The sequence below is a fragment of the Otolemur garnettii genome, unplaced genomic scaffold (assembly GCF_000181295.1).
Source record: "Otolemur garnettii isolate 467f Iridium unplaced genomic scaffold, OtoGar3 scaffold00001, whole genome shotgun sequence".
NCBI lineage: Eukaryota > Metazoa > Chordata > Mammalia > Primates > Galagidae > Otolemur > Otolemur garnettii.
Window position 1 is genome coordinate 47,856,153 of NW_003852396.1, and position 71,453 is coordinate 47,927,605.

A 71,453-nucleotide genomic window follows, 5' to 3' on the forward strand; every position below is an offset into this window, starting at 1 on the left:
ATATAGCACATTTGATATTTCAGGTGTGTATTCGTGTAGGAAGTTAATGTGATGTTAAATATTCCCCTAATCCCAGTGGCTTAACACAGTATTACTTATTCCTTATGTTATGGTCCATTTGGCTGTTAAGAAGTGTCCTTCCATGAGGGGCCCAAACTCCTTTCCAGCAAGTGGCTCCACTATTTCCTAAGACCTTCTGCATCTAGAGATATGGAGAGAATGGAGGCTGACCTACAAGTTCATGGAAGCCAGTTCTCCACTGGCCACACCCAGTCACATATCCCACTCAATAGCAGGGGGGCCTGAGAAATAAGGTAAACAGTATTCCCAAGCAGCAGAAGAAACTCAACTGTCCCTGAACCACAGTGAGGTTCTGCCTTTGTTTTGTTTATTCCTTTCTAAGCTCCTACCGTCCAGTATGTAATAGTCCCTTATTTTAAATTCTGGCAGAATTTGCATTTAGTTTGGCTTATACTTCCATTTCATTCATTCAACAAATGTTTGTTAAGTGGCTACTATTTGTCCAGTCCTATGAATGTAAGCATGTCACATGCTAACAAAGAGGCAAATGGGAATTCAAAATTTCAATGCAATGAGATAGTGTGATACTAATTATATACCAGTTATGGTAGCACAGAGGTGGATTAATTCTGCCCAGGTAGTTGAGGAATGATTTGCAGAGGAGATGGCATTCAACCTGTGACTGACTTAATAGGAATTCATCAGGCTAAGAAGTTGGGTTAAGGGATAAGAATCAGGGGGTTCCATTTTCCACGAATTACAGGCAGAAGTAACAGCATGGGCAAAGTCATGCTGGGGTGAGGGTACAAGGCATATTTGGGAAGCTTCATGTCTTTTCAGTGTAGCTGGAACTTGAGTAGAAGAGATTATCTAAAGCTAAGCTGAGGGGGTAAGGCTGAGGCCAGCTTGTGAAAAATCCTTATATTATAAACTATTAATGGCTTGAATTGTATCTCGCCAAAATTCTTACATTGAAGTCCTATCCCCTAGTACCTCAGAATGTAATTACATTTGGAGAAAGGGCCTTTAAAGAGATAATTAAGTTTAAATGACATTATTTAAGGAATGATTGCTTCTGAAAGTATGTTCAGAGCCTTGTCCAAGACAGCACCTAAGCAGTCCCAAATATAAAGAAACCCTGTTAGGGTGGCTCACACCTGTAATCCACTCCCACCCAGGACCAAGGTAGGTGGATTGCCTGAGGCCAGGAATTTGAGACCAGTCTGAGCAAGAACAAGACCCCATCTCTACTAAAAATAGAAAAATTAGCTAGGCGTGTGACAGGCACCTGTAGTCCCCACCACTCAGGAGGCTGAGGCAGGAGGATTGCTTAAGCCCAGGAGTTTGAGGTTGCTGTGAGCTAGGCTGACACCATGGCACTCTAGCCTGGGCAACAGGGTAAGACTTTCTCAAAAAAAAAAAACAAAAAAAAAAATCCAACAAGCACAAACCTTTCTTGGGACTTGAAGCATAGAAAAACCTGTGGGTTATCCTGGTGTTTCCTAGTTTTTATCAATAGATTTTCATTTGCTTTCATTTACTCCAGGTAATTCAGAATTGCTTGGTGGTGGGAGAAATGCTGTGGTTATTAACAGAAGCCTGAGAAAATACAAGCACTTTAGCTGTGAGAACTTGCTGAAGAAGCAAAGAAAGACATTTCTAATTGGCTCCATTTCATTTGACAGGCTGGCAATTTAATGTAGAAGTTTTAAGAAAATTGCTAAACCCCAGGGAATTGTCCTAGAATAAAAGAAAATCATCTATGTGTCATTTAGAATACAGAAGCAAATGCCACGCTTTGTTGTCATTTTTGAGTTTTCATGAAACATTTAATATTACAAAGCTCGTGTTAGGACAAAAGGATCACCTCTTCAGCAATTTTATTGGTTTTGATTTTCCTTTTAGAATTTGCTATCATGTTCTCTATGTTCTCCGAAACCTCCTGTTCTCTTTTCCATTAACAGTAACTCAGAAACACTCAGCAGAAAGAATGCCTTCATTTCCCGGATGTTTGTTCCTTCTCACTCCTTTTCCAGGTGACACCCAGACTTAGTACATTCTCTGCAACAAGGTTTTTGAACTAGCTCTATGCTTTGTTGAAAATTTCCCTTTATCCAAGACAAAAGATCTGGACACAACACAAGATGCCACTAAATTGTATTTATTGCGTCTCCCACCCCATATATCGTAAATAAGAAAGCATTTGTTATAGATTAAATTTTATGTAATTTTCATCCAAAGATCTCTTCTAACTTTAGGTAGCCACTATTACCACTTCTGAAGAGAAACACTGTCCAACTGCAAGTGAGAGGCTGTTTGGGGACGGTTTCTATCTGTTTAGGATTACTTGTCAAAAACTTGAGGTTGACAAAAAATCTGAGAGACAGCGCATCTTTTCACTCCTTCTTTTCCACTTGATGTGTAAGGCCTCCAAACCCAATACCCGTGGGGCCAAAATTTTTGGCATAGCAAACTGTGAACAAGAAGGGGATGAGGGGAGAGAGAATGCACTGGTTAGCACCGCTATTTCAGAGTCTACACTCTGGGCACAGTCCTTTTACCTATTTAGAGACACCCTCTTCATAACTTTATGCCTAAGTTAACTTTTAAATAAATTGAACAATGATTTACTTGCTAATACAATTTTTTATACTTCTTCCCACTTTACTAAGTGTGTTTGTTCAGTCATTTTATCATTTACTCAGCATAATCTGGCTCTGGATTGCCTGCCCAGCCTCATCCCCTCCTGACTTCCTTCCAACACTGCAGACACAGAAGACCACTTGCAGTTCTTGAAATGAGCCGTCATGTCCCACCTTAGGTTCTTTGTAATCACTGGAATGCTCCCTCCAAACCCACATTCATTTGCTCTTCACACCCTAGAGGCAGCATGCCTTCTAAGGTGCCTTTCTCATCACCCTGACCTGATTACTTTCTGTTTTGTAGGCCATTGCATTATGAATGTTCCTCTACTACAGCTCTTTTCATTTTGAGATGCAATTGTTGATGCATTACATGCTGATTTCCCTGCTGACTGCAACAACATTTGGGGGTTTTATGGCCTGAATGCCCAGTACCCTCTATGTCTTCTACTGCCAGAAGACAGCAATCATCTGTCAGATAGAGGGATTGTTCCAACCCTATCTCATCATTGGGAAAAGCTTTGGCAACCTACAGTCAATGATTAATAAAGTCCTCCCTCCTGAACTCCTTTCCATAGCTCCTCCTGCTCCATTTCAACATATTCAGCAATCTTGGGGCACCATCGCTAAATGATGAAGCTCCACAAAGCAACAGAATTGTTGCTCTTCCATTGGTCTCTTCCATTTGTGGTTTCAGGAAGTGGAGCTAAGCCTCTACCACTTCTCCACAAGACCAAGGGATTATGGAGACAGCAAGAAGCAGAGCTGTGAGGACCAGGAGGAAAACCAGATCTGTCCCTGTGATCAGTAAGTGATGTACATCAGAAACAGAAATGTCAGGTATGGGAAGGGAGGGAGGAGGACAGATACAAAGTGATAAACTCGAGTGTTCACTCTCCTCCAGTCACCCCTTATTGGGCACTAGGTGGAGAGAGGCATTTGGATTTTCAGAAAGGACTATGATGTTGTTTGTCCATGCCTCAGGCCTCTTCCAAGGCCAGAGGTGTCACATCTTCCTCCTCTTCCTCTCTTCCCCAGACACCCAGCTACCCTGAACCACTGAGCCTCTGCAAGTGTCCAGTTGCTACCAGGTGCTCCAATGGAGAGGACCAGAGCTGGGTGGGCAGGAGATCGCTTTCCCTGAGGTGCATTTTCCCTCCATCCTGAGAACGTAAACCCTGCCTGGGCTGAGTGGCTCTGCCTCTGGCAGACACAGACAGGTCTGTAAATGTGGACACAACTTCTCCCCAGAGCCTTCTTGGGAAAACACATCCCAAGAAAGATTCTGGAATCATTTACCTTTGCAGTAAAGTTCTCCATCTTTGTCAGTGACGTTCGTTGACTCCAGACTTTTCCCACAGATGGCACAGCGGAAACAGGTCTTGTGCCAAGGCTGAGGGGCACAGGAGAGTTGCACATTTATTGAAGTGAGCAGTACATTCTGTTTCCATTTCAAGTCCCCCGACCAGCAGCATGCAAAGCAGTGCCATTGTATTAGCCATTCACTGACCCAGTGGACCCCCAGAATAATTTTCCAGGGGGTTGGAAAAAGTGAGATGCTATGACTTTGGCCAGCCATTCTCAGAACCCTGTAAATGGAGTGAGTCATCATGGTGATGTGTGTATGTATTCCCTCAGAATAGACTAATCAGGGAAGGGTTTCCCCCAGTCAATAAGATCTAAGAAACTGGTCAGAAAAAGACTTGGGCTTGGAGCAGGGGCAACATTTACATTGAATATAAAGTTAAAGAAGGTAAAAAGTAAAGAAATAAGGTGATTATCCAGGAAATTCACTCATTTTAAAAAAATTTGAGATGGCAGTCTCTCTATGTTGTCCAGGCTGACCTTGGAACTCCTGGGCTCAAGTGATGTTCCCATTTCAGCCTAGAGGTTCCCTTGTGTCTTCAGATGGCTGGTCTTGGGGTGGAAACTGCCAGTGTTTGAAGCCACATGCTCTCCATAGTTCTCCCCCCTCCCCAACTTGGTATAAACTGGATTTTTCTCTTTCCTCAGGTCCAGCTCCTTTGGTGAATACCCTGGCTCCGGGAATGAAACTGGAGCTTGTAGAGTGAGAAAGCATGACTGTCTCAGACATCTGATGCCTTCCCAGAGAGCCAGGACATTTATGAATTAGGATACTTCTTGCTGCTGTGAGCCATTTGCTATATCCATGGGATGTGATACCTACAGCAGGCTGAGTTAGGCAGTGGTGAGGGGCTCCAGGGCTGACATCTTTTTGGAAAGACTGTGAACACTTGGGGCCAAGGAACATGTGGACCTTTGCATTCCTGCGCATTTTATCTGGGAGCTGCCCATCTAGTAGGTTAATCCTTGTTGTATCTAACTGCACTAATTCTAATTTTCAAAGAGCCTACAGGACAATGGTCCCATTCTGGGAGAGTGGGTGAGGGTGTGTGGTTTCCAAAGTGGTTCTAGAAGCTAAGGAGAATGAGAGGCCTGGCCCCACCTGCCTGCAGTTCCCACTTTCTTGCCCATTCTTCCCAGCTGGTCTGGTGGTGATGAGCAAATCCCCTTCAACTTACATAGAAGGCCTTACCTTGCCACCTCCCATGACCTTCTCAGCAGCATAGACTGACTTTCCGCATCGAGGACACTTCTCTGACTCTCCAAACTTCGCAGTGAACTTGGAAGGGTTGCTGGTGGTGGCTGAGCGTGCCGGCTTTGGGGACCTGGTGTAAATAGGCAGAAGAATGAAACATAGTCCTCCCTTGGCAAATAGTATGAGCTGTATGACCTTACGTAAGTTACTTCACTTCTCTGTGCCTTAGACTCATCTGGAAAGGGGGCTAATCATGGTATCTTTCTCATAGCGTTGTTGAGAAGTTCAGTGAGGTGACATGTAGAAAGCACCTAGAAGCATGCCCCCCAGCATGTAGGAAGAGCTAATACATGATGGTTTAAATTTTTCCTTTCTTTTGTGAAGTACTTAACAAGCATTCCAGGTTTGTCGGCCTGTGTTGTCATTGCTGGTTGTCAAAGCTGCTGTGCTTGTTTGTGTTTTCCTGTACTATCTTGAAGGCCACTGTTTTCCTTTCTGAAGTGAGTTGAGAAAATTACAGGGCAAGATGGGATCTTGACAATTGGTGCTACTCAGTTCCTGACAAACCACAATCCGATGAACTGATGAGTTCCTCATTACAGTTCCTGTTGTCATTCTGCATCTGAAGGTCACCTGTTCAGGAGAACAGTGTCCAAAACAGATGCAGAATGATAGTCCCTTGGGTGCTTATATCTTTACGTGTTTCAGGTCCCTTGATCCTGGCCACAATCTTGTACAGTAGTAAGTGGAGCGGAGGGGGGCAGGATCAACAGGATGACTACCCAAGGGTGGGCAGCTCATGTATGTGGTGGAGCTGGGATGAAACTCCAGGTCTTTAGACTTTTGTTCCTGTTTGTGCAGCATCAGAAGAAAGCCCTAATGGTGAAAGGTGAACTCCAGTCATTGTGAGGCAGAGAATGCCATTGGTATCATCATTTCTTCTTTGAGAAGAGTTTCCAGCTGAGATTGAGTAATGAGAAATATTAACAAAGAGAAATTGTCTCCTTAATGTGACTAATCACACATTCCTCCACTTTTCCAGGCTCTCCCATGGGTCACTCTCTTTTGAAGGGCTGACTCCTCAGATAGCTGAGTGCTCTCGGGGGCCCCGCCACCATGGGATACTTCCTCAGCTGAGCTGGGCCTTTGTGTCCAGTTCCACTACAGAGCTGAGCCCGGATGCTAGCTGGCCAGATAGTAGCTGGAGGCCAGTGGCCATCAAACTATCCTCAGGTCTGGGCTTTGGTCAGTGTGATCATCAAGAAAATGGACCAAGGGGAGCAGTCTGGTGGATGGAAGTAGCCAGAGTGATGTCCCAGCACCCCTGGGATAACGGTGGGTGCACTCCAGCACTGTATTGGCCATAGGCAGCCAGGGAGCCCCCCAGAATAATCATAATTCGTTGTTTATTCTGAAGCTCAGCTCATCCCTGCAGACATACTCCCCCTGCCATGAGGACATTAGTCATCTTACAACCTAAGGTCAGAAATCTTTTCCTGACAAGCACACAGAGAATGGCCACTGCATCCCTGCCACATTTATGTCATTTACACAGAAACTCTCAAAGGGGAAAAAACCAGACTCCATGTGATTTTGCAGAGGTCAAACAATGGAACATCTGTACATTCTGTGTTTTCTTTTGACATGCAAACCAAGAGCCATGGTGTAAAAGTAATTGCCCTTTAGAAAGGCAGATAATTTAAAGAGAGTGTTTGGAGAGATGACATAGTGTTCAAACTTGGTCAGACTGAGTATTCCTATTGTTGGCAAGTCAACAATAGAGTCCATTCGTTCACTTCCACAAAACGTTGCTATGGAAACTGAATGAACTGTCCTGATAATTGGAGACTCTAACAGGAAGGGGGGAGTGGGTGATAACTCACTGTTGGAACTGGAGGCCGAGGTGCTCGCCTGTGTCCGTGCTGAGACAGCCAGCGCCTTGTCCGTACCCGATCCCCTTGGGGCCATACCTACGACCGTAGCAGATCTTACAGTAGATCTCTGACTCGTGGGCTGCAACTGTCGTGCTGTCCAGGGCCTTCCTGCAGGCCACTGCCAGGGAAAGGAGGGGTCAGTGAGTTGGACTTGAGAATCTTCCCCTTTCCTGCACTGGCAATGCCAGGCCCTGTGCCAGAGACCCAGAAGAGGGGCCCTCGAGCCAACAATACAACTTTGATTCTTGACCAGAGCATCCATCCTGAATTGTACACTCCAAGACAGTCCTGGTTTCACAGATGAGGTGATTCAGTAGAATGGGAACCATCTGAAAAAGGGTGAAGGGCCAGGCACAGTGGCTCAAGCCTGTAATCCTAGCACTCTGGGAGGCCGAGGCAGGCAGATTGAATGAGCTCACAGGTTTTGAGACCAGCCTGAGCAAGTGCAAGACCCCATCTCTAAAAAATAGCCAGGCATTGTGGTGGGCACCTATAGTCTTAGCTACTTGGGAGGCTAAGACAAGAAGATTGCTTGAGCCCAAGAGTCTGAAGTTGCTGTGAGCTATGATGCCATCGCCGCTACCAAGGGCAACAAAGTGAGACTCAAAAGTAAATAAATAAATAAAAATTAAAAGGGGTGAAAGTCATCCCTGAAGCCATGTGGGTGGTCTTAGACCTACTCAGAACCAAGTCCCTGAGTGTTTTACCCAAATGACATCAGGGAAGTATGTGTGTATCTGTGGGGATGGGAGAGAAGCTTATTTGTTCTTAATCTTGTAAGAATCAGGATCCAGTGGTTTCTGTGCTATTCATGACCCTTGAAGAGCATTGTGATATTCATTGAGTCTAATTTAATTTTGGTCCAGTCTGGAAGCAGGGGAGATAGTAACGGGAACAGACCTGACACCCCCCCCCCATTACTGCATATTCCCTAAAATAAAACATCCTCAAATATAAGGCAGCAAATTTTCCCATTTTTCCAAAGAGAAGATTTACAGAAATATCTTTTTTGCAAACTTAAACTTTTAAGGATATAAAAGAAAATGTCAAATATATACTTATAATATTTACTTTAGTAACATAAGTCAACAATATATTGATTTGGAAGTATAATTTTGTTTTAATCTCACACAAATTCAGGGGACAAATCTCTCCAATTCTTTGCATCTTCCATATCAGCATCTTCCTCACTGCCAGAGTCACTTTAGGGGGCAGCTGACCCCACTTTCCTGAGCAGCTCATCTTTACTCTGCACCATTTGAGAATCAGCCCTATTTTACAGCCAAGTAAGAGACTGTCACTCGGAAGTTCTATCTCAGCAAGAAAGACCCATGAGCATAACATTAGGGCAGCTTTAAAAAAAAGATGTAGGATTTCCACAGTTTAAAAATTTGCTACATTGCTTCGGAACAATGACAGTTCCGAAGCAGTTGTTCATAGTGATACTCCGTGCTTATAATAGTGAGATCATATCCCAGGAATGATAATACATGTGCATTAAATTTATTTGCCTTTTATTTAATTAAAAAAATCCATCAGGTTATCTCTATAAGCAATCCAGCATTGAATGAGATTATTTCAGTCTAATACACCTTCCTCAAATGGTATTTTGTTGTTAAAAAAAATAAAGTAATTGAATATGGGAGTGAAGGAAGAGATGAGGTTGTAGACGAGGTAGGATCGGCCAGGGGTTGATGATTGTGGCACTAGGCATGAGAGCACCTGGGAGTTCATTTAACTATTCTGTCAACATTGTGTGTGTTAAAAATTCTCTGAAAAGTATCAAATGTACTTGATACTAATATGAAACCAATATATAAACAACTACACGGCCACACCAAAGAAAAAACATAAGTATAGTCTAGCAAGGGGGAGGTCAGGGGGAAGGAAGTTGTTTGGTGAGGAGGGAGGGTGATTGGTGGGAACTCACCCAAGGTGCACAATGTGAGGGTGTTCAGCACACCCCCCAGGTGAAGGGCTCAACTACAACTTGAACTTTACCTTGGAAATGAGGGTTAAAAAGATTGTCCTATCAAATGCTCAAGTTCTCTCTACCAAGAATCCTTTGAACCAGGGCATCTTCCTGCTACCTGTGAAAGACAAGACACCCCCTACCATGGAAAGCTTGCTGACCATTCCCTGTCCCCACTCAGGCAACAAAGTTGATGGAAGGCAGAGAATAAAGGCCTAGAAGGCTGGACTTCCTGATCAAGAGCTCCAATTTCTTCCTTATAACCACCTGTCACCTTACAGATGGGGAAATTGAGGCTTACAGTGGTGAAATGACCAGCCCGAGGTCACACAGTTAAGTACATGGCAGAACCCAGACTTAAACTTTAGTCCTTTTTACTCCAATTCCAGTGTTCTTTCCAGTATTCTTCAATCCTCTTGTTAAAGGACACTGGCTATTTTGGGGCAAAAGCCAGAAGGTTATGGAAAGAATTCCCTTGAGCAATGAATTCTGGCTAATTATAACAAAAACGGTGAATCTGAGTCATGTATAAGATGACTTAAAAACAATTACCTTTCATTAAAACTGAAAACATTAGTAAGTCAAATAACCCAATCACTCAGAACTGTGGCTCACCTATTCTTTGGTGGTAATTATGTTTGCTGTGGGAGGTAAGGGATAATGGAAACTCCTGTGGCTGATAAAACATTACTAACAGTATAAGAATGGAGTATTTCCCTGTCCTAACAGATGTTCTATTTGAAACAGCTTGTAGCTACTGGGTGTCTTGCAGGCACTGCACTGAGGTATGGGGGTATCGTGGGGTGTGAGTAGGGAACTAGATGGGGAGGAGGCCTGCCAAATACCCAGGAAAGTTAACCCTTAAGCCAGACCTACTGGAAGGAAGCAGAGAAGTAAGTGGCCATTTCAAAGCCATAGTCAATTTTTCCCCAAACAGGACTTATCCACCAAGAGGCCCTACAGAACACTGGACTGGGAGTCTGAAGGTACTGGCTCTGCTGCACCCGCAGATGCACGCACCCGGGCTTACAGGTGAGAATGACTTGTTTAAAGTCATATGAGTCTGGCTCGGCGCCTATAGCTCAACCGGCTAAGGCGCCAGCCACGTACACCTAAGGTGGCGGGTTCGAATCCCCAGCCCGGACCCGCCAAACAACAATGACGGCTGCAACCAAAAAATAGCCGGGCGTTGTGGCGGGCGCCTGTGGTCCCAGCTACTTGGGAGGCGGAGGCAGGAGACTCGCTTGAGCCCAGGAGTTGGAGGTTGCTGTGAGCTGTAATGCCATGGCACTCTACCCAGGGGGATAGCTTGAGGCTCTGTCTCAAAAAAAAAAAAAAAAAAAAAAAGTCATATGAGTCAGGCAAAGCCAGACTCTTAGGGAGATCACAGGGTCTCAAAGTTCCCCCTCAGTTTTGATATTTGTGAGTCTGTGTCTGAAAGGTGATGGTCAAGATTCCCTTCATAAAGTTGCTGGTGCCCAGGCCCTGAAACACTTCCCTTTCTGACTCCTATGGAGTTGGCACCTGTTGCCCCTGCCTGATACAGTTTCTTTCTTAGGCAAGACCAGTCACAGTTGGCTTCAGTGACAAGCTGGCCAGTGGGGGCAACACAGAGAGCCAAATCCACCCTGGCTCCAGATAAACGCTGGCTTCCTTTCTCTGCCAAGTCACACATTGTCCATGTTGCCATTGGGTCAAGGTTTTCCCTGCAGGAAGCGGTGGCAGGCCAGCTTGTTCTGACTTTGAGCTGCAGGAAAATAAATGGTCTCTGAGCGGGGAGAGCACCCTCACTTCTTAGGTGGCCTAGGAGTTAGTTCTACCAAGTTCCCAGGGATGGTAATACTGCTGGTGGGCTCAGGACGGCACCACTTGAACCACACTGCCTTACATCATCTGCAGTTAAATGTGAAGTTGGTAATGCCCTCTGGCTGTGAGGGGCCCTGCTGTGGTCACACAACTCACTGCAGTGGAAACAGGTCTTGTGGAAACTCCTTCCATTGCACTGGATTTCTTCTGCGTGGTAGACGGTCTTGTCGCAGGCCCCGCATTTTGCACCTCCGCCCCAGTTTGGCATCTTGAAGACTCTCTGACAAAAGTCAAGCCTAACAGGATATAAAGAAAATACCTTAAATTTAGGTGGCCCCAGAAGTTCACCAATCCCTAGTAGTGCTATAGCCTGAAGACCAGGACCAGCCCAGTTTGTTTGGTGGTCTGTTAATTCATCACATAGCAACTGTGTGCTAGTTGCTGAGTAAGTTCAGACATGCCGATGGTTTTAAATGATCACTTACCACTTTGCGACTCAGTTTCCTCTTCTTTTAAATGTGTTTCTTTATGTCATCTCACAGGGTTCTCAGAAGGAATGAGTAGGCTCATTTTGTGTACATAAAATTATATGCAATTTTTAAGATTTTTTTTCCATCTAAAGTTTAAAAAATTATTCCATCAGAAGTGGGAGTAACTAGGAAGATGCTATTATCTTTATCTCTAGCTCAGTGCTTCTCAATCCTTTTGGACCTTGCTAAAATGCAGACTCTGCCTTTTGGTAGATCTGGGAGAGGCATGAAATCCTGAAGTTCTAATAGACTCCAGGCAAGGCTGCTGCTGCTGGCAATGGACTGTCCTTTGGGTAATAGAGTCATAGCTTATCTCGCTGATAGGAATATATCATATATAAAATCTCCAATTTACATTTATTCCTCTTATTGCTGAATTTCTTTTTAAGAGCCTTATGACCCAGACAGTAAGATATCGGCACCATGCTATGTCTGGAAACCTAATTTCTGCTTCCAGGACTACCCTCCACTTGCTGTGTGTATCAAAAGGACCTACCTAGCTTCTCTTTACTTCTGTTTTCCCACTGACACAATGAAGGGAGCCATTCTTTTCCTTGCTGCTTTACGTTGTTTAGAGAACCAAAGGACACAAGGTGCAGGAAGGTGATGACTAAATTCACAGACCTCAACAGGAGCCAAACGGTGGTGTGGATGTGTCCTCCTTCACTCCTGGAGACGTTCTGTTGTAAGGAGCTGCTGAGAGCTGCAGCCCTAGTGCTGTCATTGTCTCCTCAATAAAGGATTGTGCTTAAGAGGTATTGCTCAGGGAAGAGGATTAAAAAATGATTTTCTTTCTGTGTCTGTGTGTAAGTATGAGTCTAAGTGTTCAGTTTTTCCAGAGCAGAAATGAAATAAGCTATTGATATGCAATGAAATTTCTTAAATCCTGCCAGCTGCCCATAGAAGCTGAGTTTCCACTGGGATCCTTTGATTTCTCAGAAGTGTAGTGTGTCATCTTGTCATTGACGCTAAGCACTATCAGGCCATTTGGAGTGGCTGCTTCTGACCTTCCCTTTCCCTTCTGGGAAGCAGTCACCTTCTTATAATAGTTGGTGATTAACACTAAGCCCTCCTGGGTCAACTGGTCCGGATTGTATCTCACAGTCTCATAATAAAGACAGTTTTTTGCTAAGAAACAGAAAGTAAATAGCAAACAGAACCTGATAATCAGACTGAAGGGAACATTCCTATCTAAATAGTCCCCCAAAGAGCTTTTCCCACTTAGAAAAACTGTGAGGTTAGCTAGTAACAGTCTATCCTTCTCATAGAAGCAGGTTCTTCTGTTTATTCAGTAAAAATGTTTAAAATAACTTTTAAAAAGGAAACATTTAGTGTTTCTATTTCTTGTTTAGGTTGTTTAGTATAGTGGAAAAAATAAAAGATGTTGAGTTGCATTGAAAGGCTTGGAATCAAGCCTGTATTCATTCACTCACTCACCATGCTTCATACTACCTATCATGTGTCAAACCTTGTACTAGGTACCCAATGAAGGATTAAGAGAGGAAAACTTATACAAATGAGTAATTTGTGTCCTCTGGCATTAAGAAGAACTGTGTGCTCTAGTGAGGAAGTTGAGCAGAAATCAGAATACTTCGTACCAGATATGAGTCTTGTGGGAAGTACTATGGAAATTCAAATGAGGGAATGGCTACCCACATTTGGTGTGGAGGTGAAAGCAATTAGTTCCTGGAGGGTCACAGAAAAGATCACATTCAAACAGGGTTTTGAAGGGTTAATAGGAGTTCACCAAATAGAGAAAAAGGGAAAAACATTCATGTGGAAAAAAGAGCAAGTAGTGAGGGATAGAGACCTTAATATTCCCCTGAAAGAGCCCAGGATGTTTATTTTTAGACTCCGTTTCAACTATAGACTCTTGGGGTGGATACATTTTTAAGATTGCCCAACCCCCTCATTTAAGATTAAGATGTAGCATAAAAAAGTAAACATTAATGGATATTTTCTTAAGCTAACTTCTTCTAAGATCTATTCTTCTCTCATTAAAGATAATAGATTTTCTAAAAAAGAGTAGAATCACATCATTTTGCTCATATTCGTTTTGATCCAGAGTTTCAACATGATATAAAATAGAGGAGAAATTTAATATATTTTATTGAGGAACATAACAGTGACACTTATAAAATTAAAGATGTAGAACTGTTTAATGAAAACAACCCTAGGTTGAATTTCTAATTTCAAATTTTTGGTAGAGATGTCATTGGCATATCCTGGAAATTAATGGAGTTGGAAATGTGTGTGTGTGTGTGTGTGTGTGTGTGTGTGTATTAACAATGCTTAGACATCTGTTTTAAAATGAAAATAAGGGCTGGGTGTGGTAGCTCACACCTGTAATCCCAGTACTCTGGGAGGCTGAAGTGTGTGGATTGCTTGAGCTTAGGAGTTGGAGATTAGCCTAATCAAGAGCAATACCCCATCTCTACTAAAAATAGAAAAACTAGCTGGGCGTTGTGGTGGGCGCTGTAGTCCCAGCTACTAGGGAGGCTGAGGCAAGAGGATCGCTTGAACCCAAGAGTTTGAGGTTGCTGTGAGCTATGATGACACCATGGCACTCTTCCCAGGGCAACAGGGTGAGACTCTGTCTTAGAAAAGAATATATAAATGAGAATATGATTACAGATAACACTGTCTTTATAAGCTAATGTATCCTAGCACAGGTTGTTTTTAAGTGATCATAAAAATCTGACCTACACACATCATTAGGACTTGAAACCCAACATAGAGATCTGTAAGTATTCTTGGACATTCAGTTCTATTCTGAAGGCAGGAATGTAACTACAAAATATATGTAAACACAGATTTCTCTGATTTCTTTGACCAAAAAGCAAAGGATGTTTTAAAGCACCCTAAATCTGAAGGCATGGATCCTGATATTGACTTCGTGTCCTTGAACTTGGGTGAAAAATGTTGATAATATTATTTCCTGCCTGGGAAGGTCATGAACATATGATGGAATCTAAAGTGGTATTGGGAAGTTCTTCAAAGGCAAGGCATTGTTGCTCACTTCAGGTTATTAAAGTAGTGCCAATGTGCTAATTAAGTAACTATGATTTGAAATCCCATTTAGTTCCTGGCTTACATACATAACTTTTTCAGCCTTCTGCATTGCTTTGAAATTCCTATATCTCAACACTCCCCTAGCCAGGCCTGGATTGTGAGTTTATCCTGGCAAGGTGCCAAGGGATGGGCCATTTGTTTATCGGTGTTGCCTGGTACTGGCAAGGGTCATTGAAGGTGGATGCCAAATATAGGCTTGCCCGTCACTCAGCCCCATTTGTCACCTGGGTCACAATCTCCATCACACCACCTGGCATTACTCTCTGGGCCAGTCCCCAAGATGGCTATTTTGTCACAGACAAATCATGGGTCAGGATTGAAATGGGGGACAGTCTGGCATGTCAACAGATAAGATATAATGGTTAGCTTGAGGAGGGTGGACTCCAGACTGGGATACCCAGATCCCAGTGAGAGATTAATAATGCTATGGAAGAGACTGTACTGGGAACATACTTCAGTGGGTGGGTGGGAAATGTACAGGATTAGTTGTACTCTAGTTCCATCTTGCCTCTTCAAAGCGGCTGGATCTGGGAAAACTATTTAACTTGCTCTGAACTTCAGTGTCTCAGCTAAAATGAGGGCAATAGTCTCTTTTAGCTCTTTATTGCGAGGGGAATCATATCTTTTTTTTTTTTTGGAATCATATCATTTTAAATACCATTAAATCACTTTGTAAACTATAGAGTATTGTAATACATAAGAGGTAGCCAGCCATGGTGGCTCATGCCTATAATCCTAGCACTCTGGAAGGCTGAGAAAGATAGTTTGCTTGAACTCAAGAGTTCAAGACCAGACTGAGCAAGAGTGAGACCCCCATCTCTACTGAAAATAGAAAAAACTAGCCAGGCATCATGAAAGGCACCTGTAGTCCCAGCTACTAGGGAGGCTGAGTCAAGAGGATCGCTTGAGCCCAGGAGTTTAAGGTTGCTGTGAGCTATAATGACACCATGGCACTCTACTGAGGGCAACGGAGTGAGACTCTGTCTCAAAAAACAAAAACAAAGAAACATAAGAGGTAACTAATTCTGACACAACTCTAAATTGTCACTTACCAATCTAAATTTTCTTTTTTTTTTGAGACAGAGCCTCAAGCTATCCCCCTGGGTAGAGTGCCATGGCTTCACAGTTCACAGCAACCTCCAACTCCTGGGCTCAAGCAAGTCTCCTGCCTCAGCCTCCCAAGTAACTTGGACCACAGGCGCCCACCACAACGCCCGGCTATTTTTTGGTTGCAGCCATCGTTGTTTGGCAGGTGCGGGCTGGATTCGAACCCACCACCTTAGGTGTATGTGGCTGGTGCCTTAGCCAGTTGAGCCACAGGTGCCGAGCCACCAATCTAAATTTTTAAAAGAGTAACAAAACTGTGTATCTTGGGCAAATTCTTCCTAATCCAATTCCCTTCTTTCCGCCCTCCCTCCCTCCTTTCCTCCTTCCTTCCTCTCTTCCTCCTCTTCTTTTTCCTCTCTCTCTCTCTCTTTCTCTCTCAAAGTCTCTCTCTCTCTCTTTTTTGCAGTTTTTGGCCAGGGCTGGGTTTGAACCGGCCACCTTGGGATATGGGGCCTGCACCCTACTCTTTTGAGCCACAGGCACCGCCACTCTCTTTCTTTCTTTTACTACCAATTATAAAACTGAAAGATGACACCTTAGGACAAAAGTAGTGGGATATGTGAAAAGGACACTTAGTGATTCAGTTTCTCCTTTGTAGGGTCTATTAAAGTGCCTCAGTGGGAACATTACCCATGACTTCCTGCAGAAACTTTAAACAACAATGCCCACATGCTGCTGTTTCCAGCTCAGTGCTGAGTCCCTTGTTCATCCTGCTAGATGCCTAATACCATACAGTAATACATAATTGTCAACTGGCTGAGACAAAGATTTTAGATCATGGATCACATATGTGGAATCTAAGTGATAATCATCATCATTACTAATATGATAATGTTATTATTGAAGCTAATAGGTCTAGAACACAGCCCTGGGGCCAGTCACTGTAGATAACAATTATAACATTTACTTTACAGATGGGGAGATGGAGTCTTCGGAATATTACATCACTTCCCCAAAGTCACATGACTGGTATGTGTCACATGGCTGGATTGGAGCTTAGGGTTCCCTGACTTCCAAGCTGTGTTCTTAGATCAGTCTTAGTTACTACTTTTCTTTTACTATTTATCTGTTGCTTTTTGTAAATAATCTTTGATACTTACAGCAGCCCCACAGAGCAGATTTTGTTATCCATGTTTTGCAGATGAGAAAACTGAACAGAGAGCTTAAGTGGCTTGGCCAAGGTCACCCAGCTAGTAAGAGGCAGAGCTGCAATTCAAACCCCAGTTAAGCTGCTTCTGCATCTCATGCTCCTTAAGACACTGAAGAGGAGACAAGGGTCAACACCTCCATTGACCAAACTTCACCATTGATGGGAATTGAGGTGTGACAGATGCACAATGGTCTTTCCATGGGACAGAGAGGCAACACACAGGTGAGAGTGACAAGGAGACTCACTGTGGCTCAATGTGACAGGGAGACTCCCTTGAGTCGGAGTGTTCTCTCACACTATTGATTTTTAGCTTGGGTGGGGATGGATAGCCAAGTGGCTGCTATGCAGTGAAGTCCCTTCAAGGGTACTTTAAGCCTCAAGACAAATTTAAGAATCTGAACAGCAACTGAAGCTTCACCTTGTGGAAATACTGCCCAGATGTGCCCCCTCTAAACATGGCCTCCTCTCTAATGTTCTCTTAATTCAGGTAAGAAAGATGACACAGCAAAACAGAAAAGCACGGGCTTTGGAAAGAAATAAGCCAGGGTTCAAAAGCACTAACTGTTAAGATGATGCTTTCAGGGGTCATTTCTGCAGTTCCTTACCAAAGAAGTTTCTCTGAACATGCAAAACTGGCCACCATTTGCCGCTGATGATGGTTTTTCTCTCCCTTTGGGGGACTAAGAGGGAGAGGATGAATCCTGAGTGGTTCTAGTTTTGTTACAAAAATATATTTACTAACTGGGCAACTTGCTCTCATATTCTCTGAGTTCAGTATCCTCATGCATGTTAAGACTGGATGGAGAAGGCTTATCTGCCAAGGTTGTCTTCAGGTTAAATGATAATAATAACAGCTTAGACAATACATATAGTTACTTAATACAGAGCAGGCATCTAATAATTTTAGTTGCCTGCATTATTACCATTGTTGTTATTAGTATTGTTTTACCAACAGTTTTCAAATCTATTTGCTTAAAACAATCAGATTTTTCCCTGCTTCTCTCTGACCCTGCTTCTCTCTGACCTTCTCTCAGACTGTGAATCAACTTTGTTTTTCAGCCTTCAGAATATGCCACACCTGGGGACAGGTGTGACCATGCCAGGGTGAGAGTGGGCCCTCTTGGGTTGGATCCACTTGGAAGCAGTGTGCCTATGCAGGGTCCCTATGGCCCTGTGTAAGGCACTCTAGGTCAGTGGCTTCCTTCTAAGCTTCTGAATGCAGACAGATGAAATCCTCAGCCTGTGGCATTTCACAAAGCCTGGGAAGCATAGGTTGCTTATTGCCAGCATGGAAATAAACCCAAGTTCACCCCTTTGAAAAGTCAGACAGGTAGACTCACCCATTAAACCAAGGCTGTAACACATGGTCATGTTACACCTTTTCTGAAATGTGGCTGATTTTTACTCTCCAAAACTCACTCTTTGTTCTGTTTTGACCTTCACAATTTATTTTTAAAGATCACACTGTACCCCAGGTTATAGGCTGGCTGTGTCACTTCTAAGCCATGTGACCCTGAGCAATTGCTAAGCTTTTTTGAACTTTAGTTTCTTGCACTGAAGGATGACTTTTTCACAAGATGTGTTGTGACAGTGAAATAAGCTAGTACTTGTTCCACACCAGCCCAGGGCAGTCAACAACTATTAAATCGTGAGGAACCCTTTCCCACGCATGATGGGATCCACAGTGAAGCTCAGAAAAGGCTCCCTCCTCCTCGACATCATTGCTGTCTCCCTTCCTGCTTTTCTTCACTGGATGAATAACTGCAGGCTTCCTCACTGGCAGGCACCACGTTTCTTTGACCATGAAGCCCCACCCTTGACAAATGGCAGTCCCAAATTTCTGAACAGGCCATTTGCAATTAGAAAGCCACCTCCCTTTGGGTGACATCTGTGGCTCAAAGGAGGAGGGCGCTGACTCCATATACTGGAGGTGGCAAGTTCAAAACCGGCTATGGCCAAAAAAAAAAAAAAAAAAGCCATCTCTCCTGGGAGTTGTATTCCACATGTATTAATTAATTCCTAGTCCTTGTTCTTCTAACTCCTGGTCAGCTTGGTACCCACTCTGACCTCCGCACTTTTATCATCATGCTTGTACTTAGCAGGAAACCTTCCCCATCCACCCTTCCTATGTCTCTGTGCCTTTTCTAAACAGCCCCACACATTTGTACAGTTTTATTAAATTTTAGAACCTCCTTTTCTATGCTGCATCTCATTCAATTCTCACAAATCCCTGTGATAAGTGGCTTTACCTTAATTTTACTGTTCAGAAAATGGAAACTCTGAGAAGGCAAATGCTATTCAGAGCTGTAATGTGAACAGACTATAACTGATATTCTTCATTTTCTTCTCAAAGTTCCAGGGTTTCTGAATTTATATCCTACCAAGATTCCGTCCCCACTTTCTCTGTGAGGATTTTGGCTGTTCGCCTTTGGATGCTGCTGCCCACTCTTCCTTCCTCCTCCCTGCTCCCCTGTCCCCCTGCCCGCCCTGTCTGGCTCCCCTGCCTCTGATGGACAGACAGGTGGTCTGTGTGTCTGGGCTCTCAGGAGGGCAGCAAGCCCTGGGAGTCACTGCACCTCCCGCCCCACAGCTGCGGCTGCTCGCTCCCACAGACCACAAGTGACTGAGTTGTTCAGAAAGGAACCAAAGCCAAGTCAGAAGAATCCCTGGGTTATAAGGCAGTTTTACATAAGCTATGACAAATTGGATGGGTTTGGTGCTGAGATTCAGTCCTCCAGATAGGCTGATGACACAAGCCATCTCCCTATCCCCATTCTTCCTGCTGTTCATGCCCACCCTTCCCTGCATGGGGCTACCTCTACCTCCCTCCAGCCCAGGTCAATGTGTGCTTGTTACGTTGCATTGACATATACTGTGGGGAGGCAAGTTTCCTCACCCCACTCACCCCACTCCTCCCTCTTGGAGGAGTCACCATCTTGGCTCAGGGACAGAGCAGAAATTAAAAGTAGCGGCTTTGATCTCTCAGCATTTCCACTGCTTAAAACCACATCTTATTCTCAGTCACACTTGTTTACGCCTGTCACTCACTAGGATATTTTATTTAAAAAGTCCTTGACTGGGACTTGGAAGATACACTGGAAATCACTCCTCATCCCAATCTGGGAATTACTGTCTCATTTAGTAAAGCTTTTAATGGATTCTCAACATACCAATGTTTTGGGGGTTCAGGTTTGATTACTTTTAAAGGATTAAAAGTAAGTCTACTGCTGCACATCCTTGGGATGGAAGAATTATTTTAAAACAACCTAAAATCTCAGTCATTCACCCACACCTTTTGAATAGCGCGATTCAAAAGCATGATTAGAGCACGGGAAAGCCATCTTCTGCTGTATTGCATCTATTACAACCACTTTGTATCTGTACATTTCTTTACAGTTTAGAAAAATGTCGCTATTTTCTCTTGATCCTTGCAGAGGCAGGGACCAAGACCCCGAGGGGCTGTCTCAAAGTCTCTCACCCACTAATTATTTGCTGGCTGAGGACTAGATGTGAGTCTTATTGAAATTTGGTCCAATGTACTTCCTCTTATTTCCTTCTGTTTTCCTGCCATCCTACTTAAGATAATGGGGGAACATTATTCCTCCATGAATGTAGTTTCATACCAAAAATAATCACTTATTTTTCTGTGAGATTCCCTTGAGCCACCTATTCATCTTCTTAATCTGGGAATTTTTAAATCCTCACTAGATCCACAGCAGAGTCAAGTATAACTTGAACCTCCTTGCACTGAAACAGAGTGGATACTGAATACGAAACACATCCTTCTTCTACTTGATGACTTCTAGGCCCAGCCGGATACCCCGCCAGACCACCCCCAGCCCAAATACCTGCTTCGCTCCAACTCACCTGCCTATGTGATCTCTGTTCGGCTCAACTGATTAACGGGGGCCTTCGTGCTCTTTAAATATATAGAGGCTGTCACCAGTCTTGGCTTGCCAAGGGAAGGGCAGGAGGGAGGCCGAGGGGAGAGGGTGAATGAGACATGAGTAACACAACTGCTATCAGAGGCTGAAAATAGCCTGTGACCAAAGCCCTGAGTTTTGTCCCCCCCCCACACCAGCTGTGAATATCTTAGAGAACAATATCACTTGGGTTCTATTTTAATTGACAGTTGCTTATAGCACCAAGGAATCAATTTATGGAATATATAATTTCTGATCAAGTGATTAAAATGGGAACAAGAGCAAAGTATTTTATATCTATAATCATTTCTCCAGGCCTCCACCCTGCTGACTTTCCTGGGAATCAATTTGAGGTACCTACAATGAAGCATGAGTCATATCTGGGAGCCCTCTGGAACTCTGAGCCACAGGTCACTACACTCGTGAAAAGAACGCAGAACTAAAAATAAGAGTGATGGGTGTCTGAAACGATACTTAGATAATCTCCTCAAAGAAGCTTGTAGGAGAAAAGGTCAGTTAATCATCAGGAGTCTGTCTCTCCTTATATATTTCAAAGTAAAGTTTCATCTCAAAAGTTTTGAGTTACTTTGTCCATCATCTTTTTCTACTTAAGAATTTGACACAGCAGTGCATAACATCATATTTACCATACAAGTTTTCATAAGTCTCTATAGACCCACATTTTCTTTGGAGGTTCAATTTCTCTTTGCCCGGAATTTACACAGTTTGACTTTGATCAAGCATCATGAACTGATAAAAAAATTATAGAACTATAAGACCTGGAAAAATGGGTGGAGATTTGAAGACCAAGATTTTATGTTACAGATGAGGAGACTGAGGCACAGACAATGGAATTCAGACCCCCTGCTCCATGGTGACCTGGGTGTTGAGGTTAGGTCTAGGCACCACCCGACCAGGAGGTTTATGAAACCTGGCCCTTCAAATCAGTCATATTAGCTCTTCAGTTATCTGCCCACAAAGCGATTGGTTGAATGATGGGATTTTTACTGTTGAGAAGGTTGTGAGTATTTCACAAAGATGGGCCATGACCCAGCCCCCTTGGTTTGCATTTTCACGGAACAGCGTGTTTATCATAGAACTGAGGCAATCATGACAACCCTACAAAGCTAAAGCTAGAGAGGACTTTACAAGTCTTCTAGGACAGGGGCTTTCAAACTTTTGCAGAGAGTTTGTGGGTTTTTTTTTTTTTTTCCCGCAACAGAATGCTTTTCTCTATACCAGTGATTTTTAAACAGTGTGTTGCAAAAATTTTTAAAGATCATTCATTAAATTATTTTTGAAAGAAGTTCAAATCACAGTAAGTATATCCTTTTCTTCCCTCTTTTTTTTTTTTGAAAAGTTCAAATCACAGTAAGTATATCCTTTTCTTCTCTCTCTCTCTCTCTTTTTTTTTTTTTTTTTGAGAAAAAAAAATGCTGCAGAGTTTAACTATAGGTTCAAGTGTGCATGAGATTAAAAAAAAAAAAGGGTTGAAAAACACTGCTCTCCAGAATTAAACAGAAAATCACAATATAGACCAGATAGAAGGGGAGCTTCATTGCTTGAGAAGAACAGCACACTTTCACCATGACCACCCTCTTTGCCACCCTTACTTTGCCTTTACACGATGTACAGATCGTTTGGGATTTTATTTTTGGATTATAATTAGTTCATTATGTGCCAGTACTTATTTAAGCCTTATTACCAACTGTACTGCTTCCCTTTCAGCTACTGCTCCTTGTATACTTTTTGTATCTTAGATTTTGAATTCTTTGTGTGTGTGTGATGCAATGCACCTTTTTGGTTATTTGTTTAACATTATGTAACTAAAATTCACCTAGAATGTATTCCTGATGAATTCGCTGAGTCTGTTGTGAAGTTACTAAATTCTCATATAATGTAGCAAAGGCCATAGACTGAGTGGTTTAAACAATAGAAAATTATTTTCTCACAATTCTGGAGGCTGAAAGTCCAAGATCAAGGTGTGGAGAGGGTTGATTTCTTCTGAGGCCGCTCTTGACCAGCAGATGGCTGTTTTCTCCTTGTGTCTTCACATGGTCTTCCTCTGCACCTCTATCTAACTCCCTCTTCTTATAAGCACATCAGTCTCATTGTATTGGGACCCACCTCTATGACCCCATTTTAACTTAAATACCTCTTTTAAAAAGACTCCATCTCCAAATAGAGTGACATTCTGAGGTACATAGGAATTTTGGAAGGACACAATTCCACCCCTAATGGTCTTAGTTTTGCTTTCACTTAAATGCTAGTTTGGTGGAATTCAGGAATAATTTTAGTCAGAATTCTGGAGACATTTTTCTATTCTCTTTTACTGATAGCAATGTTGTAGATGAGAGTTCTGGCACCAATCTTATTCGCATTTCTTTATTGACTTGGTTTGTAACGTCTGGAAACGTTCACAATCTTCTTTCAAATTTTGTGACAATTTTCCTAGCTATGATCTTTTAAAATTTCTTTTGCTTAGAATTTAGTGGGTCAATTCAACCTGAGAACTCACTTTTTTTCCCAGCTTTGGGACATTTTCTTTTATTATTTCTTTCACCAGTCTCTCCTTCTAGTTGATAGGTTTCCTCTTGCCGGAACTCCTATCAGAAGTTAGAATTTCTTGGTTCTTTTATGTTGGTTCAAGGAGAATTCCTTAGCTCAATCTTACATAGAACTAATTTGCATTTCATCCAAGTATACTCTTCTACTCAGCTCATTCTACAAATTTTTAAAATAATTACGTTCATAATCTAACTTTTTTCTTATAGCCAATCCTTGCTTTATGAATGATACATTATCTTTAATCTCTCTGAGGCTATTAATTATACTAATCAGGGGGACTCTTCTTCTGTTTTCTCTATTAATTCTGTTTTCCTGGATATTGGTTCTTTTGCTGAGTTTGGTATTTCTCCTTCATGGTGCTGGTTTTTCGAATCTTTGGGGGATTCTTCACTATTTATCATTTTAGCTGAAAATTCCTATTGACCTCTTGGTAGATACCACTTCTGATTAAAGATGCTTTCCTGTAGTGAGTGTGGGACAGACCAGGAAAGAGCCTACTGCCAGGTGTGTGCTGAGGGGCTTGTCTTCCAGGCATGGAACTTTTAGCCCCTCTGGAGGTGACTGGTTCTCTGCAGTGTCTCCCAGAGCCCCCTCTCACCCTATGTGTCTTCTGATTGCAGGTTTAGAATGCTCAGAACAGGTCCCCACTAATAATTTGCTCTGCTCCGTGTGTTAGGGAGTTCTTTCTCTGTTAATTCATATAGTTCTGCTTTCTCTCTGGAACTCTTCACAGTTCATGACTTGCTAATGGATGTTTTTTTGTTGTTCTTAGTGTCATTTCTGAATTATTTTCTTTTAAAGCTCTCCCTGGAGTTCTAAATCCAGCAATCTCTAAAGCTGTGCTGTCTAACCCAGTAGTCAATAGCAATTGAATAACTTCAATTTCAGTTTGGCCATTGAAATTGAAATTATTTAAAAATAAATATAATTAAAAATTCAGTTTCGTAGCCACAGTAGCCACATCGTAAATGCCGAACAGCCACGTGAGGCTGGTGCTCACACTGGGGACAGCATAGATACAGAATGTTACTATCAACATAGAAAGTTCTGTTGGGCAGCACTGCTCTAAAGTGAAGACACCTCCAAGCCCCTTTGGGGGTGCCATGAGGTGTAGATAATATGGAGCTTGTGTTGGACACATGGTAGGGTGCTCAATCCATGCCGACTGACTGTTCACACACTGGGTAAGTGAATGGTAATGGTAGGACTTGAACCCATGCTCTGTCCTCATTGCTCCCACAGAACCACCATAAATGAGCAAGCCACCAAGAAACAGAGGGCATGAAGGAGGCTAGGCAAGAGCACGAGGTGGGACAATGCGGTCAGTGTCAAATACGTGTCCTGAAGTGCTACGTCTGTACCTGCAATCAGAAAGGAGAGGGAACCAAATTAGAAACAGTCTTTAGTCCTCACAATGACTTTGTCAGGAAGGTATTATTATTCTTCCCATTTTATGAGTGAGGAATGAGGTAACTATAGTTCATGAAAACGAGGTAAATCTTCCAACTCCACATCACGAAGGTAACAGGGAAATTTAAACCAAGATCTCACTCTGAAGCCCTTTTACAACAATGGTTCCCCAAATGTGTTTGATCATGGTCCTCTCAGAAAACATTTTTATACATACATACACACACACACAATGTTTATAAATGGATTGTAATATATGTACGCATTGTGAAACATATTCAAAACCATGCACTAAAAAGGATATAAATAAATATAATGAAAGTTGTAATTCTTTCTCTCATACCCTAGTATTATTTCACATGTTCCCTAGGGTGCTGTCCTCCTCCCCCACTTTGGAAACTACTGCTCTAAACCATGCTACACAAAAGAGAGAATGTGTTTCAGAAGGACTTGCAGACCTGAGAATCTCAGCTTCCATCTGCTCACCTAAATTACTCTGAAAAAATATATAATTGTATTCTTTGAGGAATGATGAATTTTTACTATTTCTATGTACCCAATTACCTGATATTTGTCATTGGTTCTAGTCTCACTTTGTCATCCTCAGTAGAGTACCATAGTGTCACTGCTCACAGCAACCTTAAACTCTTGGGCTCAAGCAACTCTCTTGCCTCCACCTCCCAAGTAGCTGGGACTACAGGCACCAGCCACAATGCCCAGCTATTTTTAGAGAATTGGTTCTAGTCTCACTTTGTCATCCTCAGTAGAGTACCATAGTGTCACAGCTCACAGCAACCTTAAACTCTTGGGCTCAAGCAACTCTCTTGCCTCCACCTCCCAAGTAGCTGGGACTACAGGCACCAGCCACAATACCCAGCTATTTTTAGAGACAAGGTCTCATGCTGGCTCAGGCTGGTCTTGAACTCCTAAGCTCAGGAGATCCACCCACCTCGGCCTCTCAGAGTGCTAGGATTACAGGCATGAGCCACCACGCCAGGCCTGCCACTGGTTCTTATTTCAAAAGGAGAATTAACTATACCCTACCATTCAAAGGTTGCTTCTGGTCACATGTCCCATCTATGGACGGCATGGGAATAGGTAAAGTGCATCAAAACAGTTATTTTTTCCTAAGAAATAAAAACACATCTTATCATCTTTACTGAAGTGAAGTAGGAGTTGACTAAATAAATAGCTCATTTATTTACATCATCCAGATTTTAAAAACCAGCCCCCTGGTTTTCATGGCCATTTATCTCTTGCTATGTAACCGTGTTTCTCACATGCTGCTTTTCGGTTTTAAAGCACTGTGGTGTATTCGATTCTTGGGTGCAATCTCTCTCCTCTCTGTCTCTGTACCTTGAACTCTTGGTTTCTGTCTCTCACCCAAGCAGAGGGAGGCTACAGGTGTTATTATTCCCGTTTTACAGATGAAGAACTTGGCTTCAGAGCTTAGGTTACACAACCAGCGAATGGCGAAGACAGACTTCAAACCCGGGTTCTCAGCTCCTGAGCCAACACTTTGATGGAAATTTTAACTATCTAGTTGGTACTGTGTAGATGGGAGAGAGGACATTGTGGGTCTGAGCACCTGCTCAAAGTACCAACTCAACTTCATTTTCAAGGAGAAATTAGCAAGGCTTTACATAAACAGCCCCTCAGATTCAGTAGAGGCTATTTCTTTCTATTTTTCTTTTTTGAGACAGTCTCACTTTGTTGCCCTAGGTAGAGTGCTGTGGTGTCACAGTTCACAGCAATCTCAAACTCTTCAGGCTTACATGATTCTCTTGCCTCAGATTCTCAGACTCCTGGGATTACAGGCTCCTGCCACAACACTCAGCTATTTTTAGAGACAGGGTCTTGGTCTTGCTCAGCCTGGTCTGGAATCCAGGAGCTCAGGCGATCCACTCGACTTGGCCTCCTAGAGTGCTAGGACTATAGCTGTCAGCTACTGCACCAGGCCTCAGTAGAGGCTGTTTCTACATTTGCTCTTTAGCCAGTACAAAGCCTCCAGGTATGGGCGAAGCCCTGGGCCCTACAGGCTCCTGATTTGGGTATCACACAGCCAGCAAATGAACAGATGCAAATCAGCTCTCAGAGGCTCAGAAGAAGACAGTGGGATCACCTTAGGAGATACTTCCTTTATTGTTCACCTGGATCAATAACAGATTCAAACATCTTTTGAATCAGCCCTTCCTTTTATACCTGTCCCTCTTATCTGCCTGGGGCAGGTTTCTTACCTAGACTTCTTCAGACATGGTTTTCAAGTTTCTTCATCTTGCCCCAAATTAACTTTTCAACTTCTCCCAGCACCCCACTTTCCTTTATCGTATCTCCCAGCCTCTCCAGTCTAATCACTGTTCTCCAAAAATAGCCAGTACTTTCGTGCCTGTCTGCTTTGCTCATACTCACTCCTCTGCCTGGAATGTCCTCCATCTCCTCCACCTCCTCCCTCTGGTGGAATCTTCCTCATCCTTCAATAAACAGCTCAAATTGCTTCTTCAAGGGAGGCCTGCACCCTTACCCTTTCCAGATAGGACGTGCTATTCTCTGCTCTGGGCCCTGTCCCCCACCCTCCAGACTCTTCACACGTCTCCCTTGTTATAGAGCGTTTCGGCTGGTTGTTCACACTCTTTCTGGCTCATTAGATGGTAAATTCCTTTACAGGGGAAAGATGGCATTTTGTTCATCACTGGGCCTTCAGTATTGACACCCAGTAGGCATTTAAAAATTGGGGATTGCATTTATTCATCTAACTGAATATTTTTGAGAGGTCTTCAAGGGGCTAAATTCCTACCATATCTGATTTAAACTGCAAGATATAAAGCACAAATTCAACACACAAAAAAGCCCAACTTATTTAAATATATAGCCAATAAGGATTAGAAGCATTTTTGTAATAGGTAGAAGCGTTTTATTGGTGTTACTAAGTTTATGCCGTGCCTATAGTGGAAACATTGTAGTGAACAGTTATGGATTTCTACTCTTCGCTTTGCTATTAAGTAGCTGTGTTCCCTTTGACAAGTTAGTTTTCCTTTCTAGTTTCTTACCTATGGAATATTTGTGGTAGGCAAAATGATTTCTAAGGTGTCTTCTGATTTTGTCATTTGATGATTTTTATTTTCTAGTTAGGAAAACCATGTGTTTATTTCCCTTTGATTGTAATGGACCATTAGCAGTAAGAGCAGACAGTCTGTATCAGGCATCCTCAAACTACGTTCCGTGGGCCACATGTGACCCGCCGAGGACATTTATCTGGCCTGCTGAGTGTTTTTGCTGCCGCTGCCTGTCCTGCTTAGCAATCAACTCATCCTGGGGCCTGCAGTCCTGCGCTCCAACAGTCTGAGGGACAGTGAACTAGCCTCTTGTTTAAAAAGTCTGAGGACCCCTGTTATATTGTCATAAAAACATCTTTGTCCTACTATGGCCCTCTGACATAAATTTTGTGTATTACAAATGGTACAAGATATACAAGTTCTGACAATTTAGTTCATGAACTCATCCTAGAAAAAGTGCTACATACCTCATTGCTGAATATCATTATGGTCCCCTTCAAAGTACTCCCCTGGGGAAGACCATATATTAGCTGATTTGGGGGTTTATAAAGATGAAAGAAAGAAAAAAGTGATCAAGTCACACTCGAACATGTTTTGGAGAAAAAGGAGAAGCTCCTTGGATGTTGAGTTTGAACCTCAGGGCTTTTGGGAAGGCATATTGTATAATGAGCCAGGTGCAGAAAGAATTGGAACCTTGAAGGTGCTGTGTGCAGGGGTGTCCCTGGCTCCTACCAGATACCAGGGTAATTACCCTTTGTATAAGAAGAAAATGGAAAGACCCCCCCAAGTTTCTGAAATACTTTTATTCCCATTTCTTAAAGATAGTCTTTATTTTTTAAAAACATTTTTAGGTTCAAAGAAAAATTGAGTGGAAGATACAGTATTTCCATCTATTCCCAGGCCCGACACATACACAGCTTCTCCTAGTATCAACGTTCAGTACCACAGTGGTACATTTGTCACAATCGATGAACGTACAATGACATCATTATCACCCCAAACTCTATAGTTTCCATTAGGGATCACTCTGCTGTTCATTCTGTGGGTTTGGATGTATGTATAATGACATGTCCACCATTACAGTGTCACACAGAATAATGTCACTGCCTTAAAAATCCTTGCGCTTCCCCTGTTCATCTCTCCCCTCCAGCCCCTGAAAATCACTGGTCTTTTTATTGTCTCCATAGTTTTGTCTTTTCCAGAATATCATACAGTTGAAATCCTATAGTCTGTACCCTTTTCAGATTGGCTTCTTTCACTCAATAATGTACATTTAAGATTCTTCCCTGTCTTCTCGTGGCTTCACAGCTCATTTCTTTTTAGCACTGAACAATATTTCATTGTCTGGAGGTAACACAGTTTATTCACCCATACACACACTGAAGAACCCCTTGGTTGCTTCCAAGTTTTGGCACTTAAATAAATAAAACTTCTATAAGTCTTTGTGTGCCAATTTTTGTCCTGAGCTCAAGTTTTTGTGTGAACATAAACCATTTGGTAAATACCAAGAAGCTCTATTCCAGGATTATATGGTAAGAGTATATTTAGATTTGTAAGAAATTGCTAAGACATTTTTCCAAAGTGTATTTCCATTAGCAATAAATGAAAGTTCTTGTTCCTTACCCCCCCACCAGCACTCAGTGTTGCCAGTGTTTTAAATTTTTGCCATTCTAACAGTTGCATAGGGGTATCTCCTTGTTGCTTTAACTTGTAGTGTTCTAATTACATATATTGAACATCTTATTTCATTTCCTTATTTGCTCTCTGTATATATTTGATGAAGTGTCTGTCCAGGTCTTTTGTCCATTTTAAAATCAGGTTGTCTTAGGAGTTCTTTGTACGTTTGAGATAACAGTTCTTTAACATATAGATGTTTCGCAAACATCTCTCAATCTGTGGCTTCTCTTTTCATTCTCTTGACATTATTTTTTGCAAAACTTTTGCAATTTTTTTAGAAGACTGAAAAACTATTCTTTCTGTTTTTAATGGACATAGTCAAGAAAAATTTTGCTTAAAATTACTTTAGTGGAAATCTCAATGATCCAGAAATTTCTTTTTAGCCTATAGAAATAGGCTTCATTTTATTTGTATGTTCTTGAATTAAGATTACTAGGAATAGAAGTTAGAAAAATCGTCTGTGGTCAAATTTGAGTTATACCTTTGAATGTGTATTTCAAATATTCACTAAGGGAATGTCTTGAGGTTATAGATTTCAACTCTATTTCTCTCTTTCTACCCTCCCTCCCTCCTTCCCTCTCTCCTTTCCTTCTTTTCTTCCTTTCTTCCTTTGACAGAGCCCACTCTATTTCCCAGGCTAGAGTGCCATGGGATCATCATAGCTCACAGCAACTTCAAACTTCTGGGTTCAGGCAATCCTCCTGTGTCAGCCTCCTGAGTAGAGCTAGGACTACAGGTGCCATCCACAATGCCTGAGTGATTTTTTCTATTTTTAGTAGAGATGGGGGTCTCACTTTTGCTCAGGCTGGTCTCAAACTCTTGAGCTCAATAGATCCTCCTGCCTCAGCCTCCCAGAATGCTAGGATTATAGGCATGAGCCTATACTTGACCACAACCCTATTTCTTAAACTAATGTCTTATAAACCCACAGGAGATGAAATTTATTTCTCACTAATGGAGTATACAGACTCTTAAGGCAATGGTTGTCAGCTGGACTTAGACTAAGCAGATGAAAAGGAAATGCTGTGGGAGTGAGGAACAATTTCCTGAGAAGATTAGCAGGACCCTAAGAAAGGTCTCTGGTTTCCTGGAAGATGGGAAGATTTTGTTTCATAAGTATTGAGAGGAAGTGATTAAGCCAATAAGAAACTCTAGTTGCAGGATGACAGTTCTAGAAAAGGGTCAAATATATGGTGTGACAACTGTGTATCTTTTTATAGATCTGGATCCTTTTACAGATTCTGAGATATGGTGCTGGAGATTGCGTTGTAGTTATTGTTGACTTGTTTGATGATATTTCAAGTCTATGAATTCCTTCTAGTAAGTTATCACCAAATGCTAGCATTTATTTGAAAATGCCATAAGAATTCCCAGAGCTATATATGTAGAGAAGCAGTATAGGTAGTCCACAAAATTTGATGACCAAAAGACGTTGTAATATTTTGAGTCTGCAAAGAAATATTGCATTCTGCATACTAAGATGTGTGAAGGCACAAATCATGGAATCAGCTTCAATAAATTTTTTTTGTAGATCCTCTGCTAATTGAAAATTAAATATCCTGTTCTATTCCAGTGATTGGGAAGAATAATTGAAAATGAAGATCATGTTCTGGGGAGTGATAATTTTAAATACATGCCATGTGAGAAATAGCCGGAGGAACCAGACATACTTAGGGAAGAATTGATGATGGTGGGGAGATGAAAATTTATTATAAACCTTCAAATATCTGAACAACTGTCATATTTATTAAAATAAGGAAGGAATAAATTTATTCCAAGAAAAAGAAAAAATAGGATCAATGAGAGTACACATGGCAGATAGATGTATAGCGGTATCTCATTGTCGTTTTAATTTGCAGTTTCCTAATCTGATATTCGTGTTGTTTCTATGCAAAAGAAAATCTCTGAGCTTTTTAATATGATAGCACAGCTTTTTTCACTTCAGGGCAATGATAGAAAATGAAATAATTTTTACAGCCCACTGTGGAAAAGGTTAGTCCAATAACACCCACCTACCAGAGGACTGAGATGATTAATGTCTTAGCAACCTGTAACCCGGTCCTGGCACAATGATTGAGAAGCTCTTCATTAACTGGTTTCTTAAAAGAGTAAATTCCCTACCATGGGAAACCTCCAAGTAAAGTCTAGGAACAACATGGAGAGGAGTGGTGTAATAGCAATGAAAAGATGCTTTTAAATGCATGCGGTTTTTATTATACAGTTTTACATGTTCTGACAAATGCATGGACTCACATCACTACCACCACAATCAAGATAGAGACCAATTTTATCACCACCCCGACATCCTTTTGAGCTGTCCCTTTGTAGTCACACCCATTCCCATTCCTGTTCTGCTTATATTCCTATAGTTTTGCCTTTTCCAGATGTCACCTAAATAGAATCCCACAGAAGCCAGCCTTTTGATTCAAGTGTCTTCACCTTAGCATGATGCATTTGGGATTCATCCACCTTGTTGACTCATCTATAGTTTGTTCCTTTTTATTGCCATGTAGTATTTGTGGAATTATACTACATTGTCAACTCATTCACCAGTTGGAGAGTATTTGGGAAACTTCTGGCTTCTAGCCAGCATTTATGGAACTTTTAAGTTGTCACCCCATCCTCGCAACAAATAAAAAGCTGAACGAACTGAAAATCTGCAATTCTTCTTAGACCTAACAAACTATTGAGATCCCAGGACGAACTGTTGTCCCCAAATTAGAAAGACTGATAGTTATATATAAAGAACCACAATTTACTGAAGCAGAAATCCATGTGTAGACATGTCAGTGGGAATTAGTATTCGATTAATTTAACCAGCACCTCATATCTGGCTCTAAACAAAAAATTACATGACATAGGCCAAAACCCAGAGTTTGAAGAGACAGAGTAAGTATCAAAACCAAATACAAATATGACAGAGACATTGGATTATCTGACCAGGCATTTAAAACAATTATGAATAACATGCTAAGGGCTTTAGTGAAAAAGTAGTCAATATACAAGAACAGATAGGTAATGTAAGTAGAGAGAAAAATTCTAAGAAAGGGACCTGGCAATGTGGCTCATGCCTGTAATCGTAGCACTTAGGGAGGCTGAGGTGGGTGGACTGCCTGAGCTCAGGAGTTCAAGACCAGCCTGAGCAAGAGTGACACTCCCATCTCTAAAAATAATGGGGCATTGTGGTGGATGCCTGTAGTCCCAAGTGCTCAGGAGGCTGAGGCAGGAGGATCACTTGAGTCTAAGAGTTTGAGGTTGTTTGAGGTTGCAGCACTCCACTGAGGGTGACAAAGTGAAACTCTGTCTCAAAAAGAAAAAATAAATTCTAAGAAAGAATCAGGAGGGAATGCTAGAAATAATGAAAGAAAACCCTTTCTAATAGAAATGAAGAATACATTTAATGGGCTCATTAGTAGATTAGACAGAATTAAAGAAAGAATCGATGAGTGTGAGGGTATGTCAAAAGTAACTTCCCAAACTGAAAAGCAAAAAGAAAAAAGACTGAAAATAATTAGAACAGAATATCCAAGAACTATGAGACAACTATAAAAGGGGCCAATACGCATGTTGGGAATACCAGAAGGAGAAGAGAGAAGGAGACAGAAGAAATATTTGAAGCAATAATCACTAGATATTTACCAAAATTAATGTCAGACACCAAACCATGATATATGATGCTCAGAAAACAATAAATAGGATAAATGGGAAGAATTAGGAAAAATATGCCACAAGTATTAGTACGCAGGGTCTCTGGGGGAGGGTATACATAGATCATCTTTTTTTGAAGGTAAATATCTTGGAATGGAATTTCTGGGTTATATGGTAATCCCATATTTAACTGTATAAGGAACTGCCAAATTGTTTTCCAAGGTGCCTGTACACTCCCACCAGCCAGGTATGAGAGTTCCAGTTGCTCTGTATCTGGATCAACACCTGTTATGTCAATTTTTTGTTTTGTTGTTTCTTAAGTTTTAGCCATTCTAGCAGGTGCATAGTGATATTTTAGTGTGAATTTGATTTGCATGTCTGCAGTGAATAGTGATGTCGACAGTCAATTTTTTGTTTCTCAAGTTCTAGCCATTCTAGCAGGTGTATAGTGATTTATTTATTTATTTTTTGAGACAGTGTCTCACTAAGTTGCCCTTGGTAGAGTGCCATGGAGCCACAGCTCACAGCAACCTCCAACTCTTGGGGTTAAGCGATTCTCTTCCATCAGCCTCCTGAGTAGTTGGGACCATAGGCACCCACCACGAGGCCTGGCTATTTTTTGGTTGCAGTTCTCATTGTTGTTTAGCAGGCTTGGGCCAGGCTTGAACCCACCAGCTTCAGTGTATGTGGCAGGCGCTCTACTCACTGAGCTACAGGTGCTGAGCCTATGTAGTGATATTTTAGTGTGACTTTGATTTGCATGTCTCTAATGAATAATAGTGTTGAACATCTTTTAATGTGCTTATTTGCTATCCATGTATCTTCTTTAGTAAAAGGACTGTTCAAATCTTTTGCCCATTAAAAACTGGATTATTTTCTTAATGTTGAGTTTTAAGAGTTCTATATATGCTGTAGGTCAAAAAATCCTGTTAAAACCCTCTGGAGAATGTCAATTTTCACCTGTTTATTTTAGCAGGCTATCAGTCTGGTTAGGTTCATGCCATAAGTTGTATCTTGCCTTCTGAGGGTGGTAGTTCCAATGTCAAAGCTAAGAAAGAGACAAAGAAGGAAAGAAAAATCCCAGTAAGCTCCCTGCTATACTAGCTACTTTCTCAGGTAGTTTTGTTCATATTCCATCCAGATATTTTGGTTATAACTAGTGGAAGAGATAGGCTGTAATGAGCTTACTTTGTCTTTTTTTTTTTTTGAGACAGCATCTCATTTTGTTGCCCTATATAAAGTGCTGTGGCGTGAATTTGAGGAGCAACCTCAAACTTGTAGACTTGAAGCAATTCTCTTGCCTCAGCCTCCCAAGTAGCTGGGACAATAGGCACCTGCCACAAGGCTCAGCTAGTTTTTCTATTTTTAGTAGAGACAGGTCTTGCTCTTGCTCAGGCTGGTCTCCAACTCCTGAGCTCAAGCAATCCACCCACCTCAGCCTCCCAGAGTGCTAGGATTACTGGCATGAGCCATTGCACCCAGCCAGCTTACTGTGTCTTGATTAGCACTAGAAGTTCTTGCATGACGATTTAAACACTAGATAAGGATTCTCCAAGATCATTATTCTTCAAACCAAGCAACAAATCAGAATTACCAGGGAAGTTTTAAATAATACAGATTCAAGGACCCTACCCTGGACCCAACTCTGGAAGTAGGAGCCCAGGAATCTGTAGAATATGTTTTCTGGTGTTTCTGATTTAGCCAACCTGGCACTGGTTTGGGGGCCCAAAGTTAGAGTTGAAGTCAGAATTTTGTGAACCACTGGATGAGATGATTACCAGAGTCCTTTCCTGCCCTGAGATCCTCAGGGAGAGCTTAAGCCCATGGATACATCTCTTCCCTATTTAGGGAGTCTGAGCTAGGCCCTAAGCCAGGTGTTTTCTACCCTACTGAGCTGAGCTGATATATTATCCAGAATATCTCATTTACAAAGCTTCTTGTTAATAAGGTACTGTTCTACTCATTTCTCTCAAAATTTTAACTGATGCTCTAAATCACATAGGTCACCTCAAAATATGTCCAGAGAAGACAAAAAGTATATAACTGATAGCAAAGTCAAGATATTAAAACCACCAGGAGAACAGATAGACTCCCGGTCTCTAAGATAAGTTTCATGGAAATAACAACCTCTTACAATAATAGCAGCAATAAATTCTAAATCTGCTTTATGTGGTGTTAGCCAAGAGGAGTATCATGTGTGCTCAAGTCTGAAGATCAGTGGTTTCATGAAGAGCCCCTTTTGTCTCTAGGATCAGCTCTTTCTTACATATTTGACAAAATTCATTTGACTGGGTACAGTTTCCGCTTATGTGCTAGGAATCACTAGTGAATTTAAATTTGGCTTTCATAAAAATGTGTTTCTAAGGGACCTAGGAAATTATCTCCTTGAGCTCACTTCCATAGTGATAGAAGAGGAAAGCAGCCCTGTGAGGTTCCCTTATTTAGGGAGCCCGACCTAGGCTCCGAGCCATGCATTTTCTACTTCACTGAGCTAAGTTAGATTTTGGATGCAGAATCCCCTGGCATGGTGACCCATTAGGTGGGATAGCTGCCATGGGTGGTGGCTGAGCTCCTCTAAAGGGTACTTTGACCTAAGAATGTTTCAGCTCTTTGATTTGTAGTTGTGAAAATACTGGCAACTAAAATGACCCATAACTTGCAAAGTGCCAACTTGCTGACGGATTGTCTTCTCTGAGCACTGAAAGTAAATGGCCTTACCTCTCTCTCTGAAACTTTTTTTTTCACCTCATTTCCTCTGAAAAGTGCCCCATACTATTGCGTAGCCAAGGTTTAATCAGGGAAGCAGAGCCACTATGAGTTATGAAGTAAAGGATTTCTTACTGGAATGGGCCCCTACACAAGGGTGGGGAGAGCTGGCGGAGCAAGGTTTGTAAGGGCCAGTTGGAGGATCAGGGAGTCATGAATAGCCAATATGAGAAGCCAACCACGTCCCGACACCAGCCACCACAGTGGGATTGTGGCCAAGGAGGAGGTACTGGCGGTGGGAGAGTATCTGGTGAGCTAATGCCTTCGTGGGTCCACATCGAAGCTTCTGGAGAAGGGCCTGGAACCACTGCTTACCACCAGGAACTGCAGTCATGAAAGGTGGAGAGCGAGAAGTGGAGGATAGCAGGGCAAGCCAGAGCCCATGGACAGTATTGGGACCATCACTGTGTCACATTGTAATGGCCTTCTGAGGGGGCAAGGGAGGTTTGTTTCATTTCACCCTCCAACATCCCTTGAAAATTCTTTTGTGGGCCAACTTAAAATCACAACCGTAATGTGAAGGTGCTGTTGTGAAATAATGTTCTGGGTTAAGCAACTTGAGATGGAATAAATCACCGTGAGTATAGAGCCTGAAATAGCAATAGTGGTCACACCTTGGAAGTAATGCCACTGACGCGCTGTTCTCATTTGTCATGAAAAATCTGGAACCAGCTTGTTTCACCACGGTCTTAAGAATTGGGACAGTGCCAGGCTGCCTGAGTTCTGGAGTATGGTGTGGGGGGATGGGTGCAGGCCTTGTGGCCAGGCACAACTGCAGCCTGACTGTGCAGTAGAGACATGTTCCTCAAGCTTTCTGAAAGTAGGTAGATTCATCAAAATGGGTCTGATAACCCCCCTCATAATATTGTTTCAAAGTAGGTATAATAATAGATGCTCGATTAAAACTTCCCTTTTTCTCTCCCAAGTCCCACTCTTTCCCCCAGTACATCAAGGACCTGCCCTGTTTCCCAGAATATCTCTCTGTAGAAGTGCCCTTATCATCTTAGTGTTGGATTTTGGTAATGAACTGGGTATATATTATATTCAGCATTCCATCATGGTCCCAGGTTCTCAGTATCAACAAGTTCTGGTTTGTGCGTGGTATGAGGAAGGCCACTGATTGGCAAGGGGAAGGAGCACTGATATGAGTTTACAACCTTCCCCCAAGGGAGAGGGATGGAGCCCTTCCTACCTAGAAATGTATCAACTTGGGATGGTGTAGAAAAGCAAGTTTGGTGACATAAGTTTCTCTGGAATCCTTCAGTTTTCTTGGGTCAGAGGAGAGACATTATTCATGAGGATCGGAACAAGGCAAATAGGACCTGATATTGCAGTTGGAGACAGAGAACCACAAAAACAGAACCTTAGAAGCATAATATTCTGAAGCCATTAGTTTTAGGAGAATATAGACCTACACGTTTAATATTCTCTGAAAACATTACTGTACGACAGGTAGCCTAAATTGTTTGTTGAATTTGAATTTAACAAAGTAATAATGCTCCTAAATTTCTGAAACACGAAGAAAAGTTTAAATTACATTCAAGTATAATACTCGACTTAGGAATAAGAATTGGGTAGCAATATTACCATTTTAGGAAGACTTTGATCCATATAACTGAAATATTGGTAAAAATGTTTCATTCAGAACTTATAGAAAGTTAATACCTAGAGTATATTTTATTAAACAAAGTTGGATAACATCGTTTCTCAGCCTTTTGGCTAAGAGCAAGTGCAAAGTAGGATAACAGACATTGTTTTGCACAACACAGAGCTGAGCATATGGTAAAAGTTGAATATTTTTAAAATGGAACTCGATATATACAGGACCTTTAAAAATGAAGTTGGTTACTTGACTGTCAAAAGACACTAATATATTCCCTACCTATATCTTTCTACAAAATGTTAACAGTGACAAGTCCTAATTTAGCTACTCATCTGATTGAGCAAGTCATTGACTTGAGTTCATTCGAATGGGACATTGAGATATAAAACAACTTCTTTAAAAATTGATTAAGAGATTGATACTTTTCTTTCAACATAAAATGACATCTTTCCTTTGAGCTTATCTCTCCCTTTAGACCCTCCAGATTTGAAAACTACCAGTGATAAATACCGTCAAGAATCTGTAGTCAACTCACATCCTTTTATATAATTAATAGGATTGCTTAGACAGCTTATCTGCTTTAAGTTCTGAAAATCTCTTTATCCTTTACCTGCAGGCATACCAATCATTTGAAAAGGACAAGGCTGAGGGAACTTGTGTTAAAGACGATTTAAAAAATTTCTTGGCATCAAGTTCTACTGCTCTGGTTTCTGGGTGTCTTCTATCTCTTAATTCAATTATTTCCCTTCTAGATATTTGAAATGACACTTTCCATTCACTTGAGTGGTGAGTTTCTTGCATTTTCTGGTGAAATATGCATTTCCAAAAGTCTTTTCTCCTTATTCTTTGGCTGGATTTTGCCAGGCCTGGGGAATAGAGAACTTACTTGTCTGAGAACTGGGAAGTCTTGGGTTTGGGCTTCTCTCTGTGATATGGTAAAAGTTCTTTGGCTGCTAGCCACAGAAATAACCATTTTAAGCAAAAGAAATATGTTGGAAGGATAGCAAGGGACTATAGAATCTGTAGATGGCTGAAAATCAGGTTTGCACATGGGCAGGTGCCATGGCCTTTCCATAAGATGGGAAGCAGGAACCCTGGCAGCTGTCTTGTAGAAGCAACAGAATGGTGAGCACATCACTGCTGAGATGAGATGGAACATCAAGTTCCAGGGAGGATGAAGTCTACGCTTGCTGGATACAGGTAGGACCCCCAATTACAGTCTGCTGGGCTCTACCTGATGTGGAAAATTTAATCCCTTAAAAGGAAATAAGGAGGCCTGCTTGGGAAGAGAAATTGCATGCTGGATAGATTACTTTGTTTACTATTGTGCAACCACCTACCACAGGTATCCTCAGACTATGGCCCACAGGCCACATGTGGCCCACCTAGCACATTTATCCAGCCCGCCAGGTGTTTTTGCTGCCACTGCCTATACTGCTTAGCAGCTGACTCATCCTGGGGCCCACAGTCTGGCCCTCCAACGGTCTGAGGGACAGTGAACTGGCCTCCTGTTTAAAAAGTTTGAGGACCCTTGACCTACCATCTTTAAAGGTGTTTCTAGCTTTCAAGATGAATGAAGAGTGCTTCTCCCATTAAAGCCTCTGGGGTTACCATGTCCCAGGGATGTTCCTTCTATGCATGCATAAAACCAACAAATAACAGGGCAAACTGGCATTAGACAGTTGTGGATACTGGTGGGTTATATGGCTATACTAGTTATCTAGGGCTGCTTGCTTAACTATATTACCATAAACTTGGCACCTTAAAACAACATGCAATTATCATCTCACTGTTTCCTGGTCAGGAGTCCAGGCATGGTGTAGTTAGCTCCTCTGTGTAGGGTCTTACAAGGCTGCAATCAAAGTGGAAGTTGGGGCTGAGGCTCAGCTGGGGAAAGATCTGCTCCAAGTTTACCCAGATTGTTAGCAGAATTCAGCTCCTTGAGGCTATAGGGAGGGCTGAGGATTTTAGTTTCTTGTTGGTTGTAGGCTGTAGGCTGCAGGCTGCCTTCACCTACAGCAGGGTACCTGTGTTCCATGCCATAGTGAGTGTCTGTCATGGCTGTTCTGATTTCTTAAAGGCAGCAGGAGAGGGAAGCTCCAGCAAGACAGGCACCACAATCTTATGTCGTATGATCACATAGTCACATATCCTACCACCTTTACCATATCCTACCCGTTAGAAGCAAGAGGGGAGAGGATTGCACCAGGGTGTGAACACCAGGAGGCGTAGATCAAAGGGCAAATGTGTCAGAGTGGCAGAATTGGATGGGGTAATCCCCAGGGCTGTCTTAAAACCCAACACATCTATTTCTTCACGTGGAGAATTAATGGAAGCAAAACAAAAAGTTGGCTTCTAATCTTTCTAGTTCAGCTACAGAGGAGAGAGATGTAAGGAGCTCCACCTCCTCAGAGCTAGAGTGGCTTTCTGTCCAGAGTTGGTGTTTCCTTTGTAGTTCTGTGCATGCAGTTAAATCTAGTAGCCTCTATAGGATTGTGTATTTTGCTTATTATCTACTATTTGGCGACTCACCTTCTCTTTATGGCATGGAAATGCTTTCTAAATTGATTCATGCATATGTACTCTCTTCCTTAGCTATGTCATAAGCACCTTAAAGGCAGGGAGCATGCCCTCCAAGTAGAATAAAAACTAATACACAAAAGTACTTTGGAGGAAGTAACTCATGTTATTTTCTAGTTGTGTGGAGGAAGAAGGGTCTCTAGGTCAAGGTGAAAACCTTCCTTCTCTTAGCTGTGCTTGGTTGTGCAAACAAAACATGCATATTTGAAAGAGGGATGTTGACCTTACAAATGCTCACATTATCTTGAAACAATATGCGTAGTTCCTAGACTGCCAGGAATGCATCTGGAAGCAGAAGGGTAGTGTACAAAGAGGCCTCACAGACATGGGTTGAGTCCCTGCATACAGTGGCAGTATGACCACCCTGGGCTTCCTGCTCTAACCTCTGTGAACCTCAGTGACCTCATAGACCCAGCTTGTAGAGATAATGAATTTAAAATGTAACAGTATCTGACATATAATAAACATGTAAGAAACTGCTGTTTTCCCATCCCAGAACCTGGACCCTTTGGGTATCCCAGGCATAGGCTTATTGGAAAGTGAGGAATGGAAAAAAGAAGTCACACATACACAGATACAGTATGCCCTAGCAGACTGTGAGGCTGGGACCGCATGGATGTTCCATGCTGGGAAACTCACAGATCTTGAAATTGGTGAAGGGTGCCTCCCTGAATTTCACATTATCAACTATTTTTGTTAAAGGGAGACAAAAATCTCATGTAACCCCATAATATGATTTTTTTTTTTCAGTTTTTTTGGCTGGGGCCGGGTTTGAACCCACCACCTCCGGTATATGGGGCCAGTGCCCTACTCCTTGAGCCACAGGCACCACCCATATATGTTATAATTTTTTAAGACACTGATCCATGAATCAAGGAAGGTTGTTGTCAGTTCATCCCTCAAGGAGGGGTTCTCAGAGAGATACCTTACATTGTACCTAATACATTGTATCTCTTTTCTTTTCTTGGAGCTTGAGGGTTTAGTATGGTAGTTCTCTGAGTTTGGAGGAAATTAGAATCCTTACTGCTGTTTTCCAGTCCCAGGAGCTGGGCCATCCAGAGTGTGGTAAGAGGATGTGCCGCAGGCGCTCTTTGGTGGAGGGCACAGACCCTGGGATAGATTCTGGTCATGTCAGGGCAGAGGAGGAAGAACCCCCAGCTCCAACCCTTTATTCCTAATCTCCCAGGATGCAGTAGGAAGCACCTGGGACTTGGCTGGGTGTCCTTGGCCAAGCAATCGCCTCTCCAAAAACATTTTCACTTCCACGAAAGTAGAGTAATATTGACGGTCAAAAGTGGGGAAGAATGTAGAAACATTCTTTAAATACGCCTATCTAAGGGAACCAGGATATAGTCTCCTTACCAAGAATTTGCTTCTAAGATTAGACAAATTTTAATTTTCTCCCAACAGTGCCTGTAAGGTCCAAATGCAAATGTTAACTTCATTTTAGAAAGGATTTAATTTGAACAACTTATGATTAAAAATACACTTTATAAATAATTTTTCCATAGACTTGATTGAGAATTGTTGCGAACTTTACAAAAAGACATACTGCAACAACAGATGAAAGGAATTACAAAAAATATAGCTATAGCCCTATTTAAAAATACAACATTATACATTACACAGCATTTTCTTTGTGCAAAAAGTTTAAGAGAATGCTGTGTTAGGCACGTCGAACATATATACTCAAAGGGAAGTAAACTTTAATACAGTTACTTTGCATAATATTACAGGCACAGCTGAAATAATGAATCTTCTCCCCCTAGAAGTTAATGTATCTTTGTTCAACATTTTACTTTTATTTTGTAGGACTGAAGGCTAAATTTAGCTTTCTACAAATATATTTTGTGTATATTTGTGTGTGTGTGTAAACAATATGTATGTATGAAAACGAATATATGCTTTGACATTGAGCAAACCCCAACATATGTACAGTATTTTCAGAGAATGTGTTCTCCCAAGCAGTCTGTGTCCATCTTCTCTGTTAAACAACACTTTAGAAAATCAACCTAAGCCAGTATCTGTCAATTAGTGAACATCCTCTGCTGACACTTCTAGTTTGCGCTGTGGGATAAAGAGAGTTCCTAAGGAGGTTTTATTAGCACCATCGAAATCCACACAGGATGAGCTAGTTGACTTGGTGGGTCCACCCGGGGTACGGAAGAAACTTTCGGCCACTAATTGTGACCCTTTGGGTGTCACAGGAACAGGCTGATGGGAAAGAGAGGAATGGAAAAGAGAAGTCAAACACACAAGAGATACATAAATATGCCCCAGTAACCTTGGAGGATAGGACTGGATGGCTGTTCCATGCTGGGAAACACACCTATCTTGAAATTGGTGAGGGAAGCCTGGATGAGTCTTACATTGTCCATTGTTTTTGTTAGAGAGAGACAAAAATCTCATAACCCTCTGGTACTGTTTCTGCTCTATGGAAAGAGGGCAGGTCTTCAATCTTCTCATTTTCCCATCTATTTGCTTTCCAAAGAAGGAAAGCAAAAAGCAAACCTCCTGTGATACACTGTTTGGGACTTTCTAACTCAAAGAAAAATTACATTAAAATTTAAATGGAAACACTCTCACCTGTTTTACCCCCGTCACAGCAACTGATTGCCCATTCAGTTGATTCTGGCCCAGGGCTGGCGAGTCATAATTGGTGGCCCTTCCTTGGTGAGTGCCTGCATTTTCTGTTATGACACTAACAGCCTCTATTCTTGGAGACACAGGAATGATTCCGGCCCCAGGGCTGGCAGACACCTGGACACTGGGGGAGATGAGTCCCAGGTGCTGAAGGGTGAAGTTTACAATGGCTGAGCTTGGGTTCTGGATGGGAACGGGGTGGCTCGCAGCGAGAGCCGGGCTGTTCCCGACTGGTACGGCTGCCATGGAAGTTGGTGAGACCATTAGCTTCAAAGGTGTTACATGAAAAGAGGGAAAATTAACAGCAGTGAGTTCAGATGATGTCACTGGAAGAACACCTGGAAAGAAAAGGTGGGAGATATCTTAAAAGCACAGGTATTTTGTCCAAGAAGTTTAGAGAATTAAGTGAATTTGAGACTATCCATGTTTGAATAGTGTTTTGGGTCTACTCACCTGCGATCGGGGAGCTGTAGATCCTGTGGTTTGGGGAAAGAGCACCTGAGTTTTCTTTACTAGACAAGATGGACTCCGCCCCCAGGGATGAGCAGTGGGTGAGAGGGATTAGGTATCCTGATGGGAGTGAGGTCTAGAAAACAAGGAGGAAGGGCTTATTGTGTACACAAATACAGGAAAAAATATGGCCATGTGTTTCTTCAGGGCAAACATCTCTTGGTTGTTTGTTTCATCAGACCAAATCCCCCAACAGTTGGGGCTGCAGGCATGCCACCCATCCAGCTCCTAGAAATCAATATCCTCTCACCCTTTCCAATGCCTGTCCTGAATAATACAGAACACCTGCTTCTTAAATGCTGCCTAAGGTCTCAGGAAACAGCTAGGAAACAGCACTGAGCCTGCCTACGGGTGGGATTCATCCTGACCCCTGTGATCAGGCTTCTTCCTATGGTGTGGTACTAATTGTCAGAGGAAGCTGAATGCAACTGAACATTGCATATGGCACTAGAGGATTATTATCTGACTGTTCTTGAATTACATAGGATGGTTATTTCCTAAAGAGTATTTGGATGGACCCTGGGTCCCCAGCATACAAATAGGTGTTATTTAATCCACGGTCAAACAATGTTTGGGAAATGCTGAACTGAACAAAGGCAAATGGCGTCTTTATCTGAGAGTTTCCAACAGACCATAAGGATGGCGCACATTATAAACCTCCAAGTGTAGCACACGGCGTGTAGCACTTTCCAGACTATTTGGTAACTATAGTTTTGGTGGGTTATTAGAGAGGACTAATATTCAAAGAAAATATTTTAAGCAGTGCTGATATTTTAAGCCAGGCCCATTTGCCTAGGTACTCTTGATAGCTGCTGCTATCTAGCTACACTGGCAGAGCTGAATAGGTGCAGCAGAGCCCATGTGGTCCACAAAGCCACAAACACTATCTGCCTTTTCTAGAAAGTTTGCTGGTCCCAGGTTTAGAACAAAGGAATTGTGCAAGTATAGATTTTTTTCCTAGTACTGCTCCTCTAGTGAGAACAATCTTAGAATAGGCAAACTAAAGTACACCAGAATGAATGAATTACAAAGAATAAAACTAATTCATGTTAGAGACCCAAGTGTGACTGAGCAAAAGCTTTAGGCAGTAGTTATAATCCAAACGGAAAGGTCCACATGTGGGTTGCAGGTATCTCCTACCACACTTGTTAGATCACTGTACTTGACCAAACAGAAAAAGTCTACAGGGTGGCTGACCTGCCTGGAAGGTCTGCATTAGCCTTACTATGAATGGGACTGGCAAAAGCAACACAGCTCTTGTAAACTAGGGGCCCTTCTTTTATCTTTTCAGACCTTTTTTTTTTTCTCTCCATTGTCAAAACAACAGTTTAATCTAGCTGTTAATAGGTCTTTTGCTTGGGAGCCACAAAGCTTTTAATTTTGTTTCTCAGGTGCCTGGTAACCTCTCAAAATCTTCACTAGTAAGTGCCTTGAAAGCTGCAGAAATAGAGAATTTTCAAGGGGTGGACTTGGGCATTTTACAAAGAGCTGTTCTCTGTCATGTTTATATATAATCATTCTGTGATATAATCATTCAGATTGCTCATTTAACTCTTTCCAGTCTTCAGCGAAGCCTGTAGTACTCTTAATCATAATTGTTTTTCAATTTTCAACAAACTACCTTCATGACGAAAACCTTTTAAACTATAATGCCACTTTCTTTTGTTAAAAAAAAAGTTAGAACTATTAAATTAGTGGAGTGAGTGAAATCTGATGTATTCCGACTCAGTGTCCTTTCTTCTGGCCTGCAGCAGCTCTGCCCCCCATCACATCATCATCAGTTTCACCATTCACTACCTGATGTGTTTATTTGCATACTGTCTCCTCTTCTAGAAGTGGAGATTCTCAGTAAATATTTGATGAACGAATTAATACATTTATCTCTCATGTTCTTTGCTTTACCTAATCCATGCTAAAAAGAAAAGGTCAAAACTTCCTATAAATGAAGTTGGAGAGATGCAAAAAAGGAGGGTACACTGGAACATCTACCCACTAAAAACCTTAATCCTGAATAACTAAGTAGCCAACAGGAGACCGTTATTAAATCATACTTACTGGCCCAAGGCGATTATGGATCCCCCAGAAAATTGAATCAAGCCAAGCCTTGCAATCTCCCCCCTAAGCATGTATATTAAATACAAAATGATACTATGTAGGATAATAGATGTTTTAAATGGTCACCATGAGGCCATCCTCAGGGAAGATTTGACAAATTCTAAAGCTTCCTTAATAACAACAGTAACAGATAATACCCTTCAGCTTATACAGTGTCTTAAAAGGATCAAATCCGTTTATGTATAAAATCCCCTAACTCCACAAAAACTGTAATATGGCCACGGGCCAAGAACTCAGAAGCAATTGCCACCAAAGGCAGGTGCTCATTTAGATTTGATCCAGAGCACAGTGTATTATTTGTAGGTGATCAGGACAATTTGGTGAAATAAATTCTTCATCAATGAGGAAAAATCAGACATAGAAAAGTCAAATAACTTTTGTTAATAGCAGGGGCAAACTAAGAAGTTAACTTCTGCTTCCATCTTTAGTGGTATTTATTTGATACAGTAACATCTTTCAATTCTAATTGTCCTAAGGGAGAAAAATGAGATAAGGCACACAATACCGATTATGTCTGGCATGTGGGTAGGTAGCAAAGAAATATTAGTTCCTGTCTTAACTCACCTCCACCTAGGGAATAAAACCCTCTTGAAACAATACATCAAATATATCTACAATTTGTCAAAATCAGTTTGATTTTTCTATTTACACAAAATGGATATTTGGTTTAAATTTTAGGCAGAAAGTAAAAATGGAGAAAACAATTTATGTTCTAGGCAACTGATGCCAGTTACATGACATCAAACAAACATTAGGTCATGACTCCAAAAAGAAGTTTTAGGAACACTACACATCCATCCAGTTATTTGGGGTTACATCTGCCTTGTAAATTTTTAAGACTTTTGCGACAGGTGTTTGTGTTGCAGAATGTGATGGAGAAATGGACTTAAGGACAACCACCCATGGTGCTTTAAAAAGGGAGCAAATAATCCCTTCCTCCAAAGGTTAAAAATGTCCCTGCCGTCATCCCAGTCAGGGGATTAGCTGTCTAGGCCCTTGTTTAGATGGGATGTGAAGGAACCATTCCTTATCTTCTGAAAGAGTTCTCTTTGCTCTGGGATAAATTTCCCAAGCCACCAAATTCTCCTTTAATTGACCAGGGAATTTGCAAAGCTTTTTACTTACTGCGGAGACATTTTCAAGTCCTTTTAAATCCTCTTTGAATTTCTTTTGGAAGCCACTGTCTTCAAGTATGCTTGCCCTCTTCGAGCCTCTTTCTCCAGCTGGCTCCCTGTTTCGGTTCTTTGTACTTTGTTTCTCTGGGGCTGGCAGCAAGCTTCCAAGCCTGGTGGAGGCACTGCACTTTGTGGCACCACTGGCTGCCTTCTCAGTGGTGGCATCTGTGGAGTCTTTTGATCCAGTAGCTTTAGAAGAGTGAGTGGGGCAGACAGTTGGGCTCAGGCCTTGGGGTGGTGTCATGGTTTGGGCTTGGGCAGGCTGCAGGTAGATGGCATAGGATGGGCCCGAAGTGGCCGGAGGTAGGATCACAGGCACTGCTGATGACAATGGGCTGGGGATCAGTGGAACCATCCCCAGGGGCTGGATTAGGGATGGTGCTGTCAGGTCCAGTTCAGCACTCCCTGGGGTATCCAGAGGGGCTACTGGTTTACAGTGCCCAGATCTTGCCAGCTGTACTTTCACTTTCTTTCTGGGTTCACTAAAAGACAATATTTAAAATATGACACAATGGAAACATATTTTCTCTGAAATGTTCTACCACTTGAAGCCTCAGATTGAAGTCACGTTTTTTTTATGAAACTAGCAGATAGTTTCTGTAATGACTGAGTATGAGATATAGAAAAGATTCTCTCTCCTATTTCTAGGGCTAGTGCCTATTCCTACATGAAATAAGTAATCCTAACAGTTCAATGTGAAAGTAATTCATCCTGTTGTAAAGAGTGCTGCCAACCTACCTGGATTGCTCTTCTAATTGCATTTTGCAAATAGCTGCGAGCTGAGCCATTTTACTCGGGAAGGGTGCAGGATTCTGAGAACTCTCAGCTGGTGAAACAGAAACAGAGAGGCATTGGTCAAAGCTAAAGAAGACATGGTCACACTGAGGAAACTCCATTAGAATCAAAAGGACAGAAAACATATATGTCTCTTTAAAACTGCACAGCAAATCAACACTAAGCCCCACAAGTGACTTTTTATCCTTTAATTCATACAAAAGTTGGGCTTCAAGAAGGTTGGGGTATATGGATATTGAAACAATTTTCTGCCAAAATTGCAGAAAATCAAGGGATTCTAACATTTTTTAGGGATCAAAATTGTAGGGATCAAGTAAGCTAAAAAAATAAGATAAAAGTAAATTCTTTCCAGCAGAGCCCTCCTGATATTATTGAAAACATACCTTTGTTGGTCTTGACAGGGCTACTGGGAGCAGAATTTATCTTCCTCCGATCACTTTCTATACTCTTTACCAGTTTGATAAGAGATGGGTGTCGAGTAAAGTTTGGTTTCCCACGTGTGGAAAAGAGGTTTTTGGCACAGTTCTCTTTTGAAGATCGCTTCACCTCTAACTCAGAGGTAGTAAAAGGAATGACTGGGTTGGAGTCTGAAACAGAAAAGGCGTGTGCAATTAAAATACAGGCAGTTCAGCTTCCTTTCAGAATATGAAATCAAAATGTAGTTCTAAAACAATTTTACAAATAAAAGTGGCATCAGCTATGTGCCAGATGCTGTTCTAAGGGCTCTGCCTACAAAACCTGTTTATCTTATTAAATGAATTCTAGGACATGAGACTTCCTACTTTAACATTTCTGAAACCATACCACATATTACAACCTGTAGTGTGCGAGAGAGTAGTTACTAGTGATTTTTCTTTCTTAGTGCATCTTATGATAAGGGAAATCTTAGATCTGATGAAATAGGGTGATCCTCCCAGCAATTCCTTGGGATAAGTCCTGCTCAGGAAATGCCCCCGCCCCCCGCCTCCGTGAGAGATGAGAGCTCTGACTCAAGGGACATTAACCCACTGACGCTGGGTCTCTCAGTTAGAAACATGTGGCTCTGGAATACAATGAACCTGCTCAGTAGAGCCCCAGAGCCTTCACTCCAAATTCCTGCACCAAAAGGCTTCTTTCTGAGATTATGCCAAAATCACAATAAATCACTATTGTTCATCCCAGTTCACAGGTGAGGAAACTGAGCCACAGAAGTCACTTGCCCAAAGACACACAGCTAATGAGCAGCAGAGCTGGGACTGGAACCCTCTGTCTGCTTGGCCCACGTTCTTGCCATTTTCTAATGTTTCTGGGGCAGGGTGTGGAGGGTCTTCAGTGGGATGAAAAATGTCAGAATCACAGTTGAGAAGAGGTCTATAAAGACTCAACTTGATACTAGAACAAACTCATTTCACATTCTCAATGTGCACAAATTCTGGTGTGGTCACTGAGCAGCGTAACAATTTCTCAAATCTTTTCATATACACATTTTATTTCCTGGACACAAATTGGGAGGTTGTTATGAACCTTGGGTTGCTGAGAGAGCCAGAGGCAAACTTTCTATATTGGCACTCATCTTTAATTATCTTTTCAGCTTATATATGTCCTTTCTACATGGAGGTGGTGGGTAGGATAGGGAAGGGAGAAAATCTCCAAATGTGCATTCTTTCAAAATAATGAAGCAAAGAAAGAAAAGAAAAGAAAAGAAATACATACCACTGGTATTTGGACTGATTTCTGGGCCTGTCCATTTAAAAGCTGGTTTTCGGCCTCTTTCCTCTGTAACATGAACTTTCTTGATAAGCTCCAGGCTACTCAGAACATTAGCTATATCATATAACCTCCTAATTTTTGCTAGGAGAAAAAAGTATATATATATATATATATCACTTAATGCAATAATGAAAGATCAAAGGATTTTGCTTCAGAAGAAAGGACTTCATATTCTAAGAGCTGTCTTAACCATCGATGTGAAGCAGAGAAACATGTGACTCCTTTAAGTCCCTCTAGTGATACTGCTTTAATTAGGACTAAAAAAAGTTTTAAATATTTAAAAGGCTCAGTTACTGCTGGCCCTGAATTTTAAAATGACAACAGCACATACTGAAAAAGAAAAATGACTTGATGAGATCATCTGATCTGAAATTATGTTACAAATGTCTTATAGGAAGTCACTATTCCTGGGAATCTTCTAATGAGGCGTCAGAAGCATTTTATGAACAGATAAAATAAAATTCACAAATATATTGCTTTTCTCCTTGAAATGGCTTATAACAAGATTTATTTAGTATCACAGCATGGAAAATTCTGCAGCCCATCAAAATTTGTAATCTTTTATATTGTCTATGTAATATGCAAAACATAGATTTATTAATTCTGCAAAGCTTGCATATCTTAAAAAGTTTTGTTATAAAAAGTCTGTTTCTACTTTCATCTTAATAGTACAAAATTACAAATTGAGTTCCCCTTTTCATAGCTGTGCTATGAAAGGTTCTGAATTCCCTGGGGATTGAGCAAATTACACATTTGTGGTTCCAGGAAGAGTTTCCAAGGCTGTGACTAATCAGTGAACCAGAGAGCTAAAAACTGGTGACTCAGAAAAAGCAGGAACCCATTAGTAGTATCAGGGCGTGTTTTCTGAGATTGCAGATCTCCCAAGCCAATTGCCAGCATTACTGCCTTTACTCTTGACTTCATTCTGTCTTCATAAAGAAATACACTAACAATACACTAACAACCTGAGGATGTCGGAATATACTTCCATGGAACTAAGTACAGCTTAAGAGCATGGGAAGGAGTCTCTGTGTGATAGTTACCAAGTATTCCCCACAACCCCTGCGGTCACTTGGGGTAGCTCTTCCTCACCATGTATCTGGGTCCTATAGGTCGCCCCTGTTTGGGCTAAATCCCAGCAAAGCTCCCTCCCCATCTGCTGAGTACTTCTCTCCAACATTCTTTCCATAAAGTCTGGTATAGTGGTGAAAGCTGGGCTCCGTCTTAGAAACTCAGACTGCACTTCCAACTGAGAGCAGATAATCTGTCTGAAACCATTCAAAATGGCAGACCACAGTCTGCCTACGACTCAAAAGGGCAGGACGCTGGCCCCATATGCTGGAGGTGGTGGGTTCAAACCCAGCCCTGGCCAGAAACTGCCAAAATGGCAGACCAATTGTGCTGCAGGTCGCTTTAAGGGACAACTTTATATTATTTATATTCTTATATTCAGCATCAGGGGAAAGAATAGAGACCTAGGTCTAGTTCCAATTTATAGTTTTCTCCTTAGACCTCAGACAATACAGACTCTACTAGTGTTAAATGACAACAATGTTACCACGTAAAATGAAGCCAAAGTGTCAGACAAGTAAGAGTAGTTATGCATATCTTCAAACCCCAGGAATTAGCTAAGGCAGTGTTATTGTGGCTTCTAGGGAGAAGTAAAGACATAAAAACATACTAAAAGAAGATCTGTTTTTGCACCCAATATACTATTTGGAAGCTAGTTTATAACTGAGACTGTATTGTTTAAGAATAGGTCCAAAATTCCATGGCAGTCATGACACTTACTTTTAAACTTGCTTTTATCCAAATCTTCCACATGGTCTTCCCCAATTAAAATCTTGGCAGCAATTTCTAGGCTTACTATCTGAGGCGTTGACACCAAAAACAGCATCACAAATTTCTGGCTCATTACTCTTAAAGACTTGTCTTTGCGGCTGTTTACAGAAGCTTTGGAAAAGGATGAGGATTAGAGAATTAAAATTCATGAAGGGACAAGTGACTTCTAAAGTAACAAGGCTAAAAATACCACCACCTGATCATACAGCTGACAACTGTAGCATTTTAACATTAAAGGCAACAGTAGCTTTAGAGCAGTGTTCTCCAGCTGCCCTTTCTTTTAGAGTCAGGAGAAATGCCACGTAGCCTGGGCTTTTCAGGTAAGTACCATGAGCTAAGTGAGTGTCACTGGAGCTCCAGCTGGGGCTTGTCCATACTGTCTCTCACCTGCCCGAAATTCCACTCCAGGGAGCTCCACAAAACACATGTCTGGGTGTCCATTTTGGCCAGTGTTTGATTTGATGATATGATCCTCTATACTGTAACTCTTAATAAAGTCAAATTCCTGTTCATATTCTTTCTTTTTGATCATCATAATCTGCTCGGCGTACTTATTCTCCTCCCCGACACTCTTCAAAGTACCGAGGGTCTTGTTGAGATTATGTCGCCCATGCCAGGTGTACCTGTTTTTGGCGAGGCGGCTCACCATGTGTAAACTCTCTAGGACGTTCACGATATCGTAAATACGTCGACGCTCAACATCTATAAAGGTACAATTGCATGTTACTAGGGTTGGGTTTTTGTAATGTGTTTAGAATCGAATAACTTTTTCTTTTCCTCAACAGTTTATTAGTCAGTAGCTTCCGGACAATTTAAGTCTATATGCTCAACAATGTAAAAGTAAGAAAGACATGTGCCTGCTCTCTCAAAGGGTATGAACAAATTACTACAGAATTGAAAGGCAACATTTATTGAGGCCTAACATGTGCCATGTAGCTTTAGGAAATTTTTATCCTAAAGTTGTGAGGTAAAGTATTATTATCTGTACTTTAGTGATGAGGAAATAGAGGCCCAGGCCAGCTAAGAGGAACATGCCAGGAACAGAGACAGTAAGTAGCAAAACCAGGTCTTTAATACTCTAAATCACAGGGCGGTGCCTGTGCCTGAAGGAGTAGGGCACCTGCCCCATATACCAGAGGGGGCGGGTTCAAACTCAGCCCTGGCCAAAAACTGTAAAAAAAAAAAACCAACCTCTAAATCCCACACTAAATTTCCAGCACATTTCTTATATTACCCTTCCAACAAACATGCCCATGTCTATAGTATTCATATGACAGGTACCAAGTGCTAAAACTGCACAAAGTACAAAAACTGTGATGAAGTTTTTAAAACCCTCATTAAAAAATAAAAACAAAATATCCCTTTGGGGATCTGATTTTTGCTTACTTTGTAGCTACCATTGACAATGTGATATCAGTGATTCTGTGACTCTCATCAATTATTTAAATTGGGTTTTCAATATTCTGCAATATTAGAATTCTCTTTGTTCAAGAAATTGACTGTTGATGTTGATTTAAATTCAAATATTTGATGAAATCCAGCCTTCCCGGAAAAGTGCTATAAGATATAAAACACTATTTGAAGAAGGGTGCTCCCTACTGGCCTCTCACTGTTCCTGGAAGTTGTCCATATGCTCTTATGGGGGGCCTTTTGTATGGGGCTGTTCCTTCTGCTTGGAACCTTTTCCCTTTCCCCTATCCTCATAGCACTCTGCCTTGCTTCATTCAAGTGCTTGCTCAGATGTCACCTTCTCAACAAGGCCTGACATGACTTGAGCACTTCATTTAAAATAGTAAACCACCTCTCCAGCGCTCCTAACTCTTTCACTCTAGTCTACATTTTCTTATTCCCACAGTATGTGTTACCTTACAACATATGTTATCACTACTTATTACATCCTTTACTCAGTACTGGCTGCCCCAGGAGAGAAGACATGGTACCCTTTTTGTTCACTGATGTATTTTAAGCTCCTAAAACATTGCCTAGCACACAGTAGGTGATAAATAATAGATACCTGTTGAATTAATGGGTACTACTTCCTACCTAGCTACAATTCAGTATTTGTGAAAAGAAGATAAATCTTAATGGCATGTTCTTAAAATGTGAAATAAAGCTGATATTCAGGCACATGTATTTGAAAAGTAAAACTTTTCTTCAAAGGGTGATTTCTATGTATTAAAACAGATTATCCTACATAGCACATCTCTTCACAGTTTTAGATTAGGATATTTGCATAACTCTAAAGGTACCCAAATTTGCCACGAATCTCTTTTTCAGTATAAGGAGATCTGGGTCTATGAACAGAGGTGTCAAATACGGCAGGAAGAACATGATGACTTTTGCCCAATACAAAATGCTCAGAAGACCCACTAGTCCTCAGAATAGTGCTAAGTAGCTGGGAGCACGCAAATCCTGTTCCCACTCACAGAAGCTGATGCTCGATGTCAGCTAGGAAAATACCTCAGCAGCCTGTGATTCAAGGAAGGTGTCAAAAGTTCACAGTTGTAGTTGTTTGTGAAACAATTCATAAAACAAAGTTGCTTTTCCTTAAGTTTCAGAGACAACCTACAGTCAGAAACAACCTCCACTGTGATACTTTTTTTTTCTGCCTCCGAGATTCAATGAAATTAGAAACTATTTGCCTTTATTCTTAAACTAACAGGACTTTAGAGATTTATGATGTCCATGTAGTCTTATTTGTGTCATTTGCAAACACTAAGTACATGAGTGTGGGTTTGAGGAGTTAAGTCCATAAAGTCACTTTAATCATTAACCGTTTCAGCATGGCTCTTTGCATACTTACTCAGTTCCTCCGCCACTTCATCAAGACAGATGTCATTATTCACAGCAGGATTAGGGTACTTGGGATAGCGTGCTAAAAACTTATGGCATAACAATCCTAAACTTTTCTCTTTTCGACTTGGTTGAGATTTTTCATATTCATCTCCAGAAAAGTGTTCCTACAAAGGAAAAGGTAAACAAGGTCTTACTCTGAAATAAAGTTTGACAGATTTATTAGGGGCATCTGTGCTTGCTGACTAACACCACTTACCCACATGCTTAGCTTCAACAGCTGCAAAGATTGGGGGCAAAAAATAGGGGCAAGAGGAGAACTAGTATAAACTGCTTGGAGAACGTGAAAGGGGAAGCCTAAAATGAAAATATCTATAAGGTCCAGAATGCCCAGTGCTAAATTTGATGGGGTTCAAACCTTCCTGGTGCTCTTAAAGAGATTAATAATAGCTCTGGAGTGGTGATGCTTAAAACTGCTGGCACTTCTGCAGAGGCTGAATCCCCCCAACAAATTTCCTAGTCTCTACCCAGTCCTCTGAAAACCTACATGTAAACAGTCTTTGGCCTCAGGTAATCCACTTCTGTTGTCAAACAATCCCCTTTTCTGATCCCTGCTGCGGATCTCAGGGCTCACAGCACTGATGAGCATTTTCAGGTTGGCTGTTGGTGTCCACGGCTCCCCCTGGGAGACCTCCTTGGGCTTGGTGGGTGTAGTTAGAGGGCCAAAGGCAGGCTGAATCTCTGCCAACATTACATTTGTTGTGGTGGATTCTTTCAGAGGTGTTTTCATTAGTCCCCTTTTATGTGGCTCAAAAAAGAGATTTTCCTGGTTTTAAAAGAAAAGCAAATAATTAAATCCATGGTAAAACAGGATCAGGTAGCTTTTCACTCTAGAAATTGTACAATGCATAGAATATTGCTGAAGGCAAAATTGCTTAATGAGATTTGATGAGTTGATAAAGTTAATAATTGTATTGAAATGATCACCTTTTGTCCATACTAATAGTTAAATTTTCTATTTTTAATTTTGCAACAAAGCATGGACTTAAATGTTTCATCTTGTTTCAGGAATTTTTCAAAAGACAACTTTAATTAGGACCTACAATATTTAACTCTTATTTGAAATGATTTTAGAGCTAGAGAAAAGTTGCAAAGATAGTAGAGAGTTCCCATATGCCCTTCACTCAGCTTCCTCCAATAGGACTGATAATTTTAAGTGATCCAAACTGCTAGAAGCAACTTTTATTCATCACACTGTCATAAATAAAGGCCTTCTGGGCAGAAACTATTATCCACCTAGTATAATGGCTGCATGCAGTCGGTGCTTAATAAAACACCACTGAAGAGTCAGAGAACCAAGAGTGAGGGCTAGCATGTGATCAGACCTACCAGGAAAATCCTGAGTGCCCAAGAGCAGGACTTCTGACTAGAAAAGCCTACTCTTTGAATAACTACACCTCACTTTACAGATGGAGAAAATGGGGCCCAGAGAAGTAGCATTAGCTACCCACGGTCATAAAACTAGATCCTGGCAGAAATGGGACCGCCACCAAAACAAAAAAGCAAATTAACAGCAGTTCATAAATAAGACTAATGAAGACTTCTTTTCACTTTTAGACACCTGGGACTCCACACATTACTCTATCTGTATCTATTTTAAAGAAAATACTTGTAATGGCACCAAGGAAAAGATTAGAGAGACTCACTAACTTTAGGAACATGGATTAAAAAGATGATTTTACATGTCTGTGACTACATGTATTTATCAAGTGCTTTTTCCATTTGTGTGTTTGTGGAATCCTGTATTCCTAATTCTCAGATGAGGACACACAGGCTGAGGGATGAAACAGGACTAAAACCCAGATATTCTCACTCCCTCCAAGTATGGTGCTCATATATAGAAGTCAGTGTAATCGACCCAATGGGAGATCCTTGACAGCATGTGCATTTAAGAGGTGCTGATTCAAGAATGGGGTTTTCCTAATGGATGCTGTCCTTTGCCATAGGTGATCAGGAACAATAGTAATTCTTCCTTGACTAATATCTTTAACTATTAGAAAATTTGCATACAAGCTTTTAAAAAATATCTAATAGTTGGACACCCCCCAAAGATAATTCTTTTGTAATTTTATGAAATATTTAGCTCATAAACAGCATGTTGAGGCTCCCATAAGCTTAAAAAAAGTTTACAATTTTTAAAATTAAAAAGAAATCCAATCTTAGAGCATGTTAAATACATTTCAGGATACCAATTGTTCAATAATTCTCAGAAATGTTGTAATATAACTAACCAATTTCATTATTCTTAAAAATACATTTTCTGTTTATGTTTCTAAGACTCCCACAAAATCATTAAGAACTAGAAAGATTACTTTAACCTTTCCCCTCTTCAAAAATTAAAATTTCCTTCTTTCTAGGTTTTTACAGGGGCTAAGCAAAAGGGATGTGACATTAATAAGATATATTAGATAATGAAAAATTACGGAGTTTAAACTGCAATAATGAACATTGAATTTAAAAAGTACCTTTTCATTCTCCATTCTGTAACTTTCTCATACATTTAGAGTTTAAAAACGAAAAATCTGGAGTTCCTTCTCAAATCTCACTGGGTCCGAGCAGTCCAACGCTATTAAAAATTTTAATATCCTTAAGAAAAAAGGAAATCGAAAAGTTTAAAAGAGAAATAAGAACCCAGAGATCCTCTGTTGAAAATTCCTTCAGGTACACAGCAGGCCACAAAAACAAAGATTAATGAAGAATGACAAATTAGATTTACATTTTATTCCGAAGCAGAGACAGCCTCACTCGGCAGAGAACTCCAACAAATGTCGGTAAATCCTTCAGCAAACGAATCCGCTGTCAAGAGACTTCAGGTAACCCACAGAATTTCCAGTGACAGTCCTCTCTCATCTTTAGAAAAGGCGGGCCATTCTCCGATCCCGCCAAATAGATCGTAATTAAGAACCCACCTGTTCACAGATGAGGGTTCCGGACTGAGCACATGAGCCCAGGTGCAGGCTGAGCACACGCGACCCCCAGTATCTGGATACAACTCTGTATCCACATTCCTGAATTTCGCCCCTTACACACACGTGCACAGGCTTAACATTAAAGTCTTAGGAAGTTGCTTGCTATGAAATTTCCAAAGTCAGTCACTAAAAACTCTTACTGCTGAGCATTTAAAGGGTGCCTTATGATTGAGACTGTTTTTAAAAAAAAAAAAAAACTTTCTTAAGGATGCAAAGTTCCAGGTACTTGCTATTCGGGTGGTCGGCTCACCCTACGATGTTGGACTCCACCATGGAAGGCTGCATTTGTTCTACAAGGCAACCAGGTACTGTCCCCTGCCGCCACCCGCTCAGCGCTCTACCCCCTCCTCCCGGCCAACTGCCCCTCCCCCATGCCCGGTCCGCCCACCGCCCGCCCTGCAGTTCCTGGACAGCATCTTTGCGGTTTCCAGGACAACGATTCCTGACCAATCAGAGAGCTGGTCACCGGCCTGCGATTGGCTGATGGAGCTAAGGGCGTGGCCGGACCTTCCGCCTTCGATTTAAAAATTTGGCGCGGAAAGCCGGACCATGGCCGGCACCACCCCTCAGCTGCGCGGGGCTTGAGCGCGGGCAAACCCGCGCCCGGAACCACGGCATCCCCGCCCCTCCCCCTCGCTCGCCCCCGCCCCTCTGCGCGGGAGCTCGGCTCCTCCTTCTACGGCCCCCGGCGGAGCGGGAGGCGGGAAACGGCCGCCGCCGCCGCCGCCGCGGCCTCCTCCAGAGCCAGCTCCCGGTGCTGTGCCGGCCTGGCGCCGTGTCCCTTTGCGTCCCACTGACCTGTCAGTCCACCTCACGATTGGAACCGGTGGGGTCTGAGGGGTGACTCCTCGGCACTCCTTTCCGGCGGAGGCCCGGGTGTCCGCGTGTCGAGCAGTCAGTCTGTCTTTCAGCCGCGCCGAGGTGGGTGCCGGAGGGAAACGCCCGGGCCGGGACTGGTGGGCCGGCGGGCGGCAGAGGAAGCGTGACCGTCCAGGAGCAGTCAAGCCCCCGATTTGAAATTAACCCGCTCCCGGCGCGAGCCGATCCCGCGGGCGGGGAGGGCCGCTCCCCTCCCCCACGCCCGCTTTTCCCGGCCCCGGACCTCGCGCGCCAATCCGAGCCTCCCGACACCGGCCGCCGGCGAATCAGCGTGCTGGCGCCGCCCTCCGGTCCCGCCTTCACAGCCGAGTTGAGGGAAAAGTTCAGCAACTTTTTTAACTTTTTTTTTTTTGCATGCACCCCCTCCTCTTCCTCAAAGTTGGGGAATAAAATTTGGCCCGCCCTGCGCTCGCCGGCCGGGACGCGGGCGCCCTGCGCTCCTCATCTTGGGGCTGTCTCACCTCCTGCCCAGCCCCAGGTCTGCTCACCTGTGCTGGGATCCCAGCTGGCACTGTTGTCCCTTCCATCCCTGGCATGCATTGTTGAACTACCCATCATCTGCTCATGGCTTTCAGAAATTGGTGTGAGGAAGGAGAGGACTGGTTGCTGGTGCTCAAACTCGCACCGAACTATGGGCGCGGGGCCTTGGCTGGTGGGTGAGAACTCAGGTGTAGAAGGGATGAAGTTGAAAACCCGCCAAGTCTGTGCCAGGTGTCTCTCTCCTTTCGTGGTCTCTCCCCGGCTCCTCCCTGATATGTTCTCTTTTCCCTCTTTTCCTGTCTCCGATCCGCGGGCAGCTTCAGCCTAGTAGTAAAATACTGTAGAGTCCTTAGGGTAATAGCAGGGTTGAGAAACACTAATCCAACGTGATTACTTGCTGCTCGGGAGCGGCAGGGCTGCCTTGCATGTGCTTGGATTGTTTTCACCCCAGTTTGCTTGCTCCGCTATTCTCTCCTTTATTTAAAACATTTCCCCTTTTCCGCGGACCTGTGCGGGAGTTGCAGGACTGCATGTATTGCCCAACCGCTCCAATATCAGGGCCCCACTCTATCTACTGTTTGGTTTGGGCTCTTCCTCCTCTGTAATCTTGGCGTTTTTAAACTCCAACAAGGCCTGGGTTGCGCTCCCCTCAGCCCCATCTCTTACTTCCGTATCAATATCTCCCCTCGCTGACTCGCAGAGCGAGACATTCTTATTTCTCCTGGACGTGACAAGGGCGGGAATGCTGTAATACTGAGGCCAGAGGTCGGGGCGCTGCAACTACACGCCCTAAGGCCAGAGGTCTTGGGAGCAAGCAATGGCTCATTTCCCCGTAGAAGGCGACGCAGGGTGCACAAGGTGACGGTCCTGAACGGTTAGCGCCGTCGTGTCCCTGCCCTCTCCTTGTCTCCAGCTCGAGCTGGTGTTGCTTGAGAACTTTTTACCTGAAAGGTACTGTGCAGAAGGGGCGGCCGCCTGTAGCTTCCAGATTTCAAATAAAGCAGAGGTCATCGGACAATGTTGCACTGTCCACAGCACGGAACAGCCGGCTCTTACTGAAAAGATACACCTTTTCAGAAGCAAGGCAGAGCTGCAAATGCATCAGCAAAAGGTGGGCAGCAGGTGCTTCTGCTTTAGCCATTAGCTGTTTGCTAGGTCGTCGTCTCAACTTCCTGACCATCACTGCTTATAGGAGTGTCCCGGTTCTTCCATGCCCAACTTTCCCTAACTTTTTACACCCAGGGAGCCCCATGGATTGTAAAGCCCCCTCTAAAGGGACTCTTCCAAAGCAGTAAGTAGGTCTAATGCCCCTGTGTTCAGAGGTAGTGTGTATTTTATTCTAATCTGTGATCCATACGGCCATTCATGCTGCAGGTGTCTGAGTGACAAGTACCTGTAAAGGCAAATAATGCAGGGAGCAGCCACTTCTGGTGATAGTTCACAGATGGCATCACATTTCATAGTCAGCACAGGTAATAAGGCGGAGGTTATTTATTACTCAGAAGGCAAAGCAAAGCAATTTAAAGTAACACATCTAAAGGTTTCCCTGTAAGTGACAGGGCTAGGATTGGAAGACAAGTCTATTTAACTCCTCAGGGCTTTCTGCTGACAGCTGCATTCACCATTGTGCTAGGTGGTGGTCCTCACTTGCTTCATGGGACAGTTTTGCCACGTTTTATAGGGAAGAAAACTGAGGCACAAAAGATTTACGTGATGGCCAATTTAGCTATAGAGCCAGAATTATAATCTAGGTCTACCTGCTTCCAATTCCTATATCCCATTTCATTGACAGTTTCCACAAAAGCAGTGTTTTTGTCACCTTACGCCAACCCTTACCCATTTTAACCCCTCCCCCAACATAAAAAATAGAAAAGATGGGAATGTAATTCTTGCCTAGTAACAGTTGTCATGTCTTATTGAAGCAAGTGAAATTATAATCAAACTCACTGAGTATATTGTAAAGTGGTTCTATTAAGAGTGAACTGATACAGTTTTGAAGACTTGACAACCCTTTCATACAAAGGTAATGAAAAAAGAAAGCAAGCTGAAATAATTCTATTCAATACTGTATAGGGTATCAAACTGAAATTCAGCATAGGTTCAGCACCCCGTAGTACAGTGGTTACAGTGCCAGCCACGTACACCGAGGGTGGTGGGTTCGAACCCAGCCTGGACCAGCTAAACAACTGCAACAAAAAATAGCCGGGCATTCATTCTGGCAGGTGCCTGTAGTTCCAGCTATTCAGGAGGCTGAGGCAAGAGAATCGTTTAAGCCTAAGAGTTTGAAGTTGCTGTGAGCTGTGACGCCCCAGCACTCTACTGAGAGTGACATAAAGAGACTCTCTCAAAAAAAAGAAAGAAATTCTGCATAATTGTAAAGGAAAGATGTAAGACATTTGAAACTTTTATGATTACTGCACAACCAAGAAAGAAGGATCATGGAACAAGCATGAAATCTTTTCCATTTTGCCATAGAAGGTGTTTTCCAGCTATTAGTTACATAATCCAAGGGAAGTATTTGTGTGTTTATTTCTAGTCTTTTATTTACCCTGTTGTGTAATGTGTCTCACTCAAGTAAGACCAGTTTTTCTACTCTATGCTGCCACCCTTATGCATTGCACAACTCAGAGGGCCGATGTGTTGTGTAACACATTCATCGTGAAATAAGGTGTTATGAAAAAAAGATATCAAAAGTAAAAGGGAAAGATGGATGTCATTTGAAGTGCTTCCAAAGGTAACATTTAAAGTGCCTTCAAAGGTAGCATCTGGGATTTTTAAGTATGTTCCTATTTATCACCACTAGAGCATCACATAAGGGGTGGGAAAAGAGCAGGCAAGACCTTCCCACTGACCCGGGCAAGATGAGGGGCTGAGGAAGGAGGTGCTTTAGCAAATGAGTTCTTAGACCTTTTCTATTTCTCTTGCTCTGTGCCCCCCACCCCCAGCACCCCTGCCCCTCCCCGCATCTTCTAGGTGCATGGATCACCAGCTTTACTTTCTAACCTGGTGGGGAAATTTGGGTTGTGCTCTTTCTGCAGCACGTTTTGGCACAGCCACCAAAAAGACAGCTGCCTAGAGCTTTAAATTGCACAAATCCCCATGTGCTGGGTTGGATCACAGCTGCTCACAACCAGATCTCAGTTCTCCCTGATCCTTTTAATAAGTTGGTTGCTCCGCCTGCAGATGAAGCGTGCTGGGTCCAGTCTGGGGAGGGTTAAAGAGGATGGGTATGAACAAGAGACCCAGGAAGCTGGAGAGCCGGGAGCTGGCTTGTGCTTATGGCAGAGCTAACCAGGGGTCGGAGCTTGTCCCAGAAGCAGCAGGGCTTGTGAGATGCCCTCAGACTCTTCTGTGAGGGACTCCCAAAGAGCCCTGTGTAGATATTTGTAGCCTGAGATTCGCTGCAATAGCAACAGTTGCAGCCATTTATTGAGCAATTACTGCTTCTAAATTTTTTAAATACTTTGGGGATAACAGAATACAAAATACTGAGGGTCTTTTTAACTGTAGTATGAGTTACGTCCTTGTATTATTGCACATACAGTGTTAAAAGTGTCATAACATGAGAGAGAACCCACTCTTCCAGGGGCATCGTAGAAATATATATGTACTCAGATTCCTGTGAGTAGCGGCAGAATATTACTTTAAAAATGCAGGAATATGGTAACTTCCCTGATCAGTGATTGCTGCTTTTTGCTTAAAGTTGGTAGTGGAAGGTAACTGCCGATCCCCTCCAGGCAGTCATCTTATCCTGTTCCTGATCACAACCCTGAACTTGCATATCTGTTACACCTCTCAGCAAGGTCATTGTCAATGTCACTGTGAGCTTTTTTTGGGGGGGGGCAGGGCTAGGTTTGAACTCACCACCCTCAGCATATGGGGCCAGAGCCCTACTCCTTAAGCCACAGGTGCTGCCCACTGTGAGCTTTTCTTTTGAGACAGGGTCTCGCTCTTTCACCCTGGGTAGAGCACGGTAGCATATTAGCTCACAGCAACCTCAAGCTCTTGGCTGAAGTGATCCTCTTGCCTCAGCCTCCCAGCTAGCAGAGACTACAGTTGCCCACGACCAGGCTCAGCTAGTGTTTCTATTTTTAGTACAGACAGGGTCTCACTCTTGTTCAGGCTGGTCTCAAACTCCTGAGCTCAAGCAATCCACCTACCTCAACCCCTCCAGATTGCTAAGATTCTAGACATAAGCCACAATGTCTGGCTCACTATGAGCTTCTTGAGGTGGGGAGAGGGACGTCCTCATCTTTCAGTCTTCCTGGTGCCCAGCTAGGTGCCTGGCTCAGAGGAGGAGCTTGGTAAATGTTGGTTGATTGATTAAAATTAGATTTTTCCACTGAACCCAAAAGATACCTTGTTTTTTAATCTCTTTATCTTTAGTACTAAGTCCAATGCCTAATGTAGTTGGTGCTCTATAACGTTAGAAAAAATGAGGTCATAATTAACACCCTTTTATAAATGTCAAGTTTTTAGCTTTACTTAGATGCTTCTGTTTTACTTATTCACTCACTGAAAGATAGTATGCTGAATGCCTACTATGCTCCCAAACCCTGAATTAGGTGCAGGATGAATGAAGTGAATGAAAGGGACAAAGTCTTTGCCTTTCTGGAGTTTACAGTCAAGCAGTAGGAAGTGTCTGGCACAAAGTGTTAGCTGCTGTTATTATTTCCTCTAAATAGGAAGCTTCTCTCTCCTTCTCAATTCAACAAACATGCCTTTTTTATGTGTTCTACCTCTATACAACTTAAAAAATGTTTCTGCAGGCATTGTTCTGTTCCGTTCTGTTCTTATCTTCTTTCAGCACATATATATGAGTCACTACTGTGAGCCTAGGTGCCAGCTACAGGACTCCATGGCTGCCCTTGGGGTCCTGGCAACAAAGTCAACTCTTTGCTTACTCCTTCCTCTCTCCTCCAGAGATGTGCACTTTGTTTGGACAAACAATCTGCTTCTCTGAGTCCTTTAGCATTGCTGCTTCTGAGTTGTTGGAAGAAGCTCTGCTTCTCCTGGAATTATGATCATTGAAGTCAGCAGAAGTGGTTCCATAAGGCCTCAGCCATCCTGGAGTCAGGCACAGTAAGACAGAACAGGCTCCCCATCACCTGCATCAAGCTGGGGCACCCCCCCTCAATAAAGTTCTTGGCAGTCACCAAGTGCTCTAACAATCTACATCTTCCCGAAACCTTAACAGATTTCTTCTAACTCCTTGGCACTTGTGAATAAAGTCTGTTTTTTTGGGTTTTTTTTTTTTTTTTTTTTTTTTTTTGCAGTTTTTGGCTGGGGCCAGTACCTTCGCTATATGGGGCCTGCACCCTACTCCTTTGAGCCACAGGCACCACCTATGTTTTTTCTTTTTTAATCTGATCTGCTCTAATCTAATGCAATATCCAGATATATTATGGTAGAATTTTACTACTCACTGTACTGTTTTATCCTACAATGCAGAGATGGAATGGGATCAACATAAATTAAGTTTGTTGACAAATTTATCTTCCAAAAGAAGTAGTTAGCTCTTCTCTGAGCCTTAATTGAAAATCTTTAATAAAAGCTCACAACATTTATCAATATGGAAATTGGTTGGAGTAAATTAATTCACTTGTGATTATCGTTATTAATTGCATTTGGATTTGCTCACAAAACAGATATTCTCTATGTGCTTTTAAATAGTGCTAAGCTTTGTTAAGAGTTCAATCTTTGAAAAATCTATAATCATTTTAAAATAGATTTGAAGAATATAAAATGACATTACATTTTTATTAATAAAGGGAAAGATTTGTTAACTGGAAGTTTTGGATACTAGTTACCTTGCCCTCTTTGTGATAAGTGTCCTATCTATGTCATGATAGATGGCTGGTTTTAGAGACGTTCAGGCTTTGGAAAATAGAGGGACATTTTCTAAAGACATCCTTCCTTGAGATAGGATAGGATACAAGTTAGGACTTTGAAGTGAAATAAACCAAGCCCATTTCATCATTATAGCTGTGTGGCCTTTGGCAAATTACTTGAACTCTCTGAAACACTCTTTCCCCCTTTCTCACTAAAATGGAAAGTAGCATATATACTTCGAAGGGATGTCATGAGGATTAGATGAGATGATAGATGAAAAGTGCTTAACACAATGTTTAACACATGGCAAGTTGTCAATGATAGCTATTACAATATACAGGGTGGCCATAAAGTTCATGTGCAATTTAAAATATTGTGCAATTTAAAACTGCACATGAACTTAATAGCCACCCTGTATATCGTATAATCCAAACCAGACAAATGCATATTTTTTGTGTGTGTTTCTTTTTGCTTAATTACTCTGTAGAGATCCCCAGTAGCCAAGAAATGATTTCTTCTGACCAGCTGAATCTGGTCTCCATCCCCCGGACCCCCTACGGCTGGTGCAGCCTTATTCTGTGCTCAGTCGTGGAGGAAATGTCCAGTGTTTTTGGAATCCTTAAAATGAGTAGCCTGCTTTATCTTTTTTTAAAGGACTTAGTTTATAAAAATACTTGAGAAAGATATGTTGAAGAGGAAAATAAGATAACATGCTCTTATCTCTTATTAAATTAGTAAATAGGCTTGGCACCTGTAGCTCAGTGAGTAGGGCGCCAGCCACATACACCAAGCCTGGCAGGTTTGAGCCCAGCCTAGGCCTGCCAGACAACGACAACTGCAACCAAAAAAATAGCCAGGCGTTGTGGCGGGTGCCTGTAGTCCCAACTACTTGGGAGGCTGAGGCAAGAGAATTGCTTAAGCCCAAGAGTCAGAGGTTGCTGTGAGCTATGACGTCCCGGCATTCTACTGAGGGTGACATAGTGAGACTCTGACTCAGAAAAAAAAAATTAGTAAGTACATCATAATTTAAGGTTTCCTGTCTAGTTCATTGGGTTTATCAGTAAATATTGCCTGTCTTGTGCTTTGCTGTCCTATCTCTTTATTCCTAGGACACAGACATCTCAATTCTCTAATCACAGCCCTGGGCATAGAATTTGATCAGTTAATACTTGCCAACTGGCTTAGAATCTGAAGACTCCAGCTCTAGTCTCAACTCTGGCACCTGCTAGTTCTGTGACTTTGGGTAAGCCACTTACTCTGAACCTCAGTTTCCTCCTCTGTGAAATGGGCAGGTAATATTGGTGGCATACAGACTTCATTGATGGTGTGGGACCAACTAAAGCAACATATATAAAAACAGTGTTGGAAAATGTTAATTGTCATTTAATTGTAAGGAAATGGTCTTATTAATATGATCAAATCTCTTGTTAGCTTAATAGTTTTCATAATAGGAACTGCTACTTGCTGTGTGATCTTAGCGAAGTCACTCAGCTCCTCGCTGCCCTCCCTGTGACATGGAGAGAGTAGACTCGATTACTTAAACCTCCCAACATCATACAATTCTTTCCTTGTGCTGAGCTTCCCTTCAAAACTGCAAAAAGCACAGGCTTTGAAGTCTGGCACATTGAGTTCAAACCCCTACTTCGCAGCTTGCTCTCTTTCTGTCTCTCTGGACTCTTAAAGGATTGTCTCAGAGGGTTCAGCATATTTTTGAAAAATAACAGTAGTTTGGCTGAAGGGCAATTTTGTCTGTAATGAGATGTCAGCTGCGAGCAGACAGTGGCAGAAAATGGATCAGGACAAGACTCAGGTCTAAAATTTCCCAACTCCAGTGGCCCATTTGGTAGAACCAGTTTGCTTTTGTATGCTGAATTTCTGTTGACTAAATAACAGTGCTTCAGGAGCTGGGATGGTTTATTGGTCCCCCCTGGGTGGGCTCTCCACTCTCAAGGTGTGGATAAAGCATTTCAGACAGCCTTGCCCTGGCCTCCGGCCCAGTGGTATGCAGCTGTGTCAATAGGCTTTTGAAGTCCACATACACCACCTGACTGGTCAGCAGCCCCTGAGATCATCTCTACAGGAGATTGGGAGAGGCATGTGGAAGCTAGCATTGCTGGAGAGGCGGGAGAAGAAAAATGATGGGGTCTTTGATGAAAACAAGGGAGAAATTTGCCCAGATTCACAGCCTGATTCCGTCAGAAGGATCTGGGATCATTGCTCACTGCTCTACCTCTGTCTGGATTTCTGGCTCCAAATCAATACAGTGACCTGGTTTAACTTTATTCTGACCTGAATGTATGCCAACCAGCACTTCTGTGAGGCTTTAGCATAGTGATAATTGTGGGTATTTTTGCAAGATATGCAAAGAGCTTCGGAATCAGGAAAATAGCAAACTGGCAGAGTGGCTCATGCCTGTAATCCTAGCATGCTGGGAAGCTCAGGTGGGAGGATTTACCTGAGGCCAGGAGTTTGAAATCAGCCTGAGCAAGAGGGAGATTCTGTCTCTACTAAAAATAGAAAACTAGCTGGGTATCGTGGTGGGTATCCATAGTCCTAGCTACTCAGGAGGCTCAGGCAAGAGGATTTCTTGAGCACAAGAGTTTGAGGTTGCTGTAAGCTATGATGATGCCAGGGCACTCTACTGAGGGCAAGAGAGTGAGACTCTGTCTCCAAACAAACAAAAGAATGAACCATGTTTAAAAGAATACTCATGGGAAATATTTTACATTTTATGTTTTTCTTTTTTTGGAGGGTATTCTATATCTTAGAGCTCCAGCTTTCTTCTTCTCCCCCCCCCTTTTTTTTTCCAGAAATGGGGTCTTTTGCTGTTGCTCAGGCTGAAGTACAGTGGTGTGATCATAGTTCATTTCAGCCTTAAACTCCTGGCCTAAAGCAATCCTCCCACCTCCATTTCCCGAGTAATTGGGACTACAGGTGTGCACCATGATGCTATGTATTTTTTTTAACAACCAAGGGCTTGCTATGTTGCCCAGGCTAGTCTTGAACTTTTGACCTCAAGCGATTCTCCTGCCTCAGCCTCCCAAAGTGCTAAGAGTACAGACTTGAGCCATTGTGCCTGCTGCTTTTCTTTGCTTCAGGATTTTCTGAGAGCTCCCTATGTGGCAAGCACTGTGCAGATACTTTACCATCAAATGATCTCATTTAATCTTTGCAACATCCCTGAAAAGTCTTTTCTTTTTATTCCTATTTTTTGAAAGGAAGAAATGGAAGCTCTGGGAGGTTAAAGCTTGCTGAAGGTAACACAGTTCACAGGGGACCCGGAGCTGTTTTACTCAAGCTTGTGTTCGAACTCCTATCCTATGCTGCCTCGCACTATGGAGATCCTATTCAGATAATATCCTGGAAAACTGGCAAAATCAGAATCTCTGGTTGACTTGCATACCTTCCTTTCTGTCCTTGCTACCCTAGTTGAAAACCTTACTGTCAGCTCGATGCCCGTAGCACAGTGGTTATGGTACCAGGCATATACACCAAGGGGGGGCGAGTTCGAAACCGGCCATGGCCAGCTAAACAACAGTGACAACTGCAACAAAGAAGGCCAGGTATTGTGGCAGGCACTTGTGGTCCCAGCTATTTGGGAGTCTGAGGCAAGAGAATCACTTGAGCCCAGGAGTTTGAGGTTGCTATGAGTTGTGACACCACAGCATTCTACCAAGGGTGACATGGTGATACCGTGTCTCAAAAAAAAAAAAAAAAAATTAAGAAAAAATAAACAGTTAAAACCCTTACTGTCATCTCCTCTGTCTCCCTATTTTTGCTCTGCACATCTACTCGATCACTGGGTCTTGTCGGTGTGGCCCGTGTCCCTTGCCTCTCTGCCTTTTTCATTCTTACCCTTGTCACTGTGCATCTGGGCCAGCACAGTGGTGTCCAGCTCTCTTTGTCACCAGTCTTTTCCTTTTCCATCCTCTCTGCTTATTTCTTTATCCTAACACTTTTCATTTAAAAGATCCCGAGGTAAAGTCAAACTCAGAGCTTGACGGCACTATCCAGCCTTAGCCACAACTTCCTGCGATAACTTGATGTTGCTTTGGCTTGTCTGACTTCAGCATCTGCTCTCATGATGTATATTCTCTATCTAGAATGCTAGGCACCTTCCCACCTAACCTCCCTTCTGTTACAAAATCTCATCATGGCCTAGCTGAAGTGGCCTGTCTTCAGTGAAGCTTTCTCTAGTCACTTTGCAAACATTTTGAAACACTGAAACAGTGTATCTCACATGTTGCTTCACTGTAATTATTTGTTTGCTAACATTTCCTCCCTGTGATGGAACCCATATGTGTTCAGGGGTTGGGGGGGGCACGCACTGGACTATAGTTGTTACCAACAGGTGACTTCCACGTAGTGGGTGCTTACTTTGTTAAATCAGTAAACTAATGAACAGGGACAAACAAATAGTAAGAAATAAGTCATTTATTGAATATTTTCTATGTGTCAGACAGCGTTCTTAGTGCTATTCTTAGTGCTATTCCTTTAATCCTTGTAATAATCCTGAGAGGTAGGTGACGTGTCTCCACAATAGAGATGAGGAAACCAGGACACAGTGAGCTAAACTAACATGTCAAAGAATTAGTGAGGGACCCAGCCGGCTGCCCCCAGAACCTGGGCTCCCACTGTAGCTACCTTTCTAGGACTCATTTTACCTCTACTTGGAAGGCCCTGGCCAGCTAATAGGTGCATTCTCAAAAGAGCTACTTCATGGGCTTGCAGATTTACCATTTGTGCAGGTTCAGGAGGGTCTGAGAATGGTCAGAACCCAGCATTTCCTCCCTAGGCGAGTACATGAAGCCTTGTCCTCCTCAGCAGTATGCAGCGGGCAAACTGGTGAGCCAATATAACCAGCTCTAAGTGCTGAGGCATTTCAGATGACAGGTGCTGTGTAAAAATGAAGCATGTTTTTCATGTCCTATAAAATGCGGTAACTTCATTACACAGTGGTGAAGCTATGGGCCCGGGACTCCTATAACACTCCACCTTTGGCAAGAGATGATTACTTGGTTAATAATCCTAATCAGCCTGGTGCACATACCCTATGTTTATCACTTCCATCTTATAATTAACTTTTATATTTTCCTTAACTTTACAACTCAATCTGTGCACCAGAGTGACTGCAAACCTATATTTATCTAATTTAGCAAACATTTGCATGCACTGCAATTAGACTCACATGTTGCGTGATCAACGTCCTTTGCTAATTGCATAATTCCTTTTGAGTTTAATCATCAGATGGCATCCTTCATTTTGTTTTTTTAATGTCTATGTGGTCTGCTGTCAGTTGTGAGCTGCATGTGGAATTTCAGGCTGAGGCACCTGCAAGCACAGAACCAAAGACATTCTGAGCCAAAGATAAGGGAGGAAGACAGTTACAGGTGAAGAAATACAGACCCGAGGAAGTTAAGGGACTCGCCTATCCAAATAGCTCATTATGAAGACTTCCTGAAGATGTGAAAGGATGACTGTATCTGCAAAGAATAGCTCCCAAGCTATTCCAGTTTAGAAATTCCATGAATAATTCAAGCCTATTCTGACAATTAGCACAAAATTGGAGTCTGGACAAGATTAGTCTGGGCCTAAAAGAAATCAGGTTATGGGCAAGGAAGAATCTTAGGATATTTTGAAAATCTAACCCTTAGCAAGTGTTTTTCAGCTTCGGGCTGCATATTGCCAGCAGATGTTTCATTATAAAGAAGGTTGGCCAAACTGTCTTTCCTTTTCTTTTGCTTTTTAAAAAATATTTTGGTTACACTATAAAACTAGATTGGAACAGAGTAGAGTTTTCATCCAAGAATTAGGGATTAGCATAGAAAGAGTCAGAATATTAGAGGAACCCAAAGATCTTCTAGTTTATTCAGCTTGCTTTGTAATAAAGCTCAGAAGGGTGTATCCAAATTCACAAAGTTTGTTGGTTGCAGATGGACTCAAGCCTGTGTCTCTTTACTCAAAGTCCAAGTTTTCCTTACCATAGTGCTCTGCTAATCAAGAGACCAAGTGGACAAGGCGGTCCTTGCTTCCTCTCCTTCCCCCGCTGCAGCACCTGCACTCAGTGCCTTGGAGTGCCCCGTACTAAGCAGGGGTGTAGGGATGCAGAAGCTCAGACTTTGGTCTGGGCTGGGATGCAAGGGCTGGGGAAGGGCACTCACCACAGTGGGAAAGGAATTGCTCCCCAAGGTGGAGATTTTGAAGTCAGAGGATTTAACAGAATATAGCAGAGCCCAACATAGTTCCTGGCCTATAGTAGGGACTCTACTAATATTTGCCTCGTAAGGAGGTGAAGACTAGGTGATGAGGTCAGAATGATCAGAACAGGGTAGCTGCTGCCACCTGCAGTTAAGAAACTTCTTAGAAGGCAGAGGAAATCACAAGAGGCTTATCATAATGGATTTCATCTCTTCATCTGCTCAGGAAGAAAGACTGGTCATTAATGTGGAAGCACCAAGAAATATTGGGGGCTGGAAAATACAGTCACATGATTACTTAGAAAAGGAAAATGGGCCTTGGCCTCTGCCACAATGCATAAACTGGAAAACCTTACCACTGCTGCTGGCAGAAGAGGGTATGCCCTGTTCTCTGTGCTCATGGCAGCCAGGGTTGCCTCTATGATGGCACCTGCCACCTCTATCAGATACACACTTTATATTCCCTGGCTCCTTACACAGTGTCTAGAGAATAGCAAGAGTTCAGTTAATGTAAACTGAATTCATGGATTGGACGATATTGAAATGTTCAACCCTCACCAAGGGAGCAGGGTGAGGTGATGTATGGAATACATTGCCAAGTATTATAAAAATACTTTAATAGCTTACCAAAGCAATAAGATTAATCTAGTGGAAATGTAGCACAAAGTCTACCTTTAAAGAATCAGTTAAACAAAGAGTAACTGAAGGAGTACAGTCCATAAGAGAGTAAAAAAAGCCAATAGGGGTAGGTCTTAGTGGGCCATAAGCTCACTGTGAAATAAGACGGTCAGCTGCCAAAACAGGGTTGTGTTCTACAAGGAGAAGCTGGGTCCAGCTCAATGCAGGTGATACTCTCTACGAGCTGGGTCAAGACAAATCTAGGACATGATGTTTATTTGGGGTAGCCATGCCTTACTCTGGGCCCAGTGCTTTAGTTCACTAAGTGTCTTCCCAGGCATTTTCTTATTGCACTGCCATAATGAGAGGTTTCTATACTGACAAGGGAGAGCTGACCTGCTCAAGGTCACCCAACCAGCGAGTGGCAAAGCCCAATCTTCTCACCCCTTGCCTGTATTATTTTTGCCACATCGTGCCGTCTTTATGCAGAACAGAGCCTCACTATGCAGTTTGAAAGACAAGGCCAGCATGACACTTGTCAAATGCGTCAACAGTGGACACGCTCAGATGGGCACCTCACCATCAGCCAGCCTGACAGTGATGTTTTAGAAGCCACTTTTCCTAACTGAGGGGAGGTTTGATGTGCCAGCTCACCTCCACAACCATGGTGACCTTGACCTATTTTACAATGAACAAACTGATAAACGTTGGCCATCATTTCATTTCTGAATGGACAAATCTTCATTCTCACATGCTATAGAAAGGATTTGTGAG

At 42.3% G+C, this 71,453-nt stretch overlaps 2 protein-coding genes and 1 pseudogene across 3 annotated transcripts; 1 reads left to right on the forward strand and 2 right to left on the reverse strand.

Moving 5' to 3' along the window:
• Positions 1–2,029: 2,029 nt before the first annotated feature.
• On the reverse strand, positions 2,030–20,762 carry CSRP3 (cysteine and glycine rich protein 3). The gene is made up of 6 exons (XM_003781170.1): positions 20,662–20,762; positions 11,092–11,231; positions 7,107–7,275; positions 5,221–5,353; positions 3,963–4,056; positions 2,030–2,494 (listed from the first exon to the last, which is right to left on the reverse strand). The coding sequence occupies exons 2-6, from the start codon at positions 11,201–11,203 to the stop codon at positions 2,418–2,420; spliced, it is 585 nt and encodes a 194-aa protein (XP_003781218.1). The 5' UTR covers positions 11,204–11,231; positions 20,662–20,762; the 3' UTR covers positions 2,030–2,417.
• Positions 17,361–17,504, forward strand: LOC111724774 (annotated as a pseudogene).
• A 20,703-nt stretch (positions 20,763–41,465) lies between the features above and the next one.
• Positions 41,466–57,688, reverse strand: E2F8 (E2F transcription factor 8). 2 transcript variants are annotated; one of them, XM_003781172.2, is made up of 13 exons: positions 57,472–57,688; positions 56,170–56,290; positions 54,192–54,470; positions 53,655–53,811; positions 51,239–51,553; positions 50,801–50,962; positions 48,953–49,090; positions 47,644–47,847; positions 47,204–47,291; positions 46,416–46,947; positions 43,119–43,251; positions 42,609–43,003; positions 41,466–42,236 (listed from the first exon to the last, which is right to left on the reverse strand). In XM_003781172.2, exons 2-13 carry the CDS (start codon positions 56,182–56,184, stop codon positions 42,054–42,056), a joined length of 2,601 nt encoding a protein of 866 aa, XP_003781220.1. In that variant the 5' UTR covers positions 56,185–56,290; positions 57,472–57,688; the 3' UTR covers positions 41,466–42,053. The 2 variants fall into 2 exon arrangements, with proteins under 2 accessions (XP_003781220.1, XP_003781219.1); XM_003781171.2 differs by lacking the exon at positions 57,472–57,688 and adding an exon at positions 56,614–57,018.
• Positions 57,689–71,453: the final 13,765 nt, after the last annotated feature.

Excerpts from the sequence above, each read along its gene's own strand:
- CSRP3 (XM_003781170.1), bottom strand. The coding sequence starts at position 11,203 with ATGCCAAACTGGGGCGGAGGTGCAAAATGCGGGGCCTGCGACAAGACC. Across the intron at positions 7,276-11,091 it reads CAAGACCTGTTTCCACTGCA|TGGCCTGCAGGAAGGCCCTG; the intron begins GTGAGTTGTGTG and ends TTTCCCTGGCAG. Across the intron at positions 5,354-7,106 it reads CTCGGCCTCCAGTTCCAACA|GTCCCCAAAGCCGGCACGCT; the intron begins GTGAGTTATCAC and ends TATTTACACCAG.
- E2F8 (XM_003781172.2), bottom strand. Across the intron at positions 53,812-54,191 it reads AGGCCAAAGACTGTTTACAT|GAACACTTTTCTGGAGATGA; the intron begins GTAGGTTTTCAG and ends TTTCCTTTGTAG. Across the intron at positions 47,848-48,952 it reads AATCAGTCCAAATACCAGTG|ACTCCAACCCAGTCATTCCT; the intron begins GTATGTATTTCT and ends TTTCTGTTTCAG.